A 72,089-nucleotide genomic window follows, 5' to 3' on the forward strand; every position below is an offset into this window, starting at 1 on the left:
AAGTATCCAGTCGTGGGGATTGAGGTTCGGTAGATCAGCAAGGGTGAAGTTATGAACCGAGCCTTTAGAGCCTCGAGTCACTTTGAATTTCACATTGACAAACATCCCTGCTGAGTAAGGCTTCAGAACCTTGATAGTAGTAATCTTCTGTAAGCTCCATGTCAGGTGCTGTGGCTGAGCAAACTCCAGATAGAACTCCAAAAGATCCCGATCAACCTTCGGGTCTGGAGAGGGAATAGAAACAGTTGAGTTAAAGCAGTGAAAGATGAATGCTTTTCGCGTGATCGGCATGTCAAACTGTGCATCCTTGGAGTTTTCAAGCCCAAACGACATCACAGGCTCAAGCCACAGTGTACAAGGTTCATCGATAGCACACTTTTGAAGCGAATCAAGAGTCCACACAGGAAAAATGGACTTCTTCTTTTCCAGGAGCTCTTTTTCTTTAAGCTCTTTTTCAAGCTCTATCGATTCCTTCATCAGTTTTTCTTCAAGTTCCTTATCAGATGCCTTTGTTTTCTGAAAAGGATTAGAGGAATCTGGTTTAAAAATATCTTCAATATCATCATCAGTATCATCATCCTCACCAATTTTCTTCTTCTTCTTCTTGCATCTATCACTGACCGAAGCTTCATTAACCTTCTTCTTCTCTCCCCCTTGTTTCGGTTGGACACCAGGCACCGGAACACCCTCAATACGACTAAGAATGGCCAGTGCAGGTCGAAGTTTATCAGCCAAATGCCTGCGAGTGGTGATGGTGATGATAGGATCATGGGCTTCAAGGAGGTGAAGTAAGATGGAGTGAACATCATCAGCTGAGCCTCGAATAACTTCCCTCTCAGACTTCAAGTCATTGAGTTCAGCTGTTGCAGTGCGAAGTTTGAGATTCTGGATTTTCAGTTGAGAGGTTCGCTTGTCAAGTTCATCCATGACTCGATTTTCAACTGCTAATTCTGCCTCCAGTTGAGTTAAGCGATCATTGACTTTATCATGCAGATTGACATTTGCAGCTTCAATGGCTTTTCGGGCAACTTCAAGATTAGCTCGTTCGAGTGCTAGAGAACGTTGAAGATTTGCAACCGAATCATTTACTGTCTTAGCATTCTTTTGAGCAGCAGCCTGCAATGAATCTAGAAATAGGTTAGCCTCAGAAATTAGTTTGTCGGCTTTTGCGGTCGCCTCTCTGCATTCTTTAGAGGAGGACTCGACTGCAAGCGAGGCCTTTTGACACTGGGAAGTGGAGGCGTCGATAGCCTTGGCTGCAGCAGAAAGGGATGCGCCATGTTCTTTTACAACAGAAGAAAATAATGCTTTGAGAGCAGCATCTGAATAAGCCCCAGATGAAGAAGAGGAAATAAGTTGATCAAGTTTATCATTAACTGCTTTGAGATGACGCTTGGTTACAGGTGCATCTTCATCTTCATCACTCTGGACACGGTAAGGACTGAAATAGGTGGAATCAAATTCCAAGTCCTCACCTCCAAGAACAGGGGTGGTGTCAGTAGATGGGGTAGGTGATAAGGGTTTGGTTGTGACAGGAGGTTCAGTGGTAACAGGTGGGATAGGAGCTGAAGAATGAGCTTGTGTAGTAGTGGTGGTAGTGGTAGTGTTGGTAAAGATTGGATTAGGGATAGGAGTAGTGTTAAATGGTTGAGATGTAGAGATGGGAAATATAGGAGGTATGGATACTGGGACAGAAATGGGTAGAGGAGAAGGAGGGAGGGAGTGAACTGGAATTTCGGGGGTAGGAGAGCGAGGCGGGGTATGACCACGACCCGAAGCCTCCTCGCCAGAGCTTTCGCTTTCAGATTCTGAAGGAGGAGCAGATGTGTGTTTGGGAGGGACATACTCTGAGTCTGAATCACTTGAAGATTGGAGTATGAGTCTCCGAGCGGGCTTTTTCTGCTTCTTGGGTTCAGGCTGGGACAGAGCGGCCTTGTCTGACCTTCGTTTCGTAGGGGTTTGCCCCTTGGTTGTTTTAGCAACCTTCGTCTCCTTCTGAGTCGCAGCTTTCTTTCCCCTCTTGGCTGGCTTGTTAGCTTCTTCAATGGATCGAACCATGGCTAGGGTTAGTTCCCGTGGACCCGAAGAAGGAACCTCCCTGTATTGTTGCAGAAGTTTACTTGCGTCAGGCAGACAAGCAAGCATGGTGTCAGGGATGGATCCAGTGAAAGAATACTTGGTGGGATCCGTGACAATTATCTTCGTTGTGTGAAAAGTAGCAATACAGGAGAGAAGAGAGTATGCCATGATTGGAACGTGAAGGCGATCCATTACCCACTTGGTGATGATTGACCAGTACCGTCCACACGAGATTTCGGAGTGTCTTGAGGAAGAACTCAAGCTTTGAATCAGTTGTTGCCAGATGATTGTACCATAGTCCAGATCAATCCCGTGATATAGACCGTAAAGCACAGTCATAAAGGACTTGCTTGCTCCATCTGAGCCGGCGCTGCGCTCAGAGAGTCCTTTGAACAGTAGAGTGAATAAGCCATTCCATGGAGGAGGAAGGCAAGACTTCTTGAACTTGGTGATGGTGGTTAGGGTTTCAGTGTACCCCATTTGATAAAATATGGAGAACAACTGACCAGTAGTGATCGATTCAGGGTTTACTTTGGTTGGTTCTTGAGAGAGGCCAATTAGGGCACAGAAGCGGTTCTTGGAGATGGAGGACTTCTCATTGTGGAGTTCAAAGTGAATCCTTTCAGCGGCTTTGTCGTAGTAAGCAGTGGAGTAGATTAGTGAGAGGCAGGCCATGGGAACGACTTCGACTCTTGACAGAGCGTCGACTAAAGGCGAGTATTTAAGACACTCAACAACATACAGCATGTAGGGTTCATAGACAAAGGGTGTGAGATCGATGATCAGGTTTTGTTGAGGTTTGATAGTGAGAAGGGTTGGGTGAACAGAGGTATCTTGAACTGAAGAAGATTCTGCCATTGTAGAAACTTGGAGAAGAAGATGAACAGTAAGATGAATCGCCTTTGTTCTTCGAGAGTTTTGAAAGTGATAAAAGAGTAAAGAGCAGCGTGCCAAATCCTTTTATACGTACAAATAGGAGAGAGAAAAATCTGGCTGATATCTTGGAGTTATTTGAACTGGCGCCTGATTTGACGGATGAACAGTAGTCATACCCAGTGATGACGCATGAAAGAGAAAGGGCGTTTCCTTTGTACACGTCATTCCATAAAAAGCACTTTTGCAAATTATCTTAACGGTTGGAGAAATGCTGAGTCAGCCTTAACTCTATCCCAATCGTCACCCCATATTTCACATGAATCGTCATCGCTTTTTAAGTTTATCGATCATTGAAGCACCATTAATAGAACTAGTTTTTGAAAAAAAAATCGTGCATAGAGTGTAAAAGATAAAGAAATAAAGCGACTTGTGCAAGATAATTTGTGATGTCTTAAAAAAACATAAAGCAACTGATTCTGGGCACGAATCGCTTCCTTCAAAGTCAAGAGAGACCTTAAAGTGCTTGTATGGCTTCCCATTAAATAACGATCAAATACTTGTTAAGAAGTATTGAAAGGCATCTTTTAAATCTAAGGCTCATAACAGGTGGCTTTCGCTTCAATTCATGAATTCGAGACTTGATATAAGACCGAAACTGAATGAAGTACTTGTTAGATCAATGTAATCTATTGAACAAGTAGGTAGGGAACATATTCAGTGACTTGTTGAAATCGTAATTGGAAGAAAAAAAAATTAAAACATGGATCCATTTGGAAGAAAAGCTTTGGTAATAAGCACTTTCATTAGGATCGCGCAAAACGAAAAATGAGATTTCATAGAAGTGCATAATATAGATCAAACGTTAAAGTATTCACCGTCAATTCAGTAAGGGAGTTGGATTTTGGGTTTTACTTAAGTCGTGGTGAACGAACTTAAGATCATCAACACAGAATTGGTATAACCATAAACCTCAGTGGTTATAGCTGAGAGTCTCAAGGGTTACAAAATGTGAAACGAATCAGTGATGGAGAAAAATATGGTGGGTAAAAGAAACGAAAGTGCCTCTGCTAGAACTGATTGACAAAGCAGAAAACCTCTTAACTCAATTTGAGAGGAGTATGGCAGCTCATGATTAGAGTAAATGTTATAGCCTGGTTGGTGAGACAAGATTTGTATTTATCAAGTCATTAAGGCTTTACTCAGAATCGTTCGAGGCTTTGGTCAACATACAGCAGCATGCTTCTAGGGACACTTAACTAGTACTGAAGGAAAGAAATATACCTGCCTTAGTTCCATATTCTGATTTACTGGTTCTCTTATTACCTAATAAGAACAAAGAAACACACCACACAAACCAACAAACAAAGAAACAGAAATATTTTTGAATTTTTGGAAGGTTTCTGAAAAGAAATAAAAACAGAAAGATAAAATATTTTTGGAATTTTTTTTTTAAAAAAAATAGTATACAAAAGAATACAAACAAAACGCCTTGATATGAGAAGAAGCAAACGAGTTCAGATGGACCGAACCCGAAATAGACCGAACGCTCGGTTCATTTCGGTTCATGGTCGACCCGAACCCGAAATAGACCGAACCCGAAATAGACCGAACGCTCGGTTCATTTCGGTTCACTCTATTTCGCCTCTTACCTTTATTGAAGCGAAGGCGATTTTGGTACTGACTCCGATTCCATCATGCCTAGGCCTTGCAAAATCTTGTTGAAACTTGCTTCAGGAAGAGCCTTAGTGAATATATCTGCCAGTTGATCAGTTGTCCTTACAAAGTGAATTTCGACGTTGCCATCTTCCACATGATCTTTAATGAAGTGATACCTCAGTGCGATATGTTTAGTCTTTGAGTGTTGCACTGGGTTGTGACAGATCCTAATTGCACTTTCAGAGTCGCAATATAGTGGGATTTTCTTCATATTTAGCCTGTAATCTCTAAGCTGACTCTGTATCCATATCACCTGAGATGTGCATGAGACAGCAGCGATGTATTCAGCTTCAGCCGTGGAAAGAGAAACACATGTTTGTTTCTTCGATTGCCAGCTGACCAATTTACCGTCTAGAAATTGGCATCCTCCAGTGGTGCTTTTACGATCTAATCCACATCCACCCAAGTCAGCGTCTGAGAACGCTTGAACAAAGAATCATGAATTGGCCGGATACCAAAGACCGAGATAGGAGGTTCGCTTCAGATATCGAAAGATATTTTTCACAACTTGCAAATGAGGTTCGCGTGGGTTAGCTTGAAATCTGGCACAATAGCAAACTGAGAACATGATGTCAGGTCTGTTGGCCGTGAGATACATCAGTGAGCCAATCATTTGTCGATAAAGCGTCATGTCAGTGGCTGGCTTCTCCAATGAAGGTGTAAGCTTTGTCCCAAAAGCCATTGGAACTTTAACTCTGGAGTCTCCCATCATTCCAAACTTAGCAAGCAGTGTCTTGGGGTATGCCTCCTGGTTAATAAAGATGCCTTCGGGTCCCTGTCTAATGTTTAAGCCAAGGAAAAAGTTAATTGGACCCATTGAGCTCATCTCAAATTTAGTTTCCATCAACTTCCTGAATTCAGCTGTTAAGCTGGGATTCGTGGAGCCGAAGATGATGTCATCAACATAAATTTGGACTATCATAAGGTGGTTACCCTCTCTCTTTCGAAAGAAGGTTGGGTCAACCGAGCCTTGTTTGAATCTAGACATTTTTAAGAACCGAGTGAGAGTTTCATACCATGCTCTGGGAGCCTGCTTTAAGCCATATACCGCTTTGTCAAGTATGTAGCAGTGACCTGGATACTTTTCGTTCACGAAGCCTGGCGGTTGTTCAACGTACACGGTTTCTTCAAGTTCACCGTTGAGAAAGGCACACTTGACGTCCATCTGATAGACTTCAAAGTTTTTGTGTGCAGCATAGGCAAGAAAGATACGAACAGACTCTAATTTAGCAACTGGAGCGAAAGTCTCTTCATAATCGATACCTTCTTCTTGGCAGTAGCCTTTCACCACTAAACGAGCTTTGTTGCGAATCACGTTCCCCTCCTTATCCATCTTATTTCTGAATATCCATTTGAGACCGACAACCGAAGCATCCTTTGGAGTTGGAATAAGACGCCATACTTTGTTTCTTTCAAAGTCATTCAACTCATCTTGCATGGCTTGAACCCAGTCAGAATGATCAAGTGTTGAGCTAACGGTCTTCGGTTCAACTTTGGAAACAAAGGAGTTGAACATGCAAAACTCTACTTGAGAAAAGAGTGCAGCTTGTTTCGCTTTGATCTTTGATCGAGTTAACACCGTTTCTGAAGATTCTCCAATAATTTGACTCTGAGGATGATCTTTGGTCCATTTAATAAGTGGAGGATAATTTGGATGACAAGAGGGATCCAATTCTGCATTGATTTCTTCTTCCAATTCTGATAAAGTATCATCATTGACATGTGTACTCTCCCCCTCGAATGATGACACGAATTCTGGATCAGAATGCTCCCCTTCGTTTGGACTTTCGGTTGAGCCAAATGATTGTGACGTTGAATTCTCCCCCTGGAATGAAGGACCTTGATCTTGTTGTCGATTCGGACCCTCCCCCTGGACTGAAGGGCGGTCATTTGAAGGTTCGCCTTCAACTGGCCTCTCGGTTGCTTTAGGACGATCAGCAGCCATCTTTTGAGCAGCATCATCAATGATTTGCTTTAGACTGTCAACCTTGTTGTCTTTCGCTGTTGATTCAGAATTAATTGCCGTTTGAGGCTCATCAAAAAGAAGCATGTATTGCTCGAAAAGATTTGAAATTAGGGTTGTTACGTGACCAGTCTTTGGAAAGATTTCCTGAGTTGTACTTTCGGTTGCCTTCATCTTCTTAACATATCTATCATCAAAAGTGACATAGTATGTTTCTTCAATCTTCTTAGAACGCTTGTTCAGAACTCTGTATGCCTTAGAATTCAGGGAGTAACCTAGGAATATACCTTCATCAGCCTTAGCATCGAACTTATTTCGCTTCTTGTTAGAATTGAAGACGAAGCACCTGGAACCAAACACATGGAAGAATTTCACATTCGGTTTGCGATTGTTTAAGATCTCGTAAGGAGTGTGAGAGAATCGCTTGTTTAGATATGATCGGTTATGAGTGTAACAAGCGGCAGCGATAGCATCAGCCCAGAAATACATAGGCAATGAAGCGAAGCTTAGCATAGTGCGAGCTGCTTCGCACAGAGATCGGTTTCTTCTTTCAACAATTCCATTCTGCTGTGGAGTATATGGGGCTGAAAAATTATGAGTCGTTCCCTTCTCAGCAAGAAAATCTTCGAAATCTTTGTTTTTGAATTCTAAGTCGTTGTCGCTTCTTACGTTACGAACAACTTTCCTTAGTTGAATTTCAACCTGCTTTATGAAGAGCTTGAGCCTTAGAGTAGCCTCAGATTTTTGCTTCAAGAAAAATACCCATGTGAAGCGAGAGAAGTCGTCGACAATGACCAAAATGTACTTATTTCCACCAATGCTTTCAATGGAAGAGGGACCACACAGATCGATGTGCAATAATTCCAATGGCTCTATCACTTTTGTATTGATAATGGAGGGATGACTTTGTCTACTCTGTTTTCCCAATTCACAGGTTGCACATAAATGTTCTTTGTCGAATTTGAGAACTGGAAGACCTCGAACATGATCTCCTAAAACCAGTTTGTTTATATCCTTGAAATTAAGATGAGAGAGACGTCGATGCCATAACCAGCTTTCATATGAATGAGCCTTCATGAGTAAGCAAACTGCTGGTTTACCTCGAATTGGATTGAGGTTTAAAGGGTACATTTCCCCTTTTCGCTTCGATTTCAGTAGAATGTTATTTGACTTCTTCTCGACTATCTCTGAGCCTTCATCATCAAATGATACCTTCAATCCAGTCCCAACGACTAGTTGTGATACGCTGATAAGGTTATGTTGAAGCCCTTCAACATATGCGACCTTTCTAATTGAGAAATCACCATTCGTAATCATTCCATAGCCTTTAATAGTTCCAAACGAGTTGTTGCCGTACTTCACAATACCACCATCCTTGAGAGACCGAAACTCCCTCACTTCTTCCTTCCTTCCTGTCATGTGACGTGAGCAGCCACTGTCAATATACCATTCTTCGTCAAACTGCTCGTCACGCATAACCTGCAAAATATTAAGCAGATTTAGGAACCCAAAGTTTCTTGGGTCCTTGTGAGCCTTTTACAGGAGAGGGAATAGTAAGAGAAATATCAACCAAATAAGTACGTTTAATTAAAGTTGTTTCATCTTTTCTTTTTATAGTGAAAACTTTAATTTTGTTTGACTTAAATTCGACAGGCGTACGATTTGAGGTGTTGACGTCTGCATTCTTTTGGATTTCTTTTGGACGTCTGTCATCTTCTGGAAAGAGATTTCCTTTCCCCTTTAAATCCTTGAAAGAATTAGAACGAGAAGATTTAGGTTTAGAAGTGACATCGGATCTTCTGTTCATTTGATTGGTCTTGCAGGGTTGAGAAACGTAACCGCTCTTTCGGTTGCTATTGAGTTGAGGACCGAAACCGTTCTTTCGGTTGTTATTGGGTTGAGGACCGAAACCGTTCTTTCGGTTGATGTGGTTCTGAGAACCGAAGCTCTCCCTTCGGTTCATTTCAGTCGAGGGACCGAAACCACCCTTTCGGTTCCTTACTTCCTGCGAACCGGTGCTTTCCTTTTTGTTCCTTACCTCCTTTTGTTTAGAAGGTTTTTCATAGCGAACATAATTAGGATTTTGAGATCTCTAGAACAGCTTCCTTTCGGTAAGGTTTTTCTTGTACCTCACATTTCTTTGATGCTTTCTGTCTCTCACCTGTTTTGGGTTTCTGTGAATGTTAGCCTTTTTCTCAGAACTTTGAATATTAGCTTTGCACTTAGGTGAATTGGTTTCGCTTGAAATAACCACTTGCTCATCTGAAGACTTTTTAGTCCCACTTGTGCTCGGCTCATCAAAATGAGTAGGATCATTAAGTGGTTCGGCTATATATCTGCCTCTCACTCTCCATGTGGTCTTCTGTGACAAACCTACTGTTTCATCAGCATTGTCAATAGGTGCTGACCAGAAGATTTCATCACATCCGTCAACATTATCTTCTGCTACTATCGCCGTCAGTTCGGCTGTTTGTTGATGAGTTACTCCATTAACCTTGTATACTTGATTTGGAGTTGATTGTACTTTTTGATACACAACCGCTTTTTCTTTAAGGACTTTGGTCGTGTCTTTGGATAGTGGAGCGTATTCAACTGAATTTTCAGAAATCAGATTTTTGTGGGTTTTAGGTTCGCTCTTGACAAACTCAGAACAGTCCACCACATCCTCTACAGAGATTTCACTCAGATCATCGTCCTCATTAAGTTCAGATGCACTTTCAACATTAATTTTATTTTCTGAACTTAATTTGGCATTCAACGAGTCAAATTTTTGTACAGTTTCGGCTCTTAACTTCAATCTATCATTCTCATCTAACAGATTTTTGAGCATGTCCTTATGGTCCTTGGACTTTATGTAGGATTCAATTTTGTCAAGACCGATTTTGTATGTAGGTGAGATCTCATCAGAGGATACAACACTTTCACAGATGTAAGCTTCAGCATCGATTTCATCCTCCTTTAACTCAAGGAAGGGCAAAATCATGCGATGTATCTTCTTTCCTATTTCACAATCAAGATGCAACTGTGTGATATTAAAATAAAGTCTTTTAGCAATCAAACAAAACACATTTCGTTGTTTTAACAGTTTAAGATTGTCTCTTTGCAAATAAATCGACTCATCCTTAGACCTAATCAACTCTTTTTCCTTCAGCTCAATCCACATCCTCCTTTCCTCACTCTTCGACGATACCCTGCTAATTTGATCAGTCAGGTTAGAGTTTGTGACACGGGTTTGGGAAAGACTACTACTTATACTAGAAAATTTAGATTTTAAGCTATTCAGTTCCTTTTCATAGTTAGTAACAGGTATTTTTAGAGAAGCAAGAATATTTTGTACCTTCTTGATCAACTCATCACATTCATTGATCTGTGTACTAACAGGTTTCGTAGCAAAACACTTGTCCTCTCGCTCCTTCTCACCTTCTATTCCTCCATCAGTCGTATATCCTCTCATCTGGGATACACCTTCGGTCACCATGAAACACCTTCCAGCAGTGTGTTCTTCTTTTACCAGCATCGCCTTGCCATGAGTGGGTTTTCTTACTTCTTCGTCCTCTGAGTCTGTGGACCATACTTCCACGCCACCGAATTCATCACGGTAGTCTGTATCCTGTACAATCAAAGCATTCATAGTTTTATTGTTAGCAGCAAACTTTCTTTTCTTGATATCCTCCAGTCGTCTCATGAGGCTCGCTTCCTCATCATCATCGTCCGTCTTTTCTGCCCTCTTTTTCAGCATGCAGTCCTTGGCAAAGTGATTCTTGCCTCCACAGTAATGGCAATCAAATCCTGAGTCTCCACCAATTTTCACTTCTTTCTTGGACTCTTCTGACTTCGACGCTATCTTCGGTTCCTCCTTAACCTTTTCAGCGTTGTAACTTCCCTGCCAATTTCGGTTTTTATTGGCTGGGAACTTCCTTTTAATGAACTTTCTAGGATTAGAGACCATCAGGGCATACTCTTCACTGGTTAGATCATAGTCAGAAAGATCTAATTCCTCCTCTTCTTCAACAGAACTTTTTCCTTTAGAAACAAGGGCTAACGAACCCAAGCTAGACACCACACTCGTTTCCTTAGTCAGAGCACTTTCATGGGATTTCAGAATTCCCACCAGTTTCGCCAGAGAATACGATTTAAACTGTTCATGTGCCTTTACTGTTGACACAACTGCCATCCATTCGGGTCTAAGACCGTTCATGAAGGTAACTTTCTGTTCAATAACTTTCCTTTCGATCCCATGCTTTATCATCTTACTCAAGAGATGATTATAACGATCAAAAGCCTGAACCAGTTTCCCTTCGGGCTTTTGTTTGAAATCACCAAACTCTGAAAGCAAAAGAGTTTGAATCGAATGTTCCATATCTGCTTCGGTGGAATACAATTCTTTTAGCCTGTCCCATATCTCTTTAGCTGTAGTGCAAGAATTCACCAAACGAAATGTATCTGACTGCAATGCAAACCTAATCATTCTTAAGGCTTTAATGTTACATTTAAACTTATCTTTCTCGTCTTGAGGAATATCTTTCACATCACTCACAAGCTAATTGTACTCCTTTTGAGTTTTGACAATCCTTGAGTTGTTTGTATGAGAAAACGGGCCAACAGTGATAGCTTCCCAGATCAAGTACCCATCATCTTCTGAGCCACTCACATAATCTTCGAAGTGATGTGTCCAAACCTCATAATCTTGAGTGTACAAGATTGGAATCCTAGTCGTTGATCTGATATTGTTGGAGATGTTGATTGGATTGGTTTGCGAATCATCCATGGACATTGTGATGAAGTTTGATCGATAACCTGTTTAAGATCAGACTTGTAATTTATCGTTAGGGTAAGATCGACAATTAATGAGACACGCCAATATGGAATGACGGCTCAATTAATATCAATCAATGCGAAAAAACCCTGATAACTTCTTCAACAGAAGAGATGTGTATGAATTACACAGTCTCCTGCTCTGATACCAATTGATGAGAATAAATCTCAGATCGATTAGATCTTTCACAGGTAAAAGATAAAGATCAAACAAAACAAACACAATAACAGAATCAACAATATGCTTATTATTCAAATATAGTCATGCCTCAGCAGAGCTCTATGAAGAACTTCCACTGTAGAGGCGAGCTAGGGTTTACAATCTTCAAAAAGAATAAAAACTAAAGCGTATTTACAAAGACTGCATGCATGCAGCTTAAATACTAAACCCTAGAGAAAACATGCACGGTTGGACAGGCCCAAACCGGCAATCAAAATTGGGCTAAGGACCGAGCCCATGACGCAACACTATAAGCCCAACATGTATAGTTTGGGATTTTCTAAACATAACAAGTACAGAAACTTTCACTACTAAACATATGCACCAAGACAGAAATTGTTTACAGTATACATCACTACTTTATCATGGTATTCATAACTGTAACTATCACTACATATGGTATACATACGGATTTTCACTATGGTAGAACGCTACTACAATACATGTAAACTAGATTGTACGATACTGTGAGGCGCTACTTCAATACTATACCCTTAGGTGTACAGGGATAAATCCTATCATAGTATAACTAGAGTCTCCTGGAGGGAGAGCGCGAGATTTGTGAATAGATCTATTCGGGACTGACAATCCCATACCTGAACTGCTAGCTACAGTTAGGCGGGCACGCCTAGGGTGTACAAATGTCATTTAACTCGACGCCTGAAGAACGTTATAAATGTCTCTAGTCATATCAAGTATGGTTATACGACTCACACTATGTGTAAATCACCTTTAGTTTACAACCTGGCACTCTTCAACAGTTTTATTTATACTAAATAGAACTAATACACACTACAACTGGAGAACTTTCAGAGTTTTCAAACAGAACTGAACATACAATGGTTTCACGTAAGAAATACTTATACATCATGATTAGCATTAGCTAGTCACATGAAGCATTATTTTCGCACATCACTACAGTTTTCAGTAACAAACATTCATGGTTTTATACAGAATTGAAAACACTACATTCTCATTAAAGAAAATATCGGATTTTCTTGAAACTATACAAACACTTTTACAAGCTCATCAACAAGTTTTCATTACAAACTACCGCTTATGAACTCACCAGCTTTATGCTAATATTCTTTCAAACTGCTTGTATTCTCAGGAAATCAGTAGACAGGTACTTGCTGGATTTTTGAGAAGCTGGAGCAATAAGAGTTTTATGCTTATATTCATACCAATTATTTGATGTAATTCAAATAAGTTACAGACAAAGTTTCAAACTGATGTAAACATTTTTCCTTTAAGTATTCACTGTAATGGTTGTGTTGCTATGATTGCTATTATTCATTGGTTGTGATGCTACACATGACGTCCTCCACCCCAGAACGTTTCCGCTATTCTGGTTTTGGGGTGTGACACCTTAGCCTCCCTTACAGCCCCTTTGAGTCCAGAAACCCTAAATCACCATTTTTCTCTCTTTTTGTGTGATATTAAGCCTTGTGGTGAATTGTGGAAGGAAAGAAGATCACTGACGGAGGTCAGGGTCGAGCAGCGCCCCCGAGGGCTCAGGAACACGCCTTCCAGCTTACAGCCGAGGAGGCCAGAGCAGCACCGGATGTGGTTGCTGGTATGTTTCTATCCTTTATCTTACTGATTATATATGTTTTATGCTTATATGTTTGTACCTGTGATTAGGTACGTTTTTTGTGAACTCCTTACCTGCTTTGGTATTATTTGACTCGGGGGCGAGTCGATCGTTTGTTTCTCAGACTTTCAGTAGGGAGTTCAGGTTGCCAGTGGGAGAGTTAGAGTGTCTGTTGTGAGTCTCCATCGCCAACGAACATGGGGTTTCCGCTTCCTCGGTCTATCGGGGTTGCGCATTGGATATTTTCAGAGTATCTTTTCCGATAGACCTGATTCTGATTCCCATGAGGGATGTATGTGTGATTGTGGGTATGGACTGGCTTAGTCGCTTTGGAGCTATGATCGATTGCGAGGATCAGCGAGTGGTGGTTCGAAATTTAGTGGGGGAGAACTGATTGTCTATGGCGAGGGTACCAGATTGGGATCAGGGTTTTGTTCAACTGTCAGGGCTCGGCAGTATATTTAGCACGGGTGTGCGGGTTATCTAGTGTACGTGGTAGATACGCGGGCCAGAGATCAGGTTTCAGTTTTATAGGTTCTGGTGGTCAGGGAGTTCGCTGATGTGTTTCCGGAGGAGTTACCTGGAGTGCCTCCAGAGAGGCAGGTCGGGTTTAGGGTCGACCTAGTGCTAGGTGTGGCCCCTATCGCCAAGGCGTCGTACCGGTTGGCACCACCAGAGATGCAGGAGATGTCATCACAGCTGCAGTAACTGTTGGGAAAGCAGTTCATCCGTCCGAGCAGTTCCCCGTGGGGAGCACTGATACTCTTCGTCAGGAAGAAGGATGGTTCACACCGGATGTGCATTGATTACCAGGAGTTGAACAAGTTAACAGTGAAAAACCATTATCCGCTCCAGAGGATAGATGATCTTTTCGATCGGTTGCAGGGAGCATCTTGGTTCTCCAAGATAGACCTGAGGTCCAGGTACCATCAGGTCAGGGTCAGAGAGGAGGACGTGGAGAAGACCGCGTTCCGAACTCGTTATGGACATTACGAGTTCGCGGTGATTCCGTTTGGGCTCACCAACGCGCTAGCAGTGTTTATGGACTTGATGAATCGGGTCTGCAGACCGATGCTTGATCGCTCGGTCATAGTATTCATCGACGATATCTTAGTGTATTCCAAGACCTGAGAGCAGCATGAGGAGCATCTGCGGGAGTTATTGGGAGTTCTGAGGCGAGAACGGCTTTATGCCAAGTTCTCGAAATGCGAGTTTTGGTTACGAGAGGTCCAGTTCTTGGGACACCTCGTTAACCAAGAGGGGATTTTGGTCGATCCGGCCAAAATCGAGGCGGTTATGCAGTGGGAGGTTCCAAAATCTCCCTCAGACATCAGGAGCTTTTTGGGATTGGCGGGGTACTAATAGAGATTCATACAGGATTTCTTCAAGATTGCAGTACCTCTCACTCGTCTGACGAGGAAGAGGGTGGATTTCCGGTGGGGCCCCGAGCAGCAGAGGGCGTTTGAGACCCTCCGACAGCGACTATGCGAGGCTCCAGTCTTGACTCTCCCGGAGGGGGTGGAGGATTTTGTGGTATTCTGTGATGCATCCATCATGGTACTGGGAGCGGTCCTCATGCAGAGAGGACGGGTGATAGCCTATGTATCGTGACAGTTGAAGATGTATGAGACGAGATACCCTACTCATGATCTGGAGTTGGGAGCGGTGGTATTCGCTCTCAAGATTTGGAGACATTACCTCTATAGGGTCCGCTGTACCATCTACACGGACCACAAGAGCATGAGACACATCATGGATCAGCCAAACCTGAACATGAGACAGCGCAGATGGCTAGATCTAGTCAATGAGTATGACTGTGAGATCCTTTACCACCCAGGTAAAGCGAATGTGGTTGTGGACGCTCTGAGTCGCAAGTCAGCTGGATCTTCTACTCCAGTGACGTGCATGAGGATTTCAGTGGATTTTCCACTTGTGGGTTGATCAGGGAAGCCCAGGATGAGGGTATGCGTCAGGAGAACTGGAAACTTGAGAGGATCAGGGGTGAGAACACCCGGTTTGTGCAGGATAGTCTGGGATTATTGACCCGTTGCGGTCGGGTCTGGGTTCTGATATCTGGTGGGGTCAGACAAACTATATTAGAGGTGGCTCATAAGTCTCTCTTCTCTATTCAACCGAGGGCCACCAAGATGTACCTGGACTTGCGATTGAGTTACTGGTGGTCGTGCATGAAGCGAGAAATATATTGGTACGTTGAGAGGTGTTTGACCTGCATGATGGTCAAGGCTGAGCACTAGAGGCCGCATGGCAAGATGCAACCTCTGGAGATTCCCATGTGGAAATGAGAGCAGATCACGATGGATTTCATCACCAAGCTGCCGAGGACGGCGAAGGGGTTCGATGCTATCTGGGTCATCGTGGATCGATTGACCAAGAGTGCTCATTTTCTGCCCATTCGGGAGAGCTCATCCGCTGAGAAGCTGGTTGATGTGTATATACGCGAGATTGTCACTCGCCATGGGGTTCCGGTCTCTATTGTCTCAGACCGTGATGTTCGGTTTACCTCCCGCTTCTGGCAGAAGTTCCACAAGGAGCTGGGCACACGGCTGCATTTTAGCACAGTATATCATCCGCAGACCGACGGTCAGAACGAGCGGACTATACAGACCCTCGAGGACATGTTGAGGGCTTGTCTCATCGATTTCGGTGGGAGCTGGGATTCCCACCTACCCCTTGCAGAGTTCGCCTACAACAACAGCTATCATTCCAGTATTGGTGCCCCACCGTTTGAGCTGTTGTATGGGCGGAGATGCCGCACCCCAGTCTGTTGGGGTGAGGTGGGTCACAGGGTGATGGGTCAGACCGAGGTAGTCCTGCAGACTACCAATATGATTCAACAGATTAGGCAGCGGCTGCAGACCGCGCAGAGTCAGCAGAAGAGTTACGCAGACAGGCGTTGATCTGAGCTGGAGTTTCAGGTTGGTGATATGGTACTCCTGAATGTCTCGCCCTGGAAGGGTGTGATCCGCTTCATGAAGAGGGGGAAATTGGGTCCCCGATACATTGGGTCGTTCAGGATCATTGCCATGGTTGGCAAGGTGGCATATAGACTCGAGTTACCAGAGGAGCTTAGTCACATCCACAGTACTTTCCATGTTTCACAGCTACGGAAGTGTGTTCTGGATGAGGAGGCGGTGGTGTCATTAGACGATATTCAGGTCGATGAGCGTTTGAATTACGTCGAGAGGCCGGTAGCCGTTCTGGAAAGGAAAGTGAAGGTTCTACAGAACAAGGAAGTACCTTTGGTAAAGGTACAATGGGAGCACCGGAGGGGATCCGAGTGGACTTGGGAGTCGTAGGCTGAAATGCGAGAGCATTATCCAGAGTTGTTCACCGCAGCAGACTTCGAGGACAAAGTCTAGTTCAAGTGGGGGAGAATTGTAACACCCCGAATCTCAGGTATAAACTTTCAGTCTTATATTTCCACTTTTTAAGGTCGACTTGATGAGTTGGATGCCCTGACTCGTCGAGTAGGCACGGTTCTGGTCGCGGGTTTTAAGTGGCCAAATCGGCGAGTCGGAGGACAGACTCGACGAGTTGGAGCTGGAGGATGAAACCCTAATTTCTTGGGTTTTGCACCCTATTTAAAGGGTCATTAACCCACCCCCCCCCCCCCCTAGCCTCCCTTGCAGCCCCTTTGAGTCTAGAAACCCTAAATCGCCGTTTTTCTCTCTTTTTGTGTGATATTAAGCCTTGTGGTGAATTGTGGAAGGAAGATCTTGAAGTACTCAAGCTTGGAACAAGAGGAAGGTTGTAGATCCGAGTTCTTCTTCATCTTAGCACCGTTTTTGAGGTAACAAGTTGTTACCTTGACCTTCTTCTCTCTAGATCTATGCATGTATGAGATTAGGGCCACTTTGGCAATGTTGATATGTTATTTTGGGTATTAGGCGTGATCTGAAGTTGCAACTTCAGATCTAGGCTTATCTTGGTCTGTAAGATCATAAAGTTTAAGCCTTTAGTGAGTTAATACCTTCTTAATCCCTTAGAACCTCTCTTTAGCTTGATTTGGGCCATTATCACCTTGCATGTACGTAAAGTTTGGAACTTTACATAAGAAGTATGCCTTATGAGCTTAGATCTGCATTATGGAGCTTTTAAGTGGCTTAAAAATCGTCTGGATGGAAAAAGGACTGAAGGGACTCGACGAGTTGCATGGCCAACTCGGCGAGTCCGATGAAGATTGTTGTGCAAGGATTTCTGCATGGACTCGGCGAGTCAATAGAGTGACTCGGCGAGTCAGCTAGGGTTTTCCCGACATTTGGACATGCATGAACTCGACGAGTTGCAGGGAAAATCGACAAGTCAACCAAGGATTTCACGACTTCTGGAGTTTAGGAAGGGCTCGACGAATCGGTGAACTGCACTCGACGAGTCGGGTCAACATGGACTGTTGACCTTGACCGCTGACCTTGACTTTGACCAAGGATTGACTAGTTGACTTCTGGGGTATTTTGGTAAATTGGAAATTTATGGAAATGATTTTATGGTAAATATAGGTGGTGGAGTTTGTGGCCGTGGTTCAAGAGTTTGAATTTATCACTTCGATTCGTCAATTGAGAGGTGAGTTATCCTCACTATACTAAGGGGTCTAAGGCACCAAGGCCGGCCTATTGGATTTGATATCCCAGTAGTTGATTACGTGTTGAGTATGAGATGATTATGCATGCTAGTTTGCTATGCCAGTTAGGTAGATCTGTAGGACTACATGTGTTACTGTTTGATTATTCGTATGTGCAATTAGCTATATATATAGACATGTTGTGTGGGTAGGGTTGAGGTTGCTCTTTCTCGTGTAGTGACCAACAAACCCTAGAGTATGCCAGATATGAGCTGAGGGCGGGAAGGCATACCAGACTCATACTGAGGACTCATTAGCATACCAGATACGAGCTGAGGACCAAGTGGTATGCCAGACTCGTACTGAGGGCAAGTCATTTATGTTCCAGTTGTAGGACTGAAGGGGGCAAGCTAGTCATAAGTTGTGGGCTCGAAAGCAAACCAGACTTATGATGTGGGCTCGGAGGCAAGCCAGATGTGACTTGTGGGCCCGGAAGGCAAGCCAGACTCATACTGTGGGCCCAGGGGGGTAATCCAATCTGTGGAGCTGTGGACCCATTACATGCTGTTATTATGTGTATTGTTTGTTATGTATCGGTATATTGGGGGAACTCACTAAGCTTTGGGCTTACAGTTTCATTTTTGGTTTCAGGTACCTCAGATGATCGCGGGAAGGCAAAGGCGTGATCGTACATCTCCTCACATTTTATGACTATGTTTTTGGGATACTCTGATATAGAACTTTTTTGGAAACAAATTTGTAATAACTGTTGGTTTCTAAATGTTTTAAATTTTTTAAATTTTGCTTGATTTTTATGGATGTTACAGTTATTTCCTAACATTTTTGCACTTGAAAATGCAAAATTTTGTGTTGTTAGTGATAGGTACCTATTGGCGGACAACAGAGTGACTTGGAGATGGGATTGGATCCGAGAACCAAGGACACCGGTAGAAATGCAACAACTTTATGCGATGCTTTGTTTATTGGAGAATACTAGTTTAAGTGAAGCTGATGACTCGTGGGAGTGGAAAGGAGAAAAATCGAACAATTTCAGTATGGAGTCCCTACGAAATCTAGCATCTACCGTGTTCTCAAATCCGAAAGCTATGTATTTTCCATGGTTGAATTTGGTCCTGCTTAAAATCAACACTTTTTGTTGGAAGCTTTGGCAAGATGAAATACCCACATCAGTAAACCTTATCAAAAAGGGTATCACATCAATACAATCCACATGTTGTTTCTGTCATACAGGGGAAGATTCTTCTTTACACTTATTCTTGGAATGCAACTTTGCAACTGAGGTTTGGAATAGAATTCGCAGTTGATGTGGGTTCACTTGTTTAAACCCAAGGGATATCAGATCTTTATTTAGTGTTGATAATCTTACTGACAAAACCAAAAAGGTGACAAAACTCAACCATACGATTCTAATGGCGACTTTATGGAATATTTGGAGATCAAGGAATGAAGCAATTTTTAAAAATGTGAAACCATGTCCAATTAAAGTTATCGACCAAACTATGGCGATGACTTTTACGTGGATAAAACATAGGGGAAAGAAATATTCTCTTTGTTGGGAAACATGGTGTATCGAGCCTACCGGGTGCTTTTGATGTTTTTTTTTTCTTTTTTTCTTTTTTCTGTTTTGTCCGAGTGTACTATTTTGTTTTGGGTAGCTCCTTGCTAGTTTTGCCATTATATATGTCGCCTTTTTGCAGTTCAAAAAAAAATCTAAACATTGTTATTTAACTCATTATATAAGTAATGTCCTTCTAAGCACATTCTTTCATTTGATTTTTTTTGAACCGGCAAACGAGGATATTATATATACAAAAATTGAAAAGCCACTCCTAGCAAGTTACTGGGAATGGAAGTACCATTCTTTCATTTGATTACTATGAATTCTATAGAAATAACTATTATGTAGTGAGTACACGATAAGGTTAATGATAACTTTCGCTTTTCCGTTATTCCATATTTAGTCCTTACATTTACGGTGTATTGAAGCTTTATTATGGAGTCTTAGTTTTTATTCTTTAGTACCCAATTCAATTTATACTAAGTAGCATATTATAATTTGCATAAGAATTTCCAACATTACTTCATTATTTGTATGTCCCTAAGCATCACTGTTGAATTTCTTAATTAGTTCATTTCCATAAAATATTACACAAGTTAAACTTTCTAAATATAATCATAATTCACTTCTTGTCATTTCTTGTCATAAGCTTCACTTTCCCATGAGTAGGGGTTCATATTTTTATCCCTTATTACCAATATATAAGTATTTCAATCTTCATCCATGACTCCTGCAACATGGTTCTTTTTTAATACATAGCCGATTTCTACTTTCTTTAGTCATAATTAAATGACTTAAAAGATCCACAATCACAATTCTGTCTACTAGATGTAGCTAGGATGAATGACAATACAACTAGATTTCGTCAATAAAAGTCAATGCTAGTCAACTCTTGACCAATAGTCAATTCCAGATTAACGGTGGTACTCTAACGAAATACCAAACATACACAAGCTTGTGTGGTCCATTCAATCAAGTTGTACAGACTTTGGAATCCTAAATTTGCATCTTTGATTCGTTTATGATGTTTGTGGTTCAAAGTACCATTTCTTAAATAAACTTCTGAACTTTTGTTGATGAAACTCATCATCACTTTAATCATTCTTGCATATATAAGAAACATGTACATCATCATTTCTCAGATTACATGTAAGGGTTACCCTCTTAATCGTTAGCACAAATGTACACCACGAAGGTACATCGATTCACGAGACTCTTTAAGATGACACGTTTAAGGTAATGAGGTGTTCCCCGTATAGTCTATTCTTGGTTGGACGACAACTCATAGGTGAAGAAACCGCAATTCATCATTAAACAATTTTAGCAATTTCTAAAAATGTTCATAGTAATTCAAAATATGCCAAGTTTCGAATTTGGCTAAGTTTTGTAAAAGAACTTACTTTGCGAAGTACAATTTTTGAAGTTATTTAAGGAAATTGTGATTATGAAAATATATAAATAATATAGTAAATAGATGAAATGCAATAATTTAGTTTGCACCTGAAAGTATAGCCGTTCCAAAAAAAAAAAGTTGAAAGTACATCCATATAAAGTAAAATTTTGAAAAGGATTTTGTCATAAAATGTTGTTTCGCAAATAATGATGTATTTCAAAACAGCTATGCTCAAAAATAAGTTGCAAAATAATTTTTATCATAAATAAGTGTTCGATGTTGATAATGTATTTCAAAAGTTCAAAATATGGCAGTAATTTTCACTATTTATGTGAAACATTAACGACTTATATAGTAATAAACTTTATTTTGTGTACAATTTAGTCACTTATATTTTTCTGTATACATATTACCATTAAATTTGTTTTTTTTTTTTCAGAAAATAGCATTATGATTTACAATAACAATTCATGTAAACACGTTTAATGATCATATCGAAAAAATAAATAAATAGAAAATAATAAAATAATAAAAATAAAACTATTAAGTGATTAAATGTGTATACAGGATAAAGTTTATTATATTTATAAGTCATTAACTGTTTTATATAAAACCAATGCCACCAAACTGTTTTGTCTCTTCTAGTAATGATGAAATTAGATTTTAACCGGATTTCAGTATGTAATAGAACCAAACACAAGAAACTTTCTTCATATAGTTATGGTTCTTCCAACCACACCTTCTCTAATGGTGCCTACCACCACCACTAAGAACTACAATAATTACATCCAAACAACCACACATCATCATCATCTTCTCACTTACTAAACTAATGCACCTCTATGTCTAGGCTTAAGCAAATCTACGCCCAGACACTCTAAACCACCTCTATCACTAAATCGCTTACGTTTACCTCTATAATCAGGTTAGAATATAATTTCATCATTATTAGAAGAGTCAATATAGTTTGGTGACTGGTTTTTTTTTATAAAAATACAGATATATGACCATTAAACTTTTACATTGTTCATAAAATACTATTATGACAGTTTAGTATAGATCATAATCGTCTTTTGTAGACAAAATATACAAGTTTAATAGTCATGTGTATGAAAAAACTAAGTGGATGTACATAAGATAAAGGTTATTATTTTTAGATTTAATCCTTCTCTAAAAGATTGTCATATATATATATTAGGTTAAAACCCGTGGAACCCACGGATGATAATTTTAAATATAATTAAAAAAAATTGATTATATATTAAAAAACTTGACTTCCTACAAACCTGATGTTGAACATCAAATTGATACAATTCTCTCCGTCACTATAGTAAAGAGAGAGCAAGATGAAGAAAAAAATGAAAACAAAATCAATATATGTATTTTAACTCATATACACCATAAAAATGGTCACTATTTAATTCATCGTAATTTTATAATTTACCCAAATTCATGCCCGAAACTATTCTGTAATAATTTATCTCCAACAACGTTTCGTGGGACAAACATACAATTGGGTTTGATAATCTTGAAAGATTCCTTGATTCCGTTCAAGAATATTTTTTTGGATTTTTTTTTATATAAATTATCACAATGCTCATAGTTTTCTATGATAAACATCATCTTCATTTTATACATAACATTATTTGATAACTAAAAAAATCAAATCAGATTTGCCAATTTAAAAAAAAAAAAAAAAAAAACTAACTAAAAAATCAATTATACCATTCAATGAATTTGCTCTAAAATTAGTGTGTTGTTATTTACTAAATTTATGAAAATTGTTTATGAAATGACTCAATGAGCATGATATGGAAATACTTAATTAAAAAATTAGCTAGTTAAGCCTTCAAACTTTGGCTACAAAAACCTCTTAATCTTGTTAGTCGTAAGAGCATAATCCACAATGATAACCTTCATCAAATTTTATTAAAATTTTGGCCCGAAAGAAAATAAGAATAAAAAAATGAAATATAAAAATTCTTTTCTCTTTCCATACCAATACAGCCCATCACAGTTTTGCTTTATGGACAAAATGGACTCCATATTTATATCATAAACTTGATACAATCTGTATGCTTAAACCTGACTTTGCAACTTCCATGATAATTAGAAGTGAACAAACCCCTAAAACTGTAATCAATATTTAGTAAAATGACGATACAATTGCGATTTATATGGAAACAAATAGCTTAAATCGTCACATAATCTTCTCTACAGGCTACAAAGGATTTTGTTACAACCCTTAATTTGATATGTAAGATTGCACAGCATGGAGGCATATGCACTTTGAAAGTTGTCAAATTTACATTAGATGCCACCCAAAAAATCTGAAGTTTGTAAGCCCCAAACACCTTCACAACATCAAGAAATAATACATTAAGATTCAAAATTTCAACGGTATAAATACTTTAGAGCAATCAAGAAGGTCGAACAAAGTTATGAAATTATATACCAATTAATCGACTTTAGATGAAATTGAAAAGATATTCTAAATCTCTACCAATGACATGATCTTGAATCACTAATGCAATCAGATAAAAATAATACGTGCATCAGAATCATATCCATAATAACTATAAATCTTGAAGCTGTGTTAAACGAATTAAAATACATGCATACCTTAATCAGTAAGAAACACCAACTATTTGTTGGCTTTGGGAAGAACTTGAGATGAAATCGTGGTACACAACTCGTGTGTAGACTCGCTTCTGCTAATGCATCCTGTAAGAATTATCCCCATCTCATCGCTTCTGCTAAAACATCAAATTCCAAAAAGAGAAAAGATATTGCAGTATAACTCGAGGGCATACTCAAAAAGGATTTGGATTTCTCTTTTTAGTACTGTAATCAGATATAACTTGTTTTTCTAATGAAGCAGTGCTTTATTTTGAGAGAGAAGCACCAAAATGGATTAGGGATGTGATGTTATTTAGTAAGAGCATTTCTCGTATTTTTTTCAAAAACTGTACTTTTAACCCACTGACATCTATCCACCATATTTAGGTGAGGGAATGAAAGGAAAATTTGTCCTATTGACACGAGTCTTAGTCTCAATACAACTTGTTGCAAATAGAAGAGTTAACCTTATGGAACCGTATAGCTTATTGAACATGTCTTCTTTCACTTTTTCTACTTGGCAAAGAACAATTGTCTGCACAACAACAACAAAAAAGAAAAAGAAAAAAAAAGATAATTTATTGTGAAACAGATGAGAGACCATGGAAGTAGAGAGGTGGTGGCATTTAGTAGATAGCTTATTGAACGACATATGGAGTGTCATGACATTGACAATTTGTGAACCTGTTTCCTTAAGAAGCTTTGCAAACCATTCTTTATCAAAGAACCCTCCAGGGGCTACAAGTAGTGGTTTTGGCTAGATTCGTCTGTATAGATTGTCAATTATACCCCTGAGTTCAATTAAATCGTTCCCTTACTGTTCAGCATTGACCATGGCACCAACACCATTACCACTCAACTCATTTCCTACACCAATAAAGGATATGAATGTACATATCATACATAAGTAAAAACAAATTTAAGGATTTGAGATAAATGAAGTACCAAATTCCCATGAATGTATTTGATACCCCTTGGAAACAGTATACTTTATAAAATCATGGGCATTGCTGGACTTCCAACTTCTTCCCCAAACCCCCTTCCTAATCTGGTGTCTTCCTCGAAGTGCATTTAAGCCAAAGGTGACAAGTGATCTACAAATATAATCAACAAGTTCAGTTTCTATCAAATTAACGAAGCACAACTTTTTTTATAAATATATATATATATATATATATATATATATATATATATATATATATATATATATGTATGTATAACCTTGTCTTGACAAAAAATTGATTCAATTCATCCCATCTATCCATACGAAGACAGCCTTTAGAGAATCCAAATAATCCTCATTTCAATTTTATAAAGGGATGACAAGGACCCGAGATACTCCCCACATCATACACCACTTGATCTTGTAAGGAACCTCCTACTCGAGTTCTTAGATGTTCAAATGTTGTTTAAGTCATATCAATAAAACAAGTGAGCAAAAATCAAGAACAACTTCTTGCGATTGGACTAAAAAAAAAACCTTGGACTGCTTTTGTAAGAAGCGGATTAGATAAATCCTGAAAATATGATACCACCAAAAAAATTATTTCCATTTATTTTGTGTTACATATATGGAAAAGTGTGTGATGTGTTTACCAGATTTAGAGCAGATGACGACCCCCATGGGCAATGATTGTAGTTACACTTGTCATCAGGCCACCAATCGATGGTAGCACAAATGTAATTTGCATCTATATATGATATTGGTAAAGTTCCATTAATTACAAGTTCCGACTCTTGAACATATTGTGCCGAAATTGCAGAAATCGATGCCAGAAATAGAAACAATGATGTGAAAAACTCCATTAATGGTTAAAGAACTTGACTTCTAGCTCAGCCTGGTTACCATTTAGAGCAAAAAAGAAACTGTTAGGATGAATACAGAAGAGCAACAGTGTATGCTTCTTGAATGGCCATGTTGATACCTTTTTAAGGAATTATACTTGCCTTTTGTTAGAAACAAATCATAGTGTTCCTGTAAAAGTGTAAAGAAGAAAAGAAAAAAAAAAGTATACATCTTACAAAAATGAATTGTTTTTTTCCCTTTATATATTCGTGATTTGAGAAAATTTGTTCTTTCCAGAGAGCAATTTTCTTGCTGTGTTTAACATTTCGAGCAAAAATCACAATAGTAAAAGCTAAGCAACCGACAACATTATTGTTTAAACTAAACCTGATTTGTTTGAATTTCAAAAATCAGATCCCAATGCATTGATTAATAACATTTTAGAACGACATACATCAAAATGAGATTCTTATAGGCCAAAAATTACCTCTAACAAATGGATTGAGTATGCAAAAACGGCATTTGCTGTTGATCCTCGGATTGCTTTCTCTTGGTTATAGAATTGTTAAATTAATTAAATGAGAAGACTGAATCTTCATAATATTTAAGATATTTCAAATGTATTTTTAAACAAATTACCTGTCATCTATGAGGTAGGGCAGTTCTCCTTCAAATCTCGTATTATTGTTCGAACACTCATATTGAAACCTAAAATCATAGACATATATTGTAGACAAATATGAAGATGGAAGCTTTGTTGTCACCAAATTGAAGATTAGGGTTCAAGAAATAGGTACTTACGCCCGTATTACAGTCGATGGGGGATACGTATATGTAGTGTCATGATTGAGTTGCCGAGAGAGAAAAGATGAAGACGATGAACAAAGGGGCGTCTGGGAAAGGAAGCCGACAAAAGACCGATTCAAATTTGGAGATTGAATCCTGATTTCTTGCTATTAGTGTGCTGATTTATTGCCATCAGTGTTTGAAATTTCAATAGCAGGAAATCACAACGAAATCAACAAAATCAAGATAAGATTTTTGAAAATTGATTTCATGCACTAATCAAGAGGACCGAGATTTGAGGATGATTGAAGATTTAAAAGATAAATTTTTTATTTTCCGATTGAAGAGGAAATATTTGACTATATAAGCCCGAGAGGGATAATTTAGGAATTTCACTTTTGATAAAATGAGCGGGAATACAAGCTAGGATAGGGCTTAGAGAATGTCAAGTGGCATAAAAGTACTTATTTATTAGGATAGGGGATATATATATATATATATATATATATATATATATATATATATATATATATATATATATATATATATATATAGGGCTGGGTTATAATGTGGATGGATAACTATTGTGCGGACGTGTGGACAGTGCTATTCTATGAGAAGTATTAAGAGAATAAGTTGTTTAGTAATTTGAATACGTTCAACCTCACACAACTATCGTCATTTTCATGCATTCTTACTAATTCTTATTCATTTTTGTTCTCACACATCGTTTTTCACTCATTCTCATTCTTATAGAATACGACTCAATAAACATTCTAACAGAATGAGGATAATAATAATAATAAGTTTATAATAACCTTATAGACGATTTAATTAGTGATAATGTGTGATAAGGACAATAATTATGTAAGATTGAACGTATTCATATTATCCTTAAAATGCCATGTGTCATTTTTCTATACCTTTTATTTGCCACGTGTCGATTTCTCATGAACCTTTTACTTTTATTCCCGCCAATTACTTCAACCACAATTCATCCCTAAAAATCAGCTCTTAAAATTAAAAGCGATTAGATAATCCAATAAATCAACAATAACATTTTGAATTTCGTTCAATTTGATCTCCATATATATCGGCAAAATCAATCCAATAAATCAGTAATAAACATTTTGAATTCCATTCAATTTGATCTGCATCATAAATCTCGGCAAAATCAATCCAATAAATCAGCAAACATTTTGAATTCCATTCAATTTAATCTGCATAATAAATCTCGGCAAAATCACAGTCTTCCTATGATACCCTCCTTAAAATGGTCGTCGGTCACCCAATCTTTTTTCTCTCTTAAAATATAGGACTCCCTCTTCTCATCAACTCCCTTCTTCTTAGGCCATCAACGCCACCACCTGCTTACTTGCCATATCAAGCGACAAAACAGTGCATAAGAAAAGAACAGGCTTCTTGAAACTTCGTAACTCGAAGTAAGTCACGTTCAACTCTGAATCTTGATTCTAGGTAATCTTCATCTCCAAAACCTTCTTCTTACGATGGTCACATATTGAAGACATGTAATTTATTTCCTTTAATAAGAAACATAGTTTTTTTTAATTGCTAGCCATAACAACATATACCAACATTGACTATTTCTATATAGTGCTTTATGAAGGATGTTGATTTGGTTACTAATAATATTTGTGTGTGGATCGTTAATGGATCTTTGAAGGATCATTAGGAGACATCTCCCTGAGCAAAGTCACACAAAATGTTTGTAGGTAAGAAGTCTTTTTTTAATTCCGATTATAATTTGTTGATATAAAACTTATATGCCTCTTTTTACTGATACAAAAATACAAGATCTCCCATTGTTTTTGGTTTCTTCCTTACCATAGTTGATGTCCCATTGTTTTTGATTTCTTCCTTACCATATTTGATTTTCCAGGTTCAAGTTGTTGTATGTTAAATCGCTAAGCAAAGAACGTTACCCTTGACATTAGAGTAGGATTTCAATGTTTCTTGAACCGATATGTTGGAATTTTGTTTGTTTGAAGGATGTGTATTTTTCAGAACTGTTATGTTGGAATTTTGTTTGTTTGAAGGATGTGTATTTTTTAGATGTTTGACAGAACTATGGTGGATAAAAACAGGTTAAAATCAGAAATTTTTGTATCGTTTGGTTCTATGGTTTTAATTTGTTTAGATTTTGATTTTTCATCAAGTATGTTTTTCAATTTCACAGTTTCGTAGTTTTTTTTCATTTTCTTTCCGATGTTTGATTCTAATTTCTATCATTACATCCCATTTTTCTATGTAGTTTTCCAATTATAATGGGTTTATTTTCATCTGAAATTACTCAAATTGTATTTCTTTAAAGAATATATTTTTGTATTTTGAGATCTGCAATTTGATTTCAAAGTGATTATTGTGTTCTCACATTTCATCTTCTTAAACATAATGTTTTTCGCTAATTTATCTCCTTTGTTCGGATTGATATGACAATCCTGATATGTAAACCCGTTCGCTTAATTTGTTATTGATGTCAACCATTGTTACAAATGTTAAATGCAAGACAACACAACACACTTTCCTATTTTTATTTATGACAATGCACAAATTTGAATTCGGGAAACTTACAATGTATGTTAACTTTTGTTTTTTTGGAATGGTTTAACAAACTAATTTTCATCATTCATTTCATATTCATAATAAAAAAAACATCGTAATATTTCTTATGTTTAGAGTTCATGAATATTTCTTATGTTTAGAGTTCATGAGATATATGTTAGAGTTCATGAGATATATGATGAGTATTGAGTAAGCAAATAACCTTTAAATTGGTTTACTTTTTTAGTTTAGTTTGGAAGCAAATGAGAACCTCATCTAATATGGATCTTTGCTTATAGGGAGACTTGATTTGTTGGTTTTGTGTATGGGTTTTGAACTTCAAATAAAGAAGATTATGAATGAGATACCTCCTTGCAGGCAAACTCTCATGAATACTTCCACTTAGCTTAAAGAAGTATGAAAAATAGCTCGTGATCATCATGTCAATCACGTTTAGGTCAACATTGGCAATGCAAATGAACTTGCTGTAAACAAGTTTATTATAGAGGTTTGTATTCTTTGCTTAAATCATTATTGACAAATAAGTGGAATGTGATGATATAATGTAAGTGATGTGTTATGTTGTAGTATGTTGAAGTAGTTCTTCCAATAAAAAGATACTGAGATATATGAATAATTGGTTCCAAAACTATAATATTTTGTTCAATAAAGAAATTACATGGTCAAATGACACAAAATTAATTTAAATTAGTTTACATTAGCAATTATATATTTCTAGAAAAATAATTGTTTTCAAATGTATTATTAATTATAAAGTCTATTACCTATCAAAGTTGTTCTTTTATGTTGCCCCCGTGTGGTACACGGGTTATAACCTAGTATATATATATATATATATATATATATATATATATATATATATACTCTAATAAATAAATATTCATTTTGTCACATTTCAATCTCTCATAAGTTTTGACACTTGTCATTTTGTGGTATTTTTGAAATAAATAATATCCACATGTCAATTTTTAAGTTTTTTTAATATTTAAAATTAAAAAACCACATAATACATATAGTTATATAAGTAAAGTATTAAAAGTAATAAATATGATTATGAATTGCAATAAATATGTTTTTCTTTTTTTATTTTAAAATTTAATTTTAAAAAATACTTAATGTTTACATTTTGATATTTAATTTTTTTAATTAACCCATGTAATACATGGGTTTCAAACCTAGTATATATATATATATATATATATATATATATATATATATATATATATATATATATATATATATATATATATATATATATATATATATATATATATATATATATATATATATATATATATACACACACTGCTTTTCGCCATTTGCTTTTCTCCATCATTAAAATCTTTTTTAAGTATGTAGGTACGTCGAGAACATCGTCAACACACATAATCAATATATATATATATATATATATATATATATATATATATTACGAAATTGAGTTTGTGACGTAATTTTACTTTTCATGTGAACCTTGTTTTCAACAGTTGGATACGGACACCACATTATGGTTACCTTCTCTAATTGTTACACATATACAACACTTCTTTACCTTATGTGTTATCTTCTCCTTCTACAACTTTTCCACCTCCTCTATAAAATCTCCAATTTTTTATCGCCTCTATATTAAGAAAATGGGGACTCCATTTTCACTCTTATCGTCTCTTGTTCTTTCCCAAAAATCAGATCAAACCTACACCCATAACAAGAAATTCAAAAATCAAAATTAGAATACCCAAAATGGAAGAATTCTAAATCGAAAAATCAAGATTGATGTACCATCAATATCAACATCAGGGTAGAAGGGATTTGTTATACATACTTTGAAGAGCATGATTAAGGGTATACATTGCCATCGGAGCTTCATGTGGTTTGAGTTTTCTCTCATATAATATATGGTTCGGTGAGTATTTTAGTTGTAAGGTAAGTAGTGGTTGAGTGGTACAGAAGTTGATGATGGAGATGAGTCTCAGCCGTACGTCGGCTCTTCTTTGACGAGGCAACTCCTTTTATTCTGTCATTTTCCTCCACCACCTACTTCCCGACCAATCATTTGGTGTTGGAAAATAACCAGGTGACCATCATACTATTTTGTAATAATTTTTATATGTTGGTACAATTATATTATGTACTGTAGCATTTGTCATAATGACATGACTGGTCCCTATATTTAAGTATATGTAGCATTAATGCTTAGGTCACATTTCACATATTAAACTAATGTCTTATAAAATCCGTTCTATTGTAACTTGAATTCTCAAAATTCAATATATGCACTAAGTTTATAAAAAGGAATAAGTAAATATCCACAAGAAGTCTGAGATTACTAAAGTTGATCCTCACCGACACTAGTGGACCTTTTCCAATGGACATAAGTAGTCATAAATCATATATAACTTTTTGATGATTATTCTTGTTACATCTATTCGTATTCAATGAATGAAATGTCTAAATCTCCTAAAAAGCTTAAAAAACCTTCCGGAGTTGGAAATCAGCTTGACCAGAAAATAAAATTAGTGAGATCAGACATGGGTGATGTATATTATGGTAGGCATACAAACGTCGGTAAAGGACAATGATTTTCTTTAAATTTTGTAAAGATCATCAGATAATTAAATAATACACCATGTAGGTTACTCCTCAATAAAGCAATGTATATTTTAGGAGGAAAACAACCTTATTACACATGGTGCAAAATGTGCCTACAAACACTAACTTACCTAAATGTTTATGAACCAATGCATTAAAAATGGCAGTCCGCATCTTCAATATATTTTCTTAAAATTAGTTTGATATATGGACATGAAGGAAACCAAACCTGATGTATTTAAGGGTTTAGGGTTTTCTAGCCAAAGCAAAAATCTACAATCCTTAATCGCAAAAACATGACATGAAAACCATAAATTGCTTCTCAATTAGGTATTCTAAAAGGTTTAAATGTTAACGATATGTTGTGTTACATAGTACTTGAATTGTTGAAATGAAGCATGTTGGATTTCTTGAGAATGCCAAAGTCAGCAGGAGTGGTTTATTGAGCGATTTTAACCTCAAACATCTAATGGAGAGACACTTATATTTCAAGTGTCCATTATGCTTGGCAGTTCATTAGGAGATTCATGATATAGGCATTGAAACCCATGATATTTAATAACCTATAAGAGATTGGCATTGCAGCCCATGATATTTAATAACCTCATAAAATGATACCACTTAAGAGATTGGCATTGAAACCTATGATATTTAATAACCTATAAGACATTTTATATGATATAGGTGGGCCATAGCTTTTGATAATTACATGCGGCCGATCTTGACATAGGTAAGGAAAATGACCCTATCATGTATAGTGATGTAATAACTTTTGATCAGTCAACTAAATAGAATAAAGCCATGAATTACGAGCTTAATTCCATGGAAAAGAATGATGTTTGAGAAATTTGTTGAATTTCCAAATGGTTATAAACCAATAGGATGCAATTAGGTCTTTAAGATGAAATTAGACCCTAATGATTAATGAGATAAAGTTCAAATGGTCGCTAAAGGGTATTCACAAAAAGAGGGTATACCAAGAAAAGTTCTCACCCATTTCTCGAAATGACCTCCTTAGGATCATACTGGCCATTGTAGCTCATTTTTTATTTAGAGCTAGATTTGATGGATATTCCTCCATAAAGCACAATGTTATTATACTAGGTGTAGCCTTAGAATTAAAACCTTTCATAATAGCATTGTGCTTTAATGGAACTTTTAATTTAAATTATTCAAGTACTTGATTATTGTTCCTCTATAATATGCAACTTTTCTATATAACTAACTTGTACACAATTACTTTCTATATAGACAAATATGTTGATTACCACTTAACTCTAATGTCATTTGGCTTAAATAATCATAAGTTTTATAGAAAACACTAAAGTATGACCAGTAGGGGTCCCGTGTCTAACAATAACATGTTAGGTTGTACTTTTATTCTTTTAGTGTTAATATGAGACAATATGAACTTAACTTGGCCAAAGAAATAATAAACACATACATACAAATAGTCATTCGGCCAAGTGGGAGAATGTTAAAAAAAATAACCCATTAATATGGCCATCAGACTATTTTGGAATAATTTATATGTTGTTACAATTATATTATGTACCGAAACATTTTCCATAATGACATGGCATGTCCCTAGACATAAGTATATGTAGTATGATGGATATGACAATTTGTCTGTAACTTAAAGGACAAAATCTGTATGGTTCTATAACTTATCCATAAGGTGTAATTGATAAATTAAACACATAATTATAAGAGAAATTTATGAGTGGAATATCAATTGATTCATCTCCTAAAAAATAAATTTTTTTTCAAACCCCATAATTCTAAATGTGTAATTCATCTATTAAATTAATCAATAAGACACCATTATGGGAATTGAGAAAACATCATAAATCGTCATCTTCAATATTAAGAGGAAGTCATCTCCTCCACGTAAGTGTTCTTCATTACATTTAAGGTTTATCAAGTTTATGTTAAATTGATCCTTTGATTATGCCTATAAATTTAACATTTGACTCATCTGACAACTCCAACACTACTATGAGTGAGCTTTTCCTTGCCAAACGTTCGGGTTTGCTAATTGGGTTTATATTTAGTGTCGGATACCTAATTGTAGAGAATCATTCCGCCCGTTCATAATTTAACTTTTCATAGTCTTGAGTCTATCTGTTGGAAGATGATAGTCTTTCTTGGTTCTTCTCTAGGTATACGTAATTTTGTAAAATTCTCTTTCAAACTAGGTTTAGACGATGCCTTCAAAAGCCATGAATGGGATCTTCAATATATGGTCCTTAGACTAAATAAGATTTTGGATTACTTGCTGAAATATGCAACACTACATGTCAAAATGAATCTCAACTTTGAAATTGACCAATGTATATCTATACTTTATATGGAGGTTACTATCGGACATGAGATTTGATAAGAGTGACAAGGAATGGGGGTATCACCCTTTAAAGCCCTATGATTGTTTAACTTAGCTCTAAGATGGTTGCCATCTCACCAAAAGAAATAAATAACCTCTTTTTTGCAGATTGCTAATCAAATTGTAAATATAAATCATTGTTTTAAGCGTTGTTTTAGTCATGAAATTAAATATATGGTCTTAAAATATAAATTTTGATGATATATTTAACTGAAATTTGGTAAAAAGACTTTTAAATATATAATATGGTTAGTTTTTATAGCAAAAAAGACAGAACTTTTTGACACATCAACAATATACTCCATATTTTCAGTTAAAAAAAAGTAAAAAGGCTAGGCTTTATAAAGAAAATTAAGATCTTAGTAATCTTTTCATTATAGAGTTTCAACTATATTATATATAACAATTAACAAGCGAATTATTTTTCTAACCTAATGCTACTTTTTATAACTTAATCGGACAAGAAGTTCATATTTGCATAAGTGATCAGTGAACCTCCTTAGAAAGCTTTAAAGGCATAAAGCCACCTCCGAAAGAAACGGAGGACTTCATTCAATAACCCTACGATCGCCCTCTGAACGATCAGGATAAAGCTTGAAGATAAGTTTTGTACTCTATTAATTTCTCAGTCCCTCTAGTCGGATGGGCGTCGGCCGGTCTTTCGACCAGATCCCCCTAAAAACCGTACGTGCGGGTCTCCCCGCATGCGGCTCACACCATTCGAGGTGGCCCACCATTTATGGCAAAATTTTATAAACTCGTAAAGAGAAAACTACATTGATTTCTTAAAACTCCTATGAACCAAAAAGAATGGAAATTGGCTAAATGTAAGCCTCATTACCAAGGTGCATTACCATTTTATATAATCTATTACAAAAAAGCGAATGTTTTTAGTTCCTTAGAATATCATTTTCATCGTTTAGCTCATCAATAATAATTTGCTCTTATTGGCGACACTGATCCAATAGCAGACCTCCAAAAACCCAACGTCACCACCATCATCACCTATTCACTCCCACCCACTATCATCTCCAATGCAATCACTACCTTCCTAAATCACTCCCATACCACCGTAAGATGCCATCAACACATGTATTCCTTCTCTTTTCATTTAATTTTGGGCTTCCAAGTTTATAATATTTCCATTTTAGTTGTTCTCTTCTTTTCTTTACTTGGACGTCAGTTTTTATGCAACTCATGGTTTGAAAGCATCCACAATGGTGAGTTCAATGGAAGAGCTGAATAATGTGACAAGTCTATCTGTCATTCAGTGGATGAAATTTTTGTGAGATGACACATTGACATTCAATAGATTTAGAGTTTAGTGGCTATTGAACTCTTCAATGGAAAAAAGAAAAAAAAAATTCTTAAATATATAATTATATACTATAAATTACATTTTATAATATTCTATTGAACTTTGTAGAGTTCAATGCATTGTAGGACAAAAAATGATAGAATTGTATGGATTGTAGAAAGATTGTGACAATCTATTAAACTCTATGGAGTTCAATCCATTGTAGACACCGGAGTAATCATCAATGTTAACAAGAGCAATAGCACAAGGAACCTGGAGATGTTAAGTCGTTCTTCTCCAGGCAAAAAAGCAAACCATAGTTTTCCATTTTGTACTTGTATTTGATTGATAAAAGTTTCAAATTCTTGCAATTATAAAATTTCAATTGCTTGCAAGATGTCTCTAGCAACAAGATAACTATTTTTTAATGTAGTTTATGATTTAGGACAACGATGTGTATTGAGGTTTATATATTTAGTAAATAGACTTTAATTGACCTGTATGGCGGTGCATGAATCTCATGGTAACATATGCTTGTTATTCTAATTTTGAAAAAGTGTTGGTGGGTAATGTATTAAATGGAGATTGCATTATTTGATCTTCTTAAGTTACCTACACTTAAATCATATATTTTTATTTTCATATCTCGGAGATATAAACGAGAGTACAAGCATTGTTAATCACAAAGATCCCAAGGTTTCCAATTCCATGAGTGTTGATATGTTCATCTTATGTAAATATGCATTGAAACAAAAATAGTTACAAAATGCACATACAATACAAATAAAAATAAAAGAAAAAAAATACGACTTAAACATGGTCAAAGGGTCAATCATACAGAAACTGTCAAATGGCTTTCATAATTCATATCAGATGATGAATCATTATACATTAAACATAAACACTCGATTATTCACAATAAATCTGATCTCATCATCTAACCAAAAAAAACAAAAAACAAAAAATGAATAATTTTTTTCCTCAATCATCTCAACTATTAAACATTTTCATCTTGTGGTGCAGCAGTTGGAGTCACAGTGGGTGCGGGTGCAGGTGCTTGGGCTGGTGCGGGCCCCAAAGAAGATACGGTCAAATGCAGCCCGTTTCTTTGACCCGCTTGCAGTACAAAAGCAAATTGGGCAGCCGCCAATGCTGCAGCCTCCTAAAATTTTACAAAAAATTATTTAAAAATTAATCGCAAACAAAAAAAAAAAAAAGACGGAGTAAAATGACTTCCATGCCCTTGAGAAGAAACGTGGGGAAAATGTTTGAAACGTGTTTCCAAATTAACAATTTAACTTGTAAAAACGTTTGAAATTGTAGAATTACGATTTTGCCCTAAACCCTAACCTGTCTTTGCCTTCGACGCTGCAAAATGTTGATGGCCCAAATCATGATGTAGCAGGGCAAAAGAAACCCCGCAATCCGAAGCAAGAAAAGCTGTCGAACAAAGAAAATTAATCAAAAATTTTAAAATAAAACAAGGGGTATTTTGGTCTTTTAAAATAGTCACACGTCCACTTACAGTTAAAAACGTGGATGCGTCTTCATCTCCATCTCCATCTCCTTCAGAATCAGGCACAGATGACGCATGGCGTAGAAGCAAAAGAGCCATCAACTGACAAAAGATTAAAACCATTTAATAATAAAAATATTTGAAAGTGAAAAAAAAAATTAATTAACATTTAATAATCGAAGGGATTTTTTAAGGAGTTTGGAAGCGCTTACAATTAAAACAACTGAACGACAAAAGGCTGCCCCGCTGGCATTTGTGGAATTATAATCATCGTACTCTGCTTCAAGATATTGACGATCAGCTTCTGAGATTTGCCATGCTCCCCTATTGAAATCACAAAAACGTAAATTTAAAAAATTAATTTCACAATTGTTTTGCTTATGAAGATAACACACAATTGACACAAATTATGAAACCTTGTTTCAATCGATTGAATAGGTTACATGTAAAATGTAGCTTATTCTAGTCATGGATTTGCATATTTCTTTTGGAAAACAACTTTCTTGCTTTAATTGAGTAAAAAAAAAAGAACATTGTAGCATAAACAAGCATTTAATTTTTTTTTAAATGTACATAAAAGGATGAAAAGATTACCCAATGTCTATGGTGGTCTCTTCCATGCAAGGTCGGGGAGGTGGAGCAATATAGCCAGGTTGATAAGGCTGCACATAATAACAAATTTACATTTTAATTTTTCATATAAATGCCCAATTTATAATTATAATTCAAGATTTCATATATATGTCAAGATAACAAACCTGATGGCATATCTCACAAGTTATGTCACCCTTTTCATTGCACCAGTGTTGAACACACTTCCTGTGAGCATACTGCATTAAAAGCAAAGTTATTGAATACATTACAATTTCAAATTTTCAAATTTCAATGTATTGGATAAAGTGGTGGAATAGAAGCCATTAATGTACCTTAAGACTGCCATTGCAACTGCAGGGTGTCTCTAAAGCATCAATGGAATCTTCCTCTTGGCAAATACGACACTCTGCCATTGTTAATAGAGGTGCTTCCTCATCATAAGAAGCCCCATTTTCATCTTCTACAAGAGCTTCTGTATTGGAAGATGAAGGGACTTCCATGTCTGCACTCCTTTTAATGGGTTGATTCACATCTAGAACCAAGTGATCACCCATCTATTTACAATGGAAGCCTGTAAAACAACAGAACGATAAAAGGGTTTAATTAGAAACAGAAAGTAGACAAAATCGATATCATGTGTAAGTTATATATAACCAAAGATCAAATTTTGGAAACAGATTGAACAAGAAAAGATTCAAATAACTCGGAAACTGGATCGAAACAAGTCATGAGTCCAGAGAACAGCACAAGCATAAATACACAAAGTCAACCATGATCACAAAACACTAAAATGGAATCAGATCGAAATCGTATCACGAGATTGAACACACCGAACTCAGTAGAAATCAAGACTCAAATTAGTCTAATTGTGATTATAAATCCCTAGAACCAAAATAAAAAACAGAAAGAAAAAAAAAAGATCGAATTTTGATCCAGGAAACCGATACCCATACATCTGCAAAGCGAATTAGAATTTGGAGGAGACACCGACACGTCTACTTTTACCATGACCTTAATTCGAAGAACCCTAGAAGCTGGATTATAGGGTTGCATTCGATTCCACCAATCACAAATCAAAATCAAATACAAAAATCGCATATAGGGAATGAATTAAAACGAGAGAATGAATCACCTGAAAATGAAGGAGGAAAAAAATGGGTGAGGAGGGTAGAAAATAAGAAGCGCGTGATCTTTGTAATGGAGTCTTGTTTCTCTCTCTGAAAACAAGGTTACTATATTTGCTCAACACCGCGTTCTATTGTGGAGTTACGAAGTAGAAAAACGATGAGAAGATTTAGGGGCGTCGATTATAAATAGGATGTATGATTAGGGTTCGTGGATTGACGATATAAATTGGGTTCAACGGATGAAAATTTCGTTTGGGGCGACTTTTCCCATGAACAGACAACAACTCCTTTTCTTGACAATGACGAAGGATCTGAACTTTTCCAAAGATGGGTTCCAGTCTTCCAGATAATTCTTAATATAATAAAGGATATATGATTATAAACTTGGATTATTTAATATTTTATTTATTTATTTCAACGGTTGTCTTCACTATAAAACTAGATTATAACCCGCGTTAAACGCGGGGAGCGTATAAAAAAACATAGAATTATAAACATATATTACATCATAGGAAGCATGACAATTAAAAGTACATTACCATAGCTATTTTAAATTCATTATCATACATTACAATAGCTATTTTAACCTCATAACAACTAAAAGAATAAATAAATAAAACTAATAAATCATAGAGTAATATAAAATATTTAAATAGTTCATTACAAAAAACAACTATGTTGGAATGCAAATTAAAATATATATAATCACTAATATCTACTTGGCATAGTCACTTTATCAAAATCAGAACGGATTGAAAAAACTTGTTGAGAAGGATGTGCCGGAACCACATACTCAATCGTATTTCCTTTAAAGAAATATAGGGTACTGTTTCTATAATCTCACCATTCATGTGCACCTTCATTGTAGTTACTAACATCTACTTTAACCCATCGATTTTGAATGAAAACCCAAATAGCCCACAAATGATCTCCACTTACAGAGAAATATCCTAATTTTCCGTGAAACTTGATCAGTCTCGATGCATACGGTCTGAAGTCATTAATAATAGGTGTAAATATGAGTATATGTTTTTCTGAATAAATATCAAATCGCAATATGGTATCATTAGATAATAAGAAGTAAACGACACCGCCACTTGTAACTGCTTCATCAGAAACAGGATAAACAGATGATGGTAACTGGATATTTTGAAACTCCCTCCATTGCCATGTAGCAGATGGATAAATTTCGTTATTACCATCCTAAAAAAAAGAACGTTTATAAAAATAGATATACAAAATAATAAAGTTGTTTTATGTAAATGAAGTTAATATATATAACCTCATGAAACTGATGAACCAACTCTTGTGCGTTTTTTTTTATAAGCTTCTTTGCGTCAGAATCATATAAAGTAAGTGAGACCGAACCGGTAATATCTTCAACTATAATGGTGATTTTAAAACTGAAAGCATTGATGTAAACAGATTTAGTAATATAAATTTATATAATTTAACAAAACAATATAATAATATTTATAAAATAAGTTTCAAAACCTGGGAACAACAGAAATGACTTTGTTCATGCAGTTTGAAGTGTTACAATAAAAAACTTCTTTATCTTGAAAGATAAAAAAGTGTAAAAAAAAGTATTAAAAACAGAAAAAAATAATACTGTTAATTAAAATTTAATAAAATTGAAATAAAATTTAAAGATAAAGTATCAACAAATTTAATAACATAGAAATAAAAGAGAAGAACTGAAATCAATAAACATCCATATTTTTCTGCCAGGAAATATTCAGTAAAGTCCAACCTATTATCTCATTATATACAAAAAAAAAACATTTTATTATTATTAATTTTGTTAAAAAAAACCAACCTATTTTGTTTTATCGTTTAAAAGAAACAAAGTTACAGGTATCCAAACAATGTGACCGGCTGATTATATGACCTGACACAATTAATAATATGAAGAAACCGACATATTTAATTGATTATTAAAACTAATAAAGCTATATAACAGATTTCATTACATAGAATAAATTCCAGTGAAGGGATCAGGAACCAAAATCACAAGATTTTGAATAATTATAAATTTATCAGATTGATAAAAAAAGAAAGGAATAATAAGAGATTTCATTAAATAGACTAAAGTTTATTATTAAAAATAATAAAGTTGATTATTAAAATTATATGAATAGAAGTAAAAAAGCATAACAGAAATCGAATTTAAAATTTTTTTAATAGAAATAACATAAGAATTTAACAATCTAAAAAATAAAGTGTGTAAAAACAGTACCTCCTGGTCAATTAAAATCATGTCTAGGCTTGCGACCATATTAGGATTGTTTATATAGGTCGGCTTCCAAAGCATGACGACTTTAACACGTATGTTCCAAGACTCTTTGGATGCATTGATTTCAGCAACCTTATCAAAGATGACCTGATCTGCATTGTTAGCTGCCATGGAATACTATTATCTGCAATGAAAGGAGATAATTAGTTAGAGAGAAATTGTTTGTGAATGAAAAATCATAGATACTATATTTATAGGGAAAATATAAATTTGGTAAATGTTGATATGACAAAGAGATTTTGGAATGTAATATCATTTCCATACTTAAAATATGTCTTATGTATGGTATGATATCGAAAATAATTTCAATATAACATATAAGATATAATTACAAAAATAGATAAAATCATACCTAATTTAAGATAATAATTACCATATAAAAAACTGTAAATTTAAAAAATTGTAGAATAAGAAAAAAATATAATAAATATATAATATTTAAAAAAATATGAAATATAATTACAATAATAGAAGGTGAGTACAAACCTTTCTGTGGACATGATTCTGCTACTTCAATTGTACGTTTTCATCAATCTTTGTATATTAGAAAACAGTTTACTATGTTCAAATTAAAATTTGTCACTTGGACTCCAAACAAAAGAATTGATATAAAATTTCAAATATGACAAGAAAATATTGGTTGATGATGTTTGAGTTCAAAGTAATTAAACGTAAGTGTTGATATTTTAATGAACAATAATTGTATGTGAGCTAGAAAGTCAAATTCTGACTTTTGTAATGGATGTTAAGTTGTTAATTTTGAAGGATAATTTAGGAAATAGGACTCAGATTTATAAACTTTTATTTTCATTTGAAAATTGCGACTTTAATTTAACATAAAGAAAAAACAAAACAAAAGGTTTCGACATATTTTATAACACACCAAAATTTGTATATGCTAACTCAAAGCAATACTTGTAAATACATTATTTTCACGCAATTTAGCCCACTTTAAGTATTAAGATTATAAGATTCTCTTATAGATATCATCCGACTTTTGCTGCTCCAAAGTTTCTGATTCATTCTGTAAAAAAGAAACTTCTGTCATGATGAAGTAATGAACACTTCATAAAAAAAATAACCATATGATTATATGAACAATATCTTAATACTTAATACCATTTTGATCTGCTCATGCTCAGTGATAATATTTTTGACTTTCTTGTTGGCATTCTCTAGCAAGTTTGTAAGATCTAATCAAAAAGCAAAGTTAGCATATGTCAAAATAGATATTGTCTGAAGCAGTTCAGATGAAAAATAAAGGACGAATGATTCAAGCATATAATCATTAGTACATGAGACACTTTAGAAATTAAATGCATGACTACTATTGATCAGCTCCTTGAAATACCTGCACTTATATTCTCAAATGCAGGACTACTATTGATTGGTTCTCCTCTTGTCTGACTCATGGTACACCTGTAGTAAAGGAAGAAAAATAATTAAAAAAATAATAATAATAACAAAAAAAAGGGAACACAGAACCTTCCCATTCTATCATCTGATCCAAGAAAATTCATATCAATCCTCTTTCTAGCCATTCCAAAGAGAAACATTTCATTACCTGTAATTTGTAATTTTGAATTAAAAATGAATGTAAAAAAGAAAATTGTAGAACGTCAACGAAAAAGTCAATATCACTTACAATATCAACAAAGAAAGGTCGATCTGGATCAGCATAAATTGTGTGCCAAATTTTCACCTATAAGGGTATCCCTGCAGTCAATAAAAGGTGATCAACAAATTAAAAAAGCTGACTAATTTTTTTTTTATTTTTAAAAAAATGATTTTTTAAAAAAGGAAAAAAAACAATCAGAGAAGGAGTAAACTAAGTACTAACCTGTGTATATGTGATTCTCCATCGTTTCAGAACAAACTCAACACCTTCTTTCAGTGTTGCTCTTCTTTCTTCTTTATTGTTCCAAAGCTCAGGCAATGGATATCTGCCACTTCGATTGTACTCATTGAGCTCTTTTACGGCTTTCACAACCGCATTGGATCCCTGAGATGACCTTCCCATAAAGATATAAACTTGGTTGTATCCTCTTCACTTAAACAACATCGTTTAGCAGCATCCATCAAAGGGTTTGCATCAAGCTCACCAATTCTTGTCACGCTAATTGTAGAACAATATCCACGAACATGATTATCTTCAAAACCCTGTTTGTTGTAAGAGGGGTAAAAAGGTAATTAGAAGATAAATATAGCAGCATCCATATGATTATATGAAACCTTCACTGTATTCTCTACTCTGGGGCAATACGGACATTTATACACCTTTTCTGAAACCTTCATTTTGACATTTATACACCTTTTCAAGTGAACCCATATTTAGCTCAACTGTATCAAATCCCAGCTGCTTACATTCCTGTTATGGTATACAATACAATTTATTAGGGTAGAATTGGAAGTCAAGAAATTCATGAAATGTGATTTGACATTTTGTGAGTTGTGACAATAGCTAATTACCTGTATATACTCTTCTTCAAGAAGATGAACCTTTTTGAAGCAGATATTCGGCCCAATCACCTGTACTAACATATATATCATGTTCATGGGCTAATTTTGTTGATTCTTTAATGAAAACTCAGGAATATCTTATTACTTCATGAGACACTTTAGAAATTAAATAATAAATACCTCTGTTAAAGTTGTCAATGATGATTTCATTCTGTTGAATAACAAAAGCCATATCAGAATCAGTCCAGCTTATAAGTTCTTGACTTCTTTTGCTCGTTTCTTGTAAGAGAGTTTCCAAGCCCAATTGAGGATCTCTGGTTCTTTTAAAGGTTGATTCAGAAGGCAACCAACCACAGATGCCTCCAAGGGCAGAATCGGAGAGCGGTCTTTACAACGAAGCCATCTGCGTAGAACACATAGGATCGAAAATCGTTGATGGTCGACGCGGTGCCCCTCAGGGCTTCCTGGGGTTACGCATAGGATCGATTCCATATCAGTAGAAGTAGAACACATAGGATCGATTCCATGTATATATGAAATCAATGGGGTTACGCATATCGGCAGAAGGAAGGGGTTAGGGTTCATATCTATTGAGTTTCATGGGGATGTCGATAGCTCTTGGTTGATTGTGTTGATTGTGTGGAGAGAAAACCTAAGAATGAAATTAGGAATGAATCGTAAGAAGGAAGTTTTATTCGGGAGGCGCGTGTATTTTTTTGGGTTAGGATGATGTCAGCAAAATGATCCTAAGGTGGAGACTAAAGGAGGGAAATGCAATCAAGGGCCCTTGTTTCTTCATTGTAGAATTTAAGGTTCTCTTTTAATAATATTTAGAGATGATAATAATTTTACTACTTGTATATCAAATGAATGTTTCTATGGATTTCGAAATTTTGTCACAATGTGACAAATCTATCATATTACAACAATACAACAATGTTTTTTCGTAACTTCACATAAAAAAGTCCATATGGTAAATGGACATGAACTATTTAACGGTCGTTATTTTTATTCTTTAACTAATATGTTGTTTCTAGGTGCTTGTACTTTAACTTGTTACATGTAAACATTATTCACAAATAATTGTAAGCCATTAAGCAATGAGTAACATTTTAGCCTTTTGTCTCAACGTACAATCCATAAGATCGCATATTTCATAGATGATATATTTGTTCAAGTTAATACTTGATTTAAATAAGTGTATCAATCAACAAGAACACCCCTCTTTAGACATTATACTTTACCTCATAATATATCTACATACAAGCCCATTCCAAATCAGTATTGTTTGATAATTAACAGCTCAATTGAACTCATGACTAATACTTTCAACATCCTCTCATTATATACATCTCCTCACAAGAATATTCAACTCGTTCACATTCATTATATATATCTACTAAGTACTAACAAGAATATTCAACTCATTCCCATACACATATTCAAGGGAAACATAATCAATTTTCCACATTAATCCAATAAATAATATTCGACTGGTCTCCGGTATTTGTTTAAATTCAACTACTAACATATCATAAAAGATGTTTATTTGCTTCTATCATATTTTCTTTGTTCTCTTCACTACATGCATGTCTATTATTTCATTGGTTCTCTTGCGATCCTAAAAATATCTTCGTTTTTTTTCAAATAAAACTTAGTTATTTATTAAAATTTCTCAAAAAAAAAACTCTTTTAACTTTTAAGTATTTGTAGCATTGTGTTTTGGTGTCCCGTATCTAATTCACATTAACTCCTTTAAACAATGTACAATTTATTTACAAGTGTATTTCTTAACCTGTTCTATGTAGTGGTTAGCGCAAGACCACTTTGAGTGGTTGTTGTCTATGGCATGTTTATGTATATATGTTAGGATACATTTGTAATATTATATCAAGTATTTTGATAGTGATTGCAAGGAACTCCAGTTTATAGGTTCTTATACGAAGGTTTTTTGGATTGTGTATGATTTGATTGGCCGTCGTGAATTTGCCTATAATGTTCAACGGAGTATGTGACATCCCCATTTTCACGGCCAGAAAAGACCGATTTTGTTTATACTTTATAAAAATCAGAGTACCTCTTTTAATAAAAATGTTGCGGAATTTGTTCCCAGTAAAACATGATAAATAAGGCATTTCCGAAGAAAAGTATTTTTATTCATTTTAAAACATTTGGGATGTCATCGTCAATACAGAAACATAAGCATAAACAGAACTTACATTCATCATCACTAGTGATTTATATCTCCTTAATCTCTCAGTGTAAAGTGGTTTCGTATCGACACCAGTGATACAAATAACCTTGAGTGGGTCAGGTTGGGAAACCTGGTGAGTACATAGGGTTTTCAACCCACAATATAGTTAATTTGTTTCTTCACATAATACATGTAAAACAATTAACCCGATTGCCCATCCCTATTTTCTTCATTTAATATTCCCTAGAGAATTATCTTAAGGGTCATCTCCTATATCGTATTTACCTCTCATCTCTTTACATCACATTTCCTTATATGTTCGTTCCTAAGTACTTTTCCTAAGGATCATTGCCTACAACGCATAGACAGTAATGATTCGGGGATTACCCCCTCAATATGCGCTTAGTAAGGGTTGGAGTATCATCGCATGAATACGTAGTTACAACATCGCCTGAACTCGTAATTCATAGTAAGGGTTAGAGTATCATCACATGAATACGTAGTTACAACATCGCTTGAACTCATAATTCATCACCTACAGGTTATGAGCCTGCTGGTGTTTCCACGGGGTTGTCTAGAATAGTCTGTGGTCACCATCTATACTCTGGTAGATGACTACATCTCCACATTGTCGGACAAGGTTATGGTATCTTTCATCCTACATCACCGATTCATCATCATCTATCTATCCTCACCTAATTATCATCACTTTCCTATCATCACCTATCTCTCATCATTTTATTTCATCACACACCAACTATTTCATCTACCCATGTTTTATCCCAACATATTTGTAGATATAAAATAAATATACAGTTTGAATCATTTAAAACATGTATAAAATCATTCATCCAACATAGACAACAAGTATTCAGATAATATGCACACATAGCACGTAATTTATATAAAATACTTCATATATATGTGTAAGATGAAAGTAACTATGCACTCATCTGATAAGGTGGTCACTCGGTACTCGGACAGCGCTTCGTTAATCTTAAAACAATTTCCCTCGGACAAAACCTAGTATCATTACAACTAGAGTTTAGTCTAATGTTTGACGAGACTAATTAATAGTCTTGCTATTATTACTGTTATATAAGCGTTAAACAATAATCTTCACCCACTACGTACAGACAGGGGCCAGACATGAAACATCGGAGGGCAGGATCATTTTGGCATATAGCACTTCTAAATCCAGCAACCAAAGCGGCCCTCCAAACCAGATTCCTCGTACCGCGAATGGTTAAAAATATATTATAACGACACTTATATAACTCATAATAATAGCCCAAATACTTATTATAAGTTCCTAATAACATTACTATATTGAAACATAAGCTATACTAAAGATAGGTTAGGTGTAGCTCACTTACAGCGGGTTTTCTCGGAAACCGGGCTTCGCTGGAGCAGCGTTCCCGAGCCGAAAGGCTCTTTTCTCGGGGCTTCAGGAGCCTCGGGGCTTCCTTCGGGTGCTAGGGGGTTTATCTAGGCTTGGGGGGGGGGGGGGCTTAGAGAGAGAAAGTGAAGTTGGGAAGGTGTGAAGAATGAGGGAACCCGACACCTCTATTTATAGGCTGGAACCCTTGTAACATATACTACCACTTGGTTAAGATTACTACCACTTGGTTAAGATTACTCCTTCTAAATAATCTTCCATAAAAAAGTCATTTTGGACGCTTATTGTCTTTAAATTGACTAGCCCAAATCTGCGGGCGTTACAGAGTATGTTAGCAACCTTCGATTTTTGTATTCATCTTTTGTGAGAAACCCACTAGGTGGTACTAGAGGTTACATCTTTGTTTTCTTGATCGTTGTCAAGGAAAAAGTTAGATGTTTGATTTGGAGGAACAACGATTTGATATGCTTAATGCATTCTTCATGGTGATTTATGGTTTTGCATTCATTTGGGATGGTAATGGATTACATTTTAGATTTATCATTCATAATTGTTGGTGTTTGTCACTTAGTTTGAGAACGAAAACATGTCCAGTTCTTTGAAATCATTTTTGTTTGCTTTGCAGGAGAAAAGTTTTGCTATCACTCAAGAAGGTTCATTTGGGTCGGTTCTATATAATAGTTTGGAGACAATGTAGTTTTGTTTGAGCATACTGGTACCAAAAGGTATTTGGTCATAAGACTTGAAAGACGTTTAAGCCAAAAGGCATTTGAGGGATAGACGTTTTGTTGTGCATTTGTGTTTGGTTCAAGATTGATCTATTTGGTTTTATAAGGTATGGCATTTGTTTGGCTTCGACCATATTAGGATATATTGAAAGTGTTATCTAGGTGATAGTTATGTTGAAGCTCGAAGTGACATTTGTGCTATTTGAGTTTTAAACATAGTCTAATTTGACTTTTGGGGTACCTTTGGTGTTATTTTGGATTTCACTAATACACAAGTCATTTAATAGTGCGAGTGGTTTTTATTTTTTGATGTGGTCCCTTCTAAAAACCGTCTTATTAAATATCTACAACATCAAAAAATAAGAGAATCGCACCATAAAATCGCTTTGTTAGTGCGGTTTCCCAAAATCACAATGTAACATCCCAAATTTCCAATAAAATTTTTCATTTTTAAGTAACAAAATCGTTTCCATAAAATATAAAATTCCAATCACATTTGTTTCCAAAATCCATAATATCAGACAATTTATTCATAATATCAGAGTGTCCCAAATAAAAAAGGCCAGAGAGTGCATGCCGCGCCATCACGTCGGGCTCTTGCCCTTAGATCCTGAAGTACCTGAAACAACCAACAAACTGTAAGCTAACGCTTAGTGAGTTCCCCATAACATACCCCACACAATCCATATAATCACATAAACCATACCGGCCATAAAAGCTACATAAGTCATGCATATAAACATATAAGGATGCCATGGAAACCCTCCAAGGTCTTACACCGGTGCCACTGGAACCCCCACGTGGTCTTAACCCACTGTCATGGGAATCCCCACATGGTCTTAACTACCTGTCATGGGAACCCCCACATGGTCTTCCCTAACTGCCATGGAAACCCCCACATGGTCTTAGCTAACCACAGATATGTCATATAAGCTAAACATGCAATATACTAGGATGCCATGGAAACCCTCCAAGGTCTTACACTGAATGCCATGGGAACCCCCGCATCGTCTTATTCCACTGCCACGGTGTAACGACCCAAAATCAAGGGTAACAATTTCATTTTTGACTAGCCAAAGCACATTTCCATCATCCACAAAAACCAGTTACAATTGTTTTCAAAACCATATCAAATACAACTTTATTTCAAAATATCAGAGTGTCCCATAAAGTGCTCGAGTGAGAGTGCACGCCGCGCCATCAAGCCTTGCCCTTGCCCTTGGGCTCAGATGTACCTGAAACAAATCCACAAACTGTAAGCTAATGCTTAGTGAGTCCCCCAGAGAATACCCCACACACAATCCATGTATCATATATCAAGTTAGCTATAAAAGCTACACATGTTACATAAGCCATGCATACAACATATATGGAAGCCATGGAAACCCTCCAAGGTCTTACACCTAATGCCACGGGAACCCCCACGTGGTCTTATCTGCCATGGGAACCCCCACATGGTCTTCCTACCTTGGGAACCCCCACAAGGTCTTCCTGCCTTGGGAACCCCCACAAGGTCTTCACTACCAAACAAGACATAATGCAAACTATACAAGCAGATATACTAGGATGCCATGGAAACCCTCCAAGGTCTTATACCAAATGCCACGGGAACCCACACATGGTCTTCCATGCAAATGTCATACTATCATAACGCATAATCAATCAACAATCCACATAACATAAAATGGGCCGGCCTTGGTGCCTTAGACCCATTTGTATGGTGAGAAGACTCACCTTTCAAATGTTGAACTGACAAGCTAGAATCAAGTATGTCTCACGCACTGCTCCTCCTCAACTGTCTATAACCATCACATGATTAACTTATCATAATCCCATAATTACCCTCAAAGTCAACTCTGGTCAACAGTCAAGGTCAACAGTCCATGTTGACCTCAACTCGTCGAGTACACCCATCAACTCGTTGAGTTCCTGTATAACTTGTTAACTCGTCGAGTTACCTTTGTAACTCGTCGAGTTCCTCCCGAGTCCATTCCACTGAGTCCCGCATCAACTCGCCAAGTCACCCTATTGACTCGTCGAGTTCATAATATGTCCAAAAAACTAAATTCTGAACGGACCAAAACCCTAATCCTTCATTGCACTCATCCAGAAACCCAGAAACGGGCAAACCCTACCCCGACTCGTCGAGTCAGCTAAGGGACTCGACGAGTTCCTTCAGTCCATTCTAAGATCAGCCCTTTACAGTGGGATCTATGGTCCCAAACTCCAGATCCAAACTCCATTAGTGCAGATACCACGTAAAGTTGCAAACTTTACGTGCATGCAAGGCCCTACAAGTCCATAACCTCAAAATTATGCTTCTTACAAGGTTTTTGTGCATGGAAAGGGGCTAGGCTGCATAAAGTGAGCAACTTTATGCCATTGGGGACCTTGAGAGGTCCAGATCTGGAACCCATATCCTTGTGATAAGTCCAGATCCAAGATTGACTCCATTTTGCACCAAAAATGGCCATTTACTTCCAAGAAAAGGGATCTAATCAACTAGAGATCAAGGTGACGACTTTATACCTCAAAATGATGGCCAAGACCGAGTAGATGTTGGATCTACTTCTCCTCTCCTTGTTCCTTCCTCTTCAAGCTCTAGAATCCTTCACAAATGCCCCAAAATCACTCACAAAAGCTCTTTCTCTCACTCAAGAAGGTTCAAGATCGATCCAGGGTTCTCTCTGGATGTTAGTGTCACAACCAGGAAGTTCTAATGCTTTTGTAAACATTAACAAGGATAACATTTGTAACTAAAGCTTGAAAGCATGAATGATGATTATTCAATGACAACAAAATTTCCATCAAACACCTTATACAAACACTTCAAATAGTCAACAAAAGGTTGGAAACCCTAAAAATCCCGGTTTAAGTCCAGTATGGACTAGGATTTCCTTATTGGGCCTAATGGACCAATAAGCTTCCAATTTGACTATTTTGGGTTTAGAACTCTTAAATGGGTTCTAGTGGGACCCACTCTCATGAGACTTAACCTTTTTGGGCCTTATAAGTCTAAAATGGATTAGTTTACCTTTAATGGGCCTTGTTGGGCCATAACAAATCTAATTAGCCTTAATGGGCCTCAAATCCATTCTTTTATACAAGATTTGGGCCGTGAACTACTCTAAAGGCCCAATGGGCCGAAAACCTCTTATTGGACCTTGTGTTTTCGAGCAAAGCCAAGAATGGGCCAAAGTGATTTTTCTTCCCTCTCTCTTTATCCCATTTTGGCCCAAATGATAAAAAAAGGGAAATGTAGAATTATGAGGGCAAGACACATCATTTTTACATTTTGGATTTCCATGCAAGAATTCTCTCCTCCCCATGCACCTATCACTTCATCTATTTCTCTCATCTCTCTCTTCTTCTATTTATGGTCGAGAGCAAGAAGCAAACACATCCACACATACTTCACTTTCATACACTCTCAAATCTCTCAAAGAACACTCCTCTTTCCATCAAAAATTTTGAGATCTTGGACATTTCAAGGAGGGTCTTCCATAAGAATCATCATCTTTGGTAAGTTGTTGTTGGATCCATGACCTAGTTTCTTTATTTCATCAAAAACCTCTTCCTAACTCATGCAATTTTCATGATCTACTCCTTAGAAGCTATCTAAACCAAAGTCCTCTCAAGAAGCTTGCTAGGGCCGAAAATAACATCAATCTCTTCCATTTCTTTCTCCAAAACTGAGCCAACAAATCCAAGGTGAGTTCATACCCCCTTGTTTTTGGTTTTTACTTGTTTTTGGGGGGAGAATACAAGTGTTATGTGTTGATCTATGTGTGTATGCTTGTTATATATGATTTCTTTGGTTTTGTGTTGTGAAAATATGATATTATTTGCTATATCTTGAAATTTATGGCTAAAGTGTGAAAGATACATAAACAAATAACCTAATAAACAACATACTTCAAAGATCCAAGAGTTTTTATGCTTAAGAAGTAAAAACAAAGACAAAAATCCTTAAAAGTGTCATTTTTGCAAAAATAACAAAGATTTGGGTAAAATATGATATTTTCGGTTTTTCAAGGATAAAATAGTATATTTACATAAAAATCTAACTTTTATGAAAACAACACTTTTCTAGGGGTCAAAAACATAAATTATAGTTTATTGGGCTTACATTTGGGCCTCACGGGTTTTTGGGCCCTAAAGTTGCGAAAAATGAAGAATTTTGGGGGCTGAAGTGGTAAACTTACCAAACTATGAGTCTAAAATGTGAATAAACTATTTTAGGGGCTGAAAATGGCTTTGATGCAAAAATTGGACTAAAAATGCAAAGTTTTTGATTTTGGGGTCAAAATTGTAAAACTTACGGAATTTGAGCAAAAAATGTAAACTTTTTACAAATAAAGGCTGGAAATGACAAATACAATAGTTTTGGGCTGAAATTACTATTTAAATAATGTTTTGGGCCGAAAATGCCAAGAAAAATGAGTTAAGGACCAAAAATGCCAATTTTCATCAAAAGGGACTAAAAATGTTATTTTTATTAAGAAAGGGGCTGAAGATGTAACTTTATATGAAAATGGGCTGAAATGGTCAAATAAATATTTTGGGGTCAAATATGTTAATATTAAAACAATTGGGCCAAAGATATTAAGTTTATAACGTATGGGTTTAAGTATATATATATATATATATATATATATATATATATATATATATATATATATATATATATACATATATGAAGGTATATGTTTATAATCAAAGTGTCGTTATAAATCCAACGTCAAGTGTTTTACCATTGAAAGTAAATACTAAGCGTAAACGAATTCTATACTACAAACATATCGAAGAACGGAGAAACGATACAATGGTTGGGCCCCAAATGTTTCCTATTCGTGCATATTGGGCCCTCGTGGCCCAATCACACGATTATTGGACCCAATCTAATCAATACATGTTTATTGGGCTTCCGGTGACCCAATTACATGCCTATTGGACCCTCAATAGCTTTTACATGCTATTAGGCCTTAGTGGCCCATTTGCATCGCTAGTATGGTCCAAATCCATCATATGCTTGATGGGCTAACATGTCTGTAAGCATACTCGACAGCCTAGAAATAACATGCATGATTAGTGGGCCACAGTTGTCCTTTTTCATGTTTGTTAGGCTTTATTCATATTCATGTGAACATCAAACGGGAAGTAATCAATGTTATTCAAATTCATGGGGTAATAATTGGGATTTAGTGAGAATTATCGGTTGGCACCAACAAGTGTCGGTCGTAGCCTGTAGTTATAATCAGTGTCTCCTGGAGGGAGAGCGAGAGTTTGTGTATAGATCTATACGGGGGTGACTCCCCCACACCTGAGCTGTTCGCTACAGTTAGACTCGGCCAGTCTAGGGTGACAAAATCTTGATCAAAACCGGCATTTGGAAAAATGCCAAGACAGGCGAAATAGTCATTATTATGCATGGTTATAACAACTCACGTAGAGATCCATTACCATATCATCATTCATGAGTAATCGTATTCATACACTGTGACGATACAAAGTGATTCATACAATAATACGATACTATCATACTATTTGAATTGGAAAACATCAGCTTTTCCGGGGAACGACATTATTCACTTTTACATACAACAACTACAATACAAAGAACAATTATGATGAACATTCACTTTTACACGTTTTGAAATCACATACATATACACTTATGGGATCATCACATCTTTTTCGTAAACAATTTTTGTTTCAGAAAATATCGGATTTTCTGGGTTTTACAAACGATACAAAACATCTTTACATCAAACCTGCTTATGAACTCACCAACATTATATATGTTGACCGTTTTCAAAATAACTTGTGTTCTCAGGTAATCGTTAGAATGAAGAATTACCAAGCGTGTTTCTGAACTTCTTTTGTGTGATGTCAACTGATAAACAATTTATGTTTTGGATTATGTAATGTAAACAATGTACTTGATGTGAACAATGACGGTTGTAATGTATTATTGCATGGTGATGTTTATGTTATGTTTCATGTATATTCATTGTGATGATATTTCAATTTAAGTCACACGAGCCCTCGGACATTTCCGCCGTCTGGTTCGGGGGTGTGACAGTTAGGGTGATAAGGGAGGCCACAAGAGGCGCAATAAATTCTTTAAATAGGGTGCAAACCCTAAAAATTAGGGTTTCTCTTTACAGCTCCTACTCATTGAGTCGGGGCCTTCCGACTCGTCGAGTAGGACCCAAACCCCGCGTCCCCTAACAGTCTCTACTCGACGAGTTGGGGCACCCCAACTCGCAGAGTCCATGCACAAAACCCTAAAAATTATAAAAATAAATCAATACCTGGAAAGAGGTGTTACACACGGGAACCCCCCGGGGTCTTCCATGCAAGTATCACAAGGACATCTAGCATATCTCATATCACGAAATCAACTAGCATTCCACATAACACATAATGGGCCGGTCTTGGTGCCTTCGACCCATTGGTATGCTGAGGAGACTCACCTTAGTTTGCTGAACACAAAAGATGCTCGCCTAACAGTCTGAAACCACCCGTGCTGAACAATAATACCATTAACCCAAAATTAGGATTAAATGCAATCTAATTAAAGAACCCAATTACCTAAGCCTAAGTCCTTTCATAATGGCCCAAGAGTCTTTCCTTTGCTAATGGGTTCAAAGTCCATGTCCAAAGCTATTAATGGGCCACATGGCCCAATAAGGCCCAACCAAAACAACCATGGCCCAAAACAGATTAATCGGACCACTAACCCAAAATATGATCAGGCCCAAAATTGATTAAGGCCCAAAGAGTTTACAATCCAACACGAAGCCCAAAACCAACTAGGGTGCATACGCCAAGCGTACCACTTCAGTACGCTTAGCGTACTGAGTCCTTGGATGTACGCATTGCGTACTCTATATTACGCCCAGCGTACGAGCAGATTAAGTATCGCTTCCATTAAGTGCTTAATACTTGATGTTCTAACGTCCAATATCAGATTTGAGCTCATTAAGACGTCCTAGGGCATAAAGTTGGCAACTTTATGCCATTGCATGCTATAAAGGACTTCAAAACTTCATTCTTCACATTAGGACTTCATATAAAGCTTCAAACTCATGCATGGAGTCTAGATAACCTTCAAGCTAGCATCGTTATGCATCTAGCATGCTCACAAAGCTCATATCTAACCACCTTAGTCTCTGGAGTTGCTCAACTCTCAAGAGAATATCCAAGAACCAAAAAGGGGACAATATAGAAAACCCTAACTCAATCTAATGAATAAGATGGCAAGATTAAGACTTTATACCCCCAGAAGCTCCTCAAGGTGAACTAGATGCAGGTTCTTGAAGCCCAATGCCACACCAAGCTTTCTCACTAACTTCTTCTTCTTGAATAAGCTCCAAAATGGTCCTCAACACACTTCTATGCTCCAAAATCACACTCTCAAAGGAAAACTGAGGTAAAGGGACGAAATGAGACTTTAGAGGCTGATTAGGGTTTGGTCCATGTGGCTTAAGGATGAATAAATAGGTCTCAAGTCCGGGTTTTAGGGTTTTGGTCCTCTGTCGCGTACGCCCCGCGTATCTACATGTATGCCTCGCGTACTCAATATTCATTCGCGATCCTTCCTCCATAGTATGCTAAGCGTACACTTAGGTACGCCCAGCGTACAAAAGGGACCATTTTTGCCAAATTAGATCATTTCAAGGGGTTAGAACGATTTACCTGATTTGGAATGTTATACGCACCATTAAAACATTTTCTGATGCGGTTTCCCAAAACCGCACCAAAAAATCATGTGGAAACTGAACTAAAAAACATTGAACCGCACCAAAAAAACAATTCGTACTAAAAAACATTGAACTGCACCATTAATCTTTCATCTAAAAATTTCATTTGAATTTTTCATTTCGCACGAGATCCCTCCAAATTTCGTTCAAAATTTTCATGTTTTTCAAAAATTTCATTCAATCTTCCCTCTTTTATATAACAATGGAGACACAACCTTTTTTCTTAATTATAGATTTGTCGATTTCATGCTTGAAAACGCAAGTGAGATATGTTCATTATTTATCTTCTTTTCATTAATGACATTTGAGACTCCATTTTTCTCTTATTAATTGTAAATGGATGTGATATTTTAAGTTTTAACGATGTTTTCTTGTTTTGAATCTCTGCAAATGCTTCTTCTTCCGTGATATATCTCCAAGAAAGGATCCAAAGACTTATGATGTTGCATCAATGACTTTCAATAAATTGGTATGGAGCTAGTTGTTTGCAGAATGAGTTTTAAGATGTTGTCGAAAAAAGAAATTGAAAACAACGTCGCTGAAATGTGATTTCCCAAGAACAGATTTTTAATTGGTAGAGAAAAAGAAATTGTAGGGATTGAAACCGCTCTTTTTGGAGAAACTAAAATCAAAGAAGGAACAACTGAAACCTCTAATGGACCTGCAGTTGAGGAAAACGAAGTTTATGGAATCATAGGTAGAAAGTTCAAAACCAGATTAAGATATTACGATTGAACCACTGATTGAAAAACACTCACCGAACATACCTAAATACAAGAAAATGAAGCTTCATAAGTAGCGTGGTGTGCATCAATGACGAACCTGTTAATTGGTGCGGTTTTAGCTAGCTATTTTTTGAGGCAGTTTTTGGCTATTTTTTGGTGCAGTTTTAGCTATTTTTTTGTGCGGTTTTGGCTACTTTTTGGTGTGGTTTTGGAACCGTACCATTAAATAAGGGTATTTTTGATGCGATATTTTTTAGTTCGGTTCAATAACCGCATCAGTTAATCATTTTAACCGCATCAACAAATGGCTTATGTACTAGTGTTTCTAGATTCTTTTGGGTAGTGGGTATGTTAGTATCTTTTGTAGCTTTTTGATACTTGATGTTATCTATACACAACCATGTACACATCGCTCAAAATTTTGGATTATTTGTTTCTTGGGGTTGTGGATGCATTGCTATCAAGGTGGAGTATTGTTTTAGCGATACACAATGCTTGTTACACAACCGTTCGAGAAATTATGAACCAACTTGGGGAAGATTTGTTAACCTAATGGTATATGCTATTTCATCTCAGCCTCACAAGAAATAGTAGAAAATGCAAAAAGACGACAAGGTAGTTTTTTGTTTCACTCTGATAGATGTGGACAGTTTGGGCCTTGGCCTTATAAGAAATAGTTGAAAGTCCTCAAGCCTCCTAACAAGTTATACCTAGTGTTCATTTTAGGCACTAGTGTTTGCTCTCATCTTCTCTCCTACGATTTCTAAGTAGATTAGGCTCTTTGTTTCCATTTTTTTTTCGATATATTAGTGTTTTATAACCTTTTTGATTGTTGATCACTATATATATATATATATATATATATATATATATATATATATATATATATATATATATATATATATATATATAGGTAGAGGTTCATTTGAGACCATCTATATTTTGTGAAACATAGGGACCAAATATTAGCCTTTGATCAAATTTGATCTTGTGGTTCAAAAAAACCCTGATTAAGGCGCTTAATTAAACACTTAAGGGTAGATTAGTCAGATTTTAATCATATAATGGAATCCCCTGATTTACATGATCTTTCCTTAATCAACGTACAAAATCAAATTCGCTCTTTCATCAGATGATTTCCTCGGATGATTTTCTCAATCGCAATGAGTTTTTTACGTTAATTGTCACTCACGCTACGATGATTTGTGATTTTACAGGCTTATTGAAAGAGAATTCAATTTTTTTAGACAATTTGGTTCATTAATCCGCTGTGATTTCAACAATCGGTCAGTAAGTTTTTGTTTTTTCATAGATTTACAATTGATCAGCAATCGTTTTCAGAATTGTTTCAATCACAAATCGCAAACTACAGAAGGATCGATAAGGAACGATTTTTTACAATTCATCATCAAAATGGAACAATTTCTCTATTACAAAAGGACCATATGCAGGGATTTATTTTCATCAATTTTCCTTTTACAGGAGGTTTGTAAGTAAGGATTTTAATTTTCACTTCATCAATTTTGCTATTAGAGAAATCAATTTTTAGCAATTTGTCATCATCTCCAATTGATCATTAATTTAGATTGATATTGAACAGTTTCAAGGTTTGAATTTTACTTTGAGAAAAGTTAATTAAACAACTCATCATCAGTAACAATTGATGTGCCATCTGTTTGATGAAGGAAGAATTATATTAAGTAATTATTTGATACACCAGTTTGATGAAATGCCTAAGAGAGGAATCATAACTTAAGATATAATACCTTTAAAGTCTAGACATGTGCATAATTAATTGATATTTGGTATCAATTTATGGCTCTGGAGTGTGAACTTTACATATATATGTTGAAGATAAGCACCATAAGAGCATTGTCACATAAAGTCAAGTGATCATGCACCTTCACTAACCTTGAAATGAAAGTAGGTACTTATAAAAATTTTCTTTTCCTTTGGTTCGCATCTAAATGATCAAATCGTATTCTGGTTGATATAAATGTTATTATCTTTTTCATCATACTAAGACAAGTACACCAAATGGTGCATGTTTGAAAGATTGGTGTGAGCATGACAGGGAAATCTCAGACCATGTTGATGCTTGAAGCTTGTAGCATATTTCCTCATTGGTTTTTTATTTTTGCTTATCTTATTGAAAGGTTTATGTTATTCATTATCCTCCTTATCAATAGCATGTGAAGTAAAAGATGCATTTCGACCAATTTAGCATGAATCAGAAGAGGTACTTGGCCCCATTTCATCACAATGTTATACATCACATACTATATAGTATACTATTCTAACTTGAATAACTTGAAAAGCATTACTAATACGTCCTTACATATTCAAAAAATTCCTTTTAGAATATAATTTTGTAAATAGTTATACAATAATAAATATTAACAGAATACTTTTTGTACGTCAAATTAGTGATGGTGCTAAAGAATCTCACTTTAGCAATGAACTCATTTTAGCTAATGGTTATTTAACTTGGATTCCGAATATTCTACATGAAGAGATATATAGTGATTTAATTTGGATTCTAGATATTCCAGATAATACAATGGTCTAAATAGATACAATTCTAGAATATTAATCATACTTTAATTTCTTTAGTTCACAAAAATGATAAGTTATAAGAATACAAGCTCTTAACATTATGTGTTTCACGGTTAATTTCAAAAGAATGCAAATTATTAATGATCAAAACATAATTCAACATATTGTTATTAGTTTACATAATACATGATTCTAAGTATAATAATTGAAAACCATTACCTATATGTCATTCCGTATTTCTCCTATTTATAATATTGTGTTTAGAATATAATTTGTAAATCATTATACAATGATAAATATTAGTCGGGTATTTATTTTTGCAGCTCAAATTAATGCCGTTGAAGAAAAATCTTATTCAAGCACTGAATTCATTTCAACTAATGGTTCTTTTGTTTGGATTCCGAATATTCTAGTTTGATTTTTTTTGTTGAAATAATCAACTAGTTTGATTCAATATATGTTATATATCGTGTTGTTACATGTCTAACTTTGTCATATTACACATCTAATATTATCATGTTAGTGTATAATCTAAAATTATGTGTAATATTATGATATGATTGTGTAATTTATTGAAATTATGTATTGAGGGTTACTATAGTTTTGTACAAACAGTTCTTTATAACCGAAATGTTATGGATATACTTTTGTAAATCATAATCCATGTTAAGTTTTAATCACTTTGTAAAAATGTCGTATTTTTATTCAAGTTTGTTTTTTGTTGTTAGAAATAATCAACTACTATTATGATACTAAGTTTTTTTTAATGTTATAATTTTAATTTTAAGATAAGTATTCTATAAACGCTATTTTTACATGTATAATACCCTGTAACACTAATGTTTATTAGTGACAAGATTTGTAAGTTAGAATATCATTCTATTATTCTATATTCAGAATAAATAACATTTTTATATATCACTATTAATTAATATAATTCAAATATGCCAACGTATTTAACTAGAATATTACTCTATTAGAATATTTTACATATAACTTATTTTGGTTTTCTATAGATTATTGCATATATTCTTGTAATACTATAAATTGTAAATTCAAAATATAACATAATGATATCATAATATTACATATAATATTAGAATCTTACATATTGTAAGTTAATTGTATATATTACAACACAAGTTCATAATATTACATATTAACAACACAATATTAATTATTGAATGGTTAGAATATCTAGAATAATATCATACCAATGAGTATTAAAAAAACCTAAATTTAATTATGCATCACTATATTAGAATATTCTACTTATAACTTAGAAAATAATAGACCATTATTCTATTGAAATATTCTACATATAGATTATGAAAACATACAACATATAACATTATTCTATTAGAATAAAATATACTACATATAGATTATAAAACCATACAACATATAACATTATTCTATTAGAATATTCTATATGTACAAATTGTTTTCATGTAATAAATCAACTTATTCAATCGAAAACCTACAACATTATTCGAAAATATACAACATACAACATTATTGTATTAGAATATTCTATATATACACAATATTTTCATGTAAATGAATTAACTTATTTAACAAAAAAACATAGAATATTATGTTATTATATTATCAACATCATACATCATAAACTGCAACATTCTAATGATTTTAAACATCATACACTCTACTTATAAAATTTAGCTGGATTTATCACGTAAATTCTAAACAAGACAGAAAAATCAATTTATGATAACAAACAACACATAACATTATTCTATTAGAGTATTATACATATACTTACTATAACAGAAAACATAAATTATTATTCTAATAGAATATTATATGTACAATCTTTAATTTTAAATTCATCTTAGATGTGAAAGACATTACTATCATTACATGAAATAAACTATAACACTACATGTATTATTCTTTAACATATAACTATTGTCCAAACATAATATTGTTTTATTAAACTTTCACCAATCTTCAAACCTTCAAACCATAATTATTGTTTCAAACATTAAACCATACATATTGTTCAAAATATAGAAAATATAGCCAACATTCAAAGAGAATAATACTCTTAATAACGATTAAACTCTTGCAAATATTTTATCATGTCGATCAACAATCCTCATTCCATTGCATCCTTTCTTGCACCATATTAAGATCCTTTGCTCAATCATATTTTCCAAACTGCATAGATTGTTCAATTAGTGCATATGTAGGTTAGCATTTAGTTTGCCTGCATCATGAAAAGTAAAATCAATATAATGAAATATTTATCAGAACAAAATATCCAGAATATACAAACTACATTCAATTAATAACATACATAAAAAATTTGTAACATTATAAGAATAATTAAAAATAGACTTTTATTCTAAATTTTTTAGCACAAAAATAATAACTTAAAAATTCTAATGAGATCATAAACAACTAGTGTGCATATTAGAACACTTTTGTTGATTTTGAGTTTTCATAATAACTCAAAATCTATAATCATGACAATTTTGAGTTACTTATAGAGTTAACATCTAGATGTAAATATCCTAATGGTTTCACATATTCTATACAAATCAAGGTTTAAATGACAGGTTGTATAATACGATATTCCATTACATCGTGACTTTTAGAGATAATTTTACAGTAAAATATCTCAATTAGAATACATTGTTGAAGATACACAATGATTTTGACTAAAAACTATACTATAGTCAGAATATAGAGTTTTATTGAATATTCCATACATGAATATATTAACGCAAAATCATACAGAAAAAATAAATTTGACGATTACAACACTTAAACTCAAAATCACATGCTAAGATAAAATTGTGAATAGATTATAGTATTATACGTTACCTATAACAACTCTAGATGTAAAATTTGAATTCGATTGTGTAGAATAAGCCATTTGCTGGAATAACAAGCTTCATTTTCTTTAATTTACGAATGGTTGGTGATCTAAAACTTGATCTGATTTTCGAATCAGAATCACAAACTTGAAAACCCAAATGAGAAGGAATCATAAATTATGTTAAATCAGAATGCCTAAAATATTTATGTATTAAACCTTATTTTAATGTATGTGTACTACATTATCTAATTAATCAAAAGAATAACATTAGAACTTAATATTTACTAATCATAATACTTAGAATATTACATACTTTAAATCAGAATATGACATATAATTTTAGAATATATGGCACTGATTCATTATTTTGACTAAAAACTATACTATAATCAGAACACATAGTTTTATAGAATATTTATAGGTGTATACATTAAATCAAAATCATACAAAGAGATAAATTTGACGATTATAACACATTAACTCAAAATCATATGCTAAGATACAACAGTGAAGAGATAACTCTAAATATAGAATCTGAATCTAATTATGTAGAATAAGCCATTTGCTAGAATAATTAGCTTCAGTTCTTTTATTTAGGAATGATTGATGACCCAAAATTTTATATGGTTTCACAATCAGAATCATAAAGTTGAAAAATTGCAAGGAATAAGAAATTGTGTTAAATCATAATGCCTATATATTTATGTATTAAACCTTATTTCAATGTACGTGTACTTCATTATCTAATTGATCAAAAGAATAATGTTAGAACTCAAAACTAATCATAATACTTAGAATATTACATATTTTAAATATGAATATGACACATAAATTTAGAATATATGGTATTGCTTCATCATTAACCAATTACTATTACAATACTTCACAAAAAGGTTCAAAGCAAAGTTGTTTCCAATAAAACAAAAATGTATAAGATCAGATACTACACATCATTTAACAAAAAGCATACAAACAAATTGTTTCCAACACAATCATAATGTTTAAACTGTAATGTAACACATAATTTCAAAATATTTCATATTATCACATAGTGAAAGTTTTAAAGAAAGTAGTTTCTAACAAAAGAACATCCAAAATCTAAACGAAGGAGGGTCTGACTTATCAAATCATAATATGTATAATATCAAGTTATCTAGCACAAAATTATTTAACTTTCACTAGACCATCAAATTAATCAAACAAAATAACACCTAAAATCAAATTAAATTTAAAATACATGCAATTATGATTCTGTTGAACCATTGATAACCTATGATAAATGTGTGATTTCTAGTGTTTTTCACTGTTAAACCTCGAATAAGAGGCTATGGTTTTTCATCAGATTCTCTAATTAATCAATCAAAATAACACCTTAAATCAAATTATATTTTAAAATACCTGCAATCTGAATATGATTTAGTTGAACCATCGATAATTTGTTATGAATGTGCGATTGCTAATGTTTTTCGCAACTAAAACTCGAATAAGAGGCTAGGGTTTTTCAATCCTATGGTTTTGTCGATGCCAGGGTTTTCTGAGTACAGATCCATTCGTTTTCTTGATGATGAGTGCGATTATTAGGGAATTTTGTTGAAAAACTATGGATTAAAGATAGATGAATGATTTTGATCGAGAATAATTTGAAAGGGGGAGAAGGATATTAACGAACTCAAAGAAATTGGGGAGAAGAATGAAGTGAACGGTGAAGTGATCAGATCCAATCTATTGAGTGAAAAGTACAACTCTACCCCACTGTGTATTTCAATTAAGCATGGACTTCAAGATAATTTCAATTTTGCCACCACCTCCCATCGGAATTTCTGTTTTAATCTCAACCCTCTTTTTTTCTTAATCAATGGTCATCAATTGGTCCCATTGTCTCACAAAATCATCTTGTCTCAAATGAACTCAACCCTATATATATATATATATATATATATATATATATATATATATATATATATATATATAATCCGTTTGTTTCTCTCAATGGATGTACACTATCTCCTCGATGGTGAAACCGCGTTAACTACTTGTTTTCCGAAAGTTATTAGCTTGTCACTTACATTTGTTTAATCTTACTATGTGTTGCCCTCATTATCGGTCATCTTGTTGTGTTTGTACATCCTACTTTGTTATATGTAACCTGTTAGTGGGGTGTTACACTTATTTATGAGGCCAAATGTTTGATATCTCTTCGGGATATTTTTTTATTGTTAATTGTTTGGATATATGCCTTAGCATCTTTCAAAGGTCATATCAGGGGCGGATTTAGGGTGGGTTTAGGGTGGGTCACTAGTGGACCGGCAACCTTTGATTTTTTCGGACGTAGTGGAAAAATTTTCGAAGTTTTTTTTTCTATTATCTTGCAACCCCTGACTTTCTCATGACACCCCTGTTGTGAAATCTTGTGTCCGCCCCTAGGCCATATACATGCCAAATTCTTTTAAAAATGATCGTTTGCATGAATTCCATGGATTAATAAGAATTTAGAAAAATATTAATATTTTTGTTAAAGTTGATTTTTGATAAAAACTAGATGGAATCATGCGCGGCCGTTGGCGCTGATTCAATTTTTTTTTTCGTTCTTTCAACGTGTATATGTACATAATCCATCTCGTGAAGCCTTAGCTGCTACATAAGCAAACCTGACATCTAGAAGCCAGCCAATTTCATTTTTTGTCGTTGCAAAAATAATCCTCTGGTAGAAAAAAAGTCTGTTGGAGTCTTAGCTTCTATATAAGCAAACCACACATCTGGGAACAATCAAATTCCATTTTTTGGCATTCCAAGAAAACCTGTCTGGTAGAAAAGAAAAAAAGTCATAAATGTATGATTTTGAGTTTTTATTTAAATATTTAATGCTAAAGTGTTGAGTTTTTATTTAAATGTTGAGTTTATTTAAATATTTAATGCTAAAATGTGGAGTTTTTATTTATGATTTTGTAGTGGGTATGATCAGATACAACAATCCAAAATTCCATTGTTATGCTATCCATGAAGCTTATATATGGCTTCTTATATCCAAGATTTTGCAAATAAGAAAGTACACCACCATCTGGCCCTACAAATGAATTAAACAAAAAGATTTTATTTTTTTAATAAATTATAGCCCATGAAATCTGTTAATAATTAAAAAAAAAAAACAAAAAAATGTTTAAAACCTAGGCCTGACTAAGTCCAAACTCAAGAAGAAGTTTATTTTTTTCCAGCAACAAAACAATGGCCTGACTAAGTCCAAACTCAAGAAGAAGTTTATTTTTTTCCAGCAACAAAACAATGGCTTGCAGCATCTGTAGTGAGTAAAGAAGCAAAATTTATAAGATTCACAAAAGGGGTTTCCAAAAGTTGAACCACCAGAAAAAGCAACAATACAATACAAATAAAATTTTCAAAGATTCGATCTTTTTGTCTAAATGTTTCGAAAAATACCCTTCAACCCAGAAAATAAAACTTACAGCGACAGGGTCTTCAATAATCATCAAGGGTATACGGACCTGCATTACTAACGCAAATAATCGGTGCAGAAAGGAAAAAATGTATAACAAATAGCATTCAAAAGTGCATCAATATATGGAAGCAAGCATGTATATATATAAAAAAATAAAAAAATAAATAAATAATTAAATAAATAAAAAACTATTCAAAATCCCACGTTTTCATCATACTCTCAACAATCGATTGACATCAACTCCATTAAATTGAAAGAAAATCATAGACAAATCAATAAATTAATTACCTTAGGTTATAAGGAAATTCGTCAACGGTTACCTTGATTTCTTTGCCAGGTCGGTGATAATAAGCATCTAAGTCGAGACACCCCAGTCAACTGAAATATCAAGTGGGTTGCACTCCTAATCAACCAAAGAATCTCGTACTCAATCAATATACTAATCAATATACTGAAATCGAAACCTATATATAAGCAATATATAAGCAAGTAGAGCATCAATAAAATCAAACTCAAAATTTTATCCTCATGGATGAAAGCTCGCCTCTCAGGCTGTCAGAACATAAAGCAGCACACATCTACTTATCGGGATAACATGAAGGGATACTCACAACCACCAATTGAAAGCATGGAATCAAAAACCCACAACTACCAATAGAAACTATCGATTCAGAATGAAACACGTATCTTGAAGAGAACACAGGAAGAAGGCAGTTGATGCTTGAAGAGGAATAGAAGTGCAGGGGGCGTCATAGTCAACAATTCGATGGTTCCTGAAGTAGAAGATGGATCTTACATGAAGTTGCCGTTTCTATCGATGAAGTCACCTGGCTGAATGAAAGTGAACCAGATAATCTCTTTCTGACCATTTTACCCTTCAAATTCTCTCAGTGGAACCCTTAAAGAAAACTCAAGACACTCCAAAATGAGGAACATATATGGTCACATATTTGCTTCTTGTCACCATTGTTTTCTTGGCACTTGACCTCGGTGAAAGCCTCCATCCTCATCATTGTAAGGGCACAACCGTCATTTACTTTCTTTGTGTTATTAAATGTTAAGAAAAGAAACTTTGTTATTTGCAATTCCATTTTACTTCAGTTTACATGGATGTTAATTTTTTGACTTAATAGGTAAAAACTCAAAAACAAACCTGATTGTACTTGGCTGAGCGCTCTCTTACTGGTGGCAAGACCCACTGATAAATCAGCTAAAAAAAGAATCATCAGCTTCTCCACTTCTTTGTGATATTACCACACCCCAATTGTCATCCTTTTCCATCTTCACTACTTTAATGGCTTCTGTCATACTTCCAACTTGGTTCACCTACAAAATATTCTCAACATTCATTTTCGTATACAGCAGTTTCCCATTTTTTCCTTTTTGAGTTGTGGTTTTATTTTTTAGATATTCTACTAATACTTAAACAGGGTACCTTGAGAAGAACAGCATTGCAAGCATGTTCTTCGATGGCTCTTTCTACATTTTTGGGATTTGACATCAACAACTCATCACCAAAAACCTGTGCATATAATTATAAATCATGTATAAAATAATCATGTTACAATAACCTCAAATAAGGACCAAATTACCCCCCGTATTCCGATCATAAACAAACCTGGATGTGTTGGAATTTTAGAATTCGTCCGTTCGAATTTATAAAAAGAGGAATCATAATCGAAATACACAACGAAAATAGGGCAAAAAGATAATTTTGGGTTTTTTTTTACCGTGAATCGTGATAACGGGAGGCATCACCGATGGTAGCAGAAAAAGACAATTATTACACCCATACCCTTCCCTGTTCCTGAAGGTGTATTCCTGAATCTGAATAAAAAGCAACACAAAAAATGAGCTAATTAAGAGGATAAAGGTGGTGGAAAGCCGAAAACAACGGGAATGGAGAAAGTGGAAGGAGGTGTCGATAGAGATAAGGGGTGTGATACTCATCTACAAAGACCAAACGAAAAGGATTATTCAAGAAGGGTCATAGACACCAACAAATTCTTATTGGCTTACATAGTCGGTGAAGGGAGGTTGAAGCGATCAGCTTCCTTCATCGTTTATGATGTTCGCTGGCTATCCAGACAAATAAGAAGGGTGGAGACGGTGGTCTGGAGTTGGTTGAGCCAGAAGCCGGTGAGGCAAACAAAAGGAATCATAAATCTACGTGAAGCCATCAAAGGAAGAAAATGGTGGGTCGAAGATAAAATGATGAATAGAAGAACAGAAGCAAATTGAGATAAGAAGAAAGATGGGAAGTGAAAGGCGGTGGAGTGAAGTCTGTGGCCAAAGTAGGAAGGGAAAGAAAAAAAGGGGCACAAATGAGAAAACCAAAAGTTTCCTTGTTCACCACCATTTTAGCAAACAATAGTATATATAATAAATAAAACTACTTAATTTATTTAGGTGAGAAAGAGACATCTTAATTGCGCGTCAAACACTTTAAAATACGTAAGTATCCATGTGCAGCTATTCTCTGTAGAAGACATTCCATATGCTATCATGTAATGCCAAAAAAACAAAACAAATGAAGGACAAAAAAAACCTTCACGTCGATTTAACGATAATAACTAGATCATTTACAATTATATACATATATTTAGCTTACGTGTTTAAACAAGTAAAAATAATTAACTTTATATATTTTAGGGTTACAAAGGATTTGAGAATTTTGGAAAATCCCAATATAATAAAATGAGTTGATATATCCGAATTTGAGTATACCCAACAAGACTATGTGCATAACAAAAATAAAGCAAACAAGTAGAACCTACAATCATACATGCATAAACATCGAGAATTATAGCCTTGTGAATTGTACCATATAGGCAAATAGGTATTATTAGGCTAAACGGTATGGAGCATTAAACCATGTGTGATGTCCGACGTGGCACGCCAAAAGACGTGTGAACACCGCTCCTAGGCTCGGTGAGTTGTTTGTGATGTGGTGGCTGGGACGGAGGAAGACGCCCAATGAAAATGAAGAAGGCTGGCAACTGTCACATATTCGACGGGTTTATATATATATATATATATATATATATATATATATATATATATATATATATATATATATATATATATATATATATATAGAGGAGTATGATCAAATGAGAACACCTAAAAGGTTGAGAACGCGAGAACGGATCTGGACCATCAAAATATTCAGATCTGAGGCTATTATCAAACGGATCATTTACGTAAATTCTAAAACCATAGGTATTAAAGTGTAACTTGTAAAAGGTCACAATGCTATAATGGTAATTGTAATTTTAACTTGTTCCTATAATTTCACAATCACATATCATATTGCCGTTCAAATTATTTGTCCCCTACTTCATTTCTTTCTCTCTCTCTCTATACCTAGGTTTTAATCAATTCCTCCCTCAGCCTCCCTTCATCGCACATCGTTTGAATCAATCCTAATCGGAGCATCGCAAGTCTCCACCTCGATGCGTTTTTGGTTTAATCTTTCCTCCATTGCACCATCACTATCCATCTATGCAGCCTACATCACAGGTTGATGAAAGACGTAGGAAGGAAGTGAAGGCAATCGGCGACGTCTGTGGTCGGCCGTCGTGATGGCGAGGGGAGCGTCTCCGTGGTCGACGAGGCTGAAGAGGAGGAAAGGAGGAGGCAACGAGGGGTGGGTTGTCGGTCTCGGTGGATCGAAGATGGGGCACCTTTGGTGATTGGATGGATCGAAGAGAAGAAGAAAAGAGAATGGAAGCAGCGGGATGTGGGGTCTGCCATTGGTTTCTGGTGACAAAGCCCCGATATTGGGTTGTTTGGTTATCGAGAAGGGCAGCAACGATTCAAAAATAGGTAAGGGTTCCTTTTTTTTGTTCTTGTTTGATTTGGGAGAACTCGATAAGCTATTTTTTTTGTTCTTGTTTGATTTGGCAGAACTCGATAGGCTCAAGTGGGTCTTTGAAGGCTCAAGTGGCAGCCCTTACAATTGATGGAAGAGATAGCCACACAAAGTTGTAATCAGATTCAAGGTAAAAGGTTGTGCACATAAGCTGTTTGATGATATGCGTGATAGGGGTATTCATTTATGAATAGCAGGGTATTCATTTGTAAATAGCAGTGTAATCATGTGTGAATGAGTGTATTTTATTTATGATTAGAGATATTGTTTTATTCATTTGTGAATACCAGGGTATTCATTTGTTAATAACAATGTATTCATTTGTAAATAGCAATGTAATCATGTGTGAATAAGTGTATTTATTTATGATTAAAGGTATTCTTTTATGAAGAAATGATAACTTTTACACCCCTTTTATTTTTAGTTGATTAAAAGAAAGGAAATGGATTACTTGTAAATTGATATGTATTCATTTGTTATTGCAGTAGTATGAGTTTTTTTGAAAAAAAAAATCGTTTATGAATACAAATGTATTGATTTGGGGTTGGATTTCTATTAATTTTTTTGAAAAAAAACGTGAAATATGAGAAAAAAAATTTAAGAAAAAAAATTAAAATTTTTTAGTTTTAATTTTTTTTTGATAAAAATGTTTTTTATATTTCATTAATAAGAAAAATAAAAAGTCAAATATCTCCTTCTTTTTTGGTAACTGATCCTAAATTTAAGGGAATTTGATAGATTTTATTTTATTTTAATTTAATTAAAATATGCAATTACTTATATGCCCTTATATATTGATTGGTCCAGAACTGTTCTCGCGTTCTCAACCTTTTAGATGTTCTCATTTGATCATTTCCCTATATATATATATATATATATATATATATATATATATATATATATATATATATATATATATATATATATATATATATATATATATATATATCAGGGCCGGCCCTTGGCAAGTTCACAAGGTGCATATGAACAGGGCCTCAAAAAATCAAAGGGCCCAATTTATTTTTTTTATTTTTTTTAGCATTTGTATTACCTCCAGTTCGGTTAATGGCCCAAAACAAAAATTAGGTTAAAGTAACAAAAATCAGTCGACGCAAGCAAGATAGAATGAGCAGGAAAAAGCAAAGAAATTTCAAGAAAATAAAAAAACTCTTCGATTTCTTCTTTACTTACGGATGGGGCATGCATTAAATATGCAACGGTATTGTTTGTATGAGGCAATGAACAATTTTCTTCTTTCTTCTTTCATCATGAAAACATCCTATAATCTGTCTCAAAAATCAGAAAATTGTTCTTCACTTCTTTCTTCTCGAAAATCAGATCTTAGAAGCTTCAAATTCCATGTTGAGGATTCGAAATAAGAAGGAGCAGATAGGGATTATGGTATTTCCATTTTTTTTCAAGATTCCTTACTTCTTTTTCTCCTGCTTAGTGTTTTTATATCTAATTTCTGAAGGATCAATGAATTAACTTTTGAAAATAATAAGAACAAGCACTGAAGCACATAGTTTCAAAAATCAGAACAAAGAATTGAGGAAATCAATTTTAGAATTTTGGAGGTACATTAGTTTCGAAAATCCTAGTTCCTTACTTCTTTGTTTCGTTACTTTTTTTTCTGATTAGTAATACGCTTTCTTCATGATTTCTTTCGGTCTTTCTGTTGATTTTTGATACTAATCAGAACAAGCATTGAGGAAATAGATTTTTGACTCGCTCTTGTTGTTTTGAAGTGACAAAAATCAGAAAGTACTTTGCTGATTCATGATTTTTTTTATTAGAAGCATATCTGATTTGTTCTTTTTATTTTTTTCTGATTTGATTTCTATTTTTATTTATTTTGTTTTTTTTACAGTTTTCATATCTTTTTGTTGCTTAAGTTTCAACATGTAGAACCAAGAAGAAATCTACAAATTGTATACCTCCTAGATTAAAAGAAAATCTGAATATTGATATGAAAAAATGCAAGAACAAACAAAACTAAAATTTATAATTTTTTTTGCTTAGATTTTGAGATCTTTCAAATTTAGGGCCTATTTTTTGCTAAATTGCACAGGGCCTCTAAAATCTCTGGGCCGGCCCTGATATATATATATATATATATATATATATATATATATATATATATATATATATATATATATATATCCATTGAAAACAAACAAACAAAAAAAATAAAATAAAAAAATTATTATTTAATTAATTAATTTTCAAATTTAAAAACACAACCTATAACTATAATGCCACCCATTTTTATTTATTTCACACTACAAAAACACACAATCTCTCTCTATTTTCTTATTTTTTGTTCAACTTATGGATCCAAATCAAAATACATCACTCACTCCAAATGATCCATATGCACATCTTACTTACATGCAATTGTTAACATCCCCAATCCAACAACAATCTCTATTTACCAATCTTTCATACCACCCAAACTACTACCAACAACGACCACAACAATTCAATCAACCCCAATTCCAAGCCTTTCAACAACAATATTCTCAACAATCTCAACCTCAACAATTTCAAACGCAATCTTCACAACCATCTCAAGTCCCATTATTTGAATCCCAACCTATAAACCTCGACAATGACGATGATGAAAGGGTCCAAGAAACACAACGACCGTCTAGAAGAAGGCAACAAAAAGGAAAAGCTCCAGAAAAAACAAAATTTAAGCAGTGGGGCGAAGACGAGGAGTAAGCTTTAGTGAAAGCTTGGATTTTCATATCACAAGACGGTGAAATCGACAACACGCAATCGGGTCAAAATTTTTGGAATCATGTTTTAGACCACTTCCGTGCGCTCTTAGGAAGAGAAACGGAACGAACATACTACTCGGTCAATGCAAAATGGCGTGACCTACGAACAGCTTGCACGAAGTTTATGTATTTTTTTACTTCACGTCGTCTTCACCATTTTATCCAATTCGTACAACTTCTTCGATTATGTCTAGATGGTTCTCCTACAAACCCACATATGTTAAGCTTTTCCTATTCATTTATCTTGAAATTAAACATCGAATTGGAAAAACTTAAAATATGTGGGTATGTAGGAAAACCATCTAGACGTACTCGAAGAAGTCATGCGAATTAGATGAAATGGTGAAGACAACTTGAAGTAAAAAAAATACATAAATAAGTAAAAATAATACACTTATACATTTAAAATACATAAACATCTATATAAAAACTATAAAAATACATATAAATACGTAATACATAAAAAACACATAAAAATACAAAAAAATGTAAAATACTTAAAAAATATATATATATAAATACGTAATACAATACATTTATACATTTAAAATACATAAAAATACATAAACATCTATATAAAAAACTTAAAAAAATACATATAAATACGTAATACATAAAAAACGCATAAAAATACATTAAAATATTTAAAAATACATAAAAACATACGTTTATACATTTAAAATACATAAAAATACGTAAACATATACATATAAAAGCTTAAAAAATACATACATACTTAAAAATATATATATAAATACGTAAAAAAATACGTTAACTTAATACATTATATACAAATATTGACGAAATCTGCAGAAAAGTCCCATTATTTTCAAAAAATTAACAATTTGGTCTCATGACCTGCTGAACATGTCAAAAAGGGCTAAAGTGAATAAATTAGCCGGTTTTTTGGGCTTT

The 72,089-nt window shown here is 34.9% G+C and overlaps 3 protein-coding genes across 10 annotated transcripts; all 3 read right to left on the reverse strand.

The window, feature by feature from the left end:
• Positions 1–24,093: 24,093 nt before the first annotated feature.
• On the reverse strand, positions 24,094–25,268 carry LOC145163922 (heparanase-like protein 1). Its single transcript, XM_079082660.1, has 5 exons — positions 25,030–25,268; positions 24,914–24,950; positions 24,655–24,730; positions 24,379–24,527; positions 24,094–24,300 (listed from the first exon to the last, which is right to left on the reverse strand). Exons 1-5 carry the CDS (start codon positions 25,237–25,239, stop codon positions 24,248–24,250), a joined length of 525 nt encoding a protein of 174 aa, XP_078938786.1. The 5' UTR covers positions 25,240–25,268; the 3' UTR covers positions 24,094–24,247.
• A 10,379-nt stretch (positions 25,269–35,647) lies between these two features.
• On the reverse strand, positions 35,648–38,426 carry LOC145166364 (uncharacterized). The gene is made up of 8 exons (XM_079085317.1): positions 38,100–38,426; positions 37,300–37,538; positions 37,132–37,203; positions 36,968–37,035; positions 36,586–36,697; positions 36,383–36,475; positions 36,208–36,297; positions 35,648–36,019 (listed from the first exon to the last, which is right to left on the reverse strand). The coding sequence occupies exons 2-8, from the start codon at positions 37,519–37,521 to the stop codon at positions 35,855–35,857; spliced, it is 822 nt and encodes a 273-aa protein (XP_078941443.1). The 5' UTR covers positions 37,522–37,538; positions 38,100–38,426; the 3' UTR covers positions 35,648–35,854.
• Positions 38,427–63,572: 25,146 nt separating this feature from the next.
• LOC145166365 (cytosolic enolase 3-like) lies at positions 63,573–66,846 on the reverse strand. Of its 8 annotated transcripts, none has more exons than XR_013740501.1 (4): positions 66,537–66,846; positions 66,248–66,344; positions 65,953–66,039; positions 63,573–65,843 (listed from the first exon to the last, which is right to left on the reverse strand). XR_013740501.1 is itself a non-coding variant. In XM_079085318.1 (3 exons), the coding sequence occupies exons 1-3, from the start codon at positions 66,190–66,192 to the stop codon at positions 65,724–65,726; spliced, it is 264 nt and encodes an 87-aa protein (XP_078941444.1). In that variant the 5' UTR covers positions 66,193–66,241; the 3' UTR covers positions 63,573–65,723. The 8 variants fall into 8 exon arrangements, 1 of the variants encoding a protein (XP_078941444.1); XR_013740498.1 differs by lacking the exons at positions 66,248–66,344; positions 66,537–66,846 and adding an exon at positions 66,136–66,241 and having other exon boundaries at positions 63,573–65,553; positions 65,671–65,843; XR_013740495.1 differs by lacking the exons at positions 66,248–66,344; positions 66,537–66,846 and adding an exon at positions 66,136–66,241 and having other exon boundaries at positions 63,573–65,557; positions 65,671–65,843.
• Between the last annotated feature and the right edge of the window lie 5,243 nt (positions 66,847–72,089).

The sequence above is a fragment of the Lactuca virosa genome, chromosome 3, assembly GCF_052849685.1.
Source record: "Lactuca virosa cultivar CGN04683 chromosome 3, Lactuca_virosa_CGN04683_v6, whole genome shotgun sequence".
In the NCBI taxonomy this organism is placed as follows: domain Eukaryota; kingdom Viridiplantae; phylum Streptophyta; class Magnoliopsida; order Asterales; family Asteraceae; genus Lactuca; species Lactuca virosa.

Bases quoted from the DNA above. Each gene is read 5' to 3' on its own strand.
- LOC145166364 (XM_079085317.1), bottom strand. From the start codon at position 37,521: ATGGGTGATCACTTGGTTCTAGATGTGAATCAACCCATTAAAAGGAGT. The intron at 37,036-37,131 runs GTTTGTTATCTT...TATTATGTGCAG, and splicing joins CTTGTGAGATATGCCATCAG to CCTTATCAACCTGGCTATAT. The intron at 36,698-36,967 runs GTAATCTTTTCA...TGATTTCAATAG, and splicing joins GAGACCACCATAGACATTGG to GGGAGCATGGCAAATCTCAG.
- LOC145163922 (XM_079082660.1), bottom strand. From the start codon at position 25,239: ATGGAGTTTTTCACATCATTGTTTCTATTTCTGGCATCGATTTCTGCA. The intron at 24,951-25,029 runs GTAAACACATCA...TCATATTTTCAG, and splicing joins CGTCATCTGCTCTAAATCTG to GATTTATCTAATCCGCTTCT. The intron at 24,528-24,654 runs GTTATACATACA...TTATATTTGTAG, and splicing joins CAATTTTTTGTCAAGACAAG to ATCACTTGTCACCTTTGGCT.
- LOC145166365 (XM_079085318.1), bottom strand. From the start codon at position 66,192: ATGATTCCTCTTTTTATAAATTCGAACGGACGAATTCTAAAATTCCAA. The intron at 66,040-66,135 runs GTTTGTTTATGA...TTATATGCACAG, and splicing joins TAAAATTCCAACACATCCAG to GTTTTTGGTGATGAGTTGTT. The intron at 65,844-65,952 runs GTACCCTGTTTA...AATATTTTGTAG, and splicing joins GCAATGCTGTTCTTCTCAAG to GTGAACCAAGTTGGAAGTAT.